This window comes from Physcomitrium patens, chromosome 16, assembly GCF_059467195.1.
Source record: "Physcomitrium patens ecotype Gransden chromosome 16, ASM5946719v1, whole genome shotgun sequence".
In the NCBI taxonomy this organism is placed as follows: Eukaryota; Viridiplantae; Streptophyta; class Bryopsida; order Funariales; family Funariaceae; genus Physcomitrium; species Physcomitrium patens.
In genome coordinates, this window is record NC_143425.1 from 10,659,951 (window position 1) to 10,725,559 (window position 65,609).

Consider the following 65,609-nt stretch of genomic DNA (forward strand, 5'->3'; position numbering starts at 1 on the left):
AATTACCTTAGTTCAATTATAATTTGAGGTATCTAAAAATGGCTTTAATAAAAGCCTCTTAGGATATTTTCTTATCTTAATAGTTAATAGGTTGAAGGTTAGTTAGTAATTTTACCTTCTAGATTGTAGAAACTCTTCTACTACCTTAGAAGGACCATAAATTGATAAAATTAAGTTAGAAGAGGTAAATAATTAGTATAGTTGATACTAGGATTAAGTTGAGAGTAGATTTGGGCCAAAAAATCCTTAAGATAGGATAGATTGATAGCCGGGGGTCGACCGTTTGTGAGACAAGATCGAAATCAGACCTTTGGCCAATAAAATGACAACCTAGGGCAAAATAGGATATTATTTGAAGTTCAAAGATTAGATTTTGAGAGCTAGCTTGAAGCTCTTTCCAGAGGCATAAGGGTGGTTTTTGGAAGGTTTTTGAGGACTTAGCAATCGTTGTTCAAAGTCAGGGTTTGTAATGGTGACTTGGATTTTATATAATATAATTAGGGCTAGAAATTTTGGCTAATTCTTACAATTGGTGTAGCATCTACAGTTCAAAATTTGATATTGTTTGGGTTATTGGATGTGCTAATTATACACAAAATTTTGTCATAATCTAATGGCATAATTTAGAGATATCTAGTTTTTAGCACAAGAAGATTTTGGAAGTTGGCAGTTTGAAGTTGAGTGGAGTTTCTATGATATCTAGAGATCTATCAATCGGATCAAGGTAAAATTTGACATGGTGTTGAAGGATTTAATGATCAAGCTACACACCAATTTTGAATCAAAGTTAACGGTTGGAGAAGGAGAAATCACTGCTTGGATTTTTGCTTCACTTTTCAAGTTGGTGGCTAAGTGACATTAGTGCAATTTTTGGAGGTTTCCTCACAATCTGTAAGTTGGATTGGGCTGAAAATTCTCGAGCATATAGAAGACTTACATTGACAATTGTATACAAAATTTTGTATCAAGTGAATGCTCACATTAGATGTTACAGCTTGTTAAAGCTCATTGATTAGAATAGGGGCTTATAAGAAAAATCTAAATTACTTAAATATGAAAGTAACAAGGTAATTGGGATTTATGTATGATTAAGACTACTAAAAAGAGTTTTTTTTAGTAATTTTGGATTGAAATTCAGATTATATTCTTCTCATATGGATGAAACCAATTAGAGTTTCTTGAATATTTATGAAATACAACCTCACCTTCTACAACTAGGTGCCGATGCATTCCTAAATAAGACAATACGTAATACGACAACGGACTCAATTCAAGAGCCATTATTTGGTGACTTACTGGATGAGACATTACGATTATCTTAGCCCTCAAGATGACGTTATGGGGATGAAGACCTTTAAGAATAACATATTCTTCCTTGAATAGATGGTGAGATATAACATGTTTGATATCATGACTTGAGAAAAGTCTCTCGATATTTGATGATTCTATTGGAGGTAAGCACCAGTCGTAATGGTGTTACAAATATTTTATTTGAAGGAAGTTATGAAGGTTTCAACAATAATCAAATCTTATGATGGACTTTCCGCCCTCAAATGGGACAGTATTGATGGCTGAGAAGACCTATCAACTACCTTCAAAGAAAACAAAGATGAGAGTATGTGGCAAATATAATTTGTTACCTATTAAACTTCCTCAATATATAATCACTACTCCATGTAGAACTCGTCCCTAGAAAAAGGGGGTAATATTACAGATATATACTTATTGTAATTATTACCTAGATAGGTAGAATTAAATAAAGTAGATTAATTTTATAATACTTGCTAGAATAGCTTTTTAGAAGCTTCTTAGACATTGTTTTGATTTTATATATGTTTGTAGTTGATTGGTAGGTTAGAAACTTGCTTAACAAGCTATCCATATACTACATATGTTACTAGTTTGCAGAACAAGCTAACTTTGTGGCAACCATATAGAAAACTTGTCTTGTAAGTCAAGCTATGTGTCATGCAAAGTCAATATGTTTTTACAGGCCCTATAGAAGATTGCCACATAGATCTTAAGTAGATAGTATATATAGAGGCAAGAATGAAGCCTTTTTCACTTTTATCAATTCCTTTCTTGCTTTTAGTCTAGATTCAATAGTCTTTAGTTTCCTTGTCTTTTGGCAATAGTTATTTCAATTTTCTATTAATATACATACTACTTTATTTCTATTTTTTTACTTTTATTTTAATACAAATTTCTCAAGTTTATGTATCTTCTTCCAATTCATGTCTTTGACACAAGAATAGTATTGAGTCACATTTGAATTAATAATTTAATTTTTTATTACAGCTTCAATAAAAAATATAACTAAGTCTTTACATAAAACTTCTTTTAAGATTTTTGAAGGTATGTTTTATTTTTTTGGTTGTTTATATGTATATGTAGCTCTTTTTTCTTTATCATGAATTACCACAAGATGTGCTTAATAATGCTTGTGATTGTTTGTTATCCTCTAAGCTTTAAATAATAGAATATATTTTCCAAATACTAGTGTTGGCATAGTGCACAAATAAGTTAGATGGTCTACTGCACCATATTTGTGACAAAGTATCATATTATTATATAACTTAGTATGATTTCCAAGATTTGAGATTTTTGACTAAAATTGATATTTTTGAGTATTATTTCTTTAATTAGGAATAATATGGTAAATATATTAATATTTAGTATTATTTCTTTACTTCTAATAATAGTTTTAAATATATTAACCTTCTTTGGTAGGCTTTTTAAGATTTTATATGCTATAGTCAAGTCTCTAGGATATTTATCTATTTTCTTCAATTGATTTAAGATAAAATTTATCTATTGTAGGTAGATTGTAATAGTAGATCTTTCTTCCATCTTAAGATTATTCCACTTATCAAATATAATCATATTTCCTACTTCTATCTTAGTATCATATAGAATTTTTAACTTTAACCAAATATCCAAGGAATTAGTCAAATCTTTGATTGTTGGTTTTACTATCTCAATAATAGATAGCAATAGTATTCTTAATGATTTTCCATACTTGCACTAGTAATCTCGTTGCTTAGCAACATCTTTTAGTAGATATAATGTGTTAATATCCTTTTCTTTTGACTTGTTTGGTGTTGTGACAATGATGGGCTACAACAAATTGGAGCTTACAAATGTCTTGGTATTTGTTGCTTGTGCCACAAATTTGGCTACAACAAATTATGATTTAGCATCAAGTACTTCATAAAGATTGACTTTTAGAGGTATATTAGTTTATTAGAATATTTTGAAACACCTACCAACATGTTACCTTTTGATATAATCCTATCTATTGTACCTATTGAATCTGAAATCTAGATCTAGATCTCAAATTTGAGTAATTAGTTTTTCTAAAAACTAGTAGTCTTTTTCATCCACTCAAGATCTTTTGTCTTCTTTGTTTCTTATACTCTTTGTATCTTTTGAATATCTTTTTTGAACATTGCTAAAAACTCATAAGTAGATGTAAGTGTTTTTGAACACTACTATTATTTATATTATAAAAAAGTATTTATTAGTCTCTTTTATAAGTCTATATGACACTCTTGGTGTTTTTCCTTGGAGACATACAAGTCTAAGTTTTAACATAAGCCATTCTCTTCACTTGCTATTGAAATATATTTGATTAGCTCATAAACATAAGGCTCTTTCTTATTCTTTTACCTACTTGTATAATCTATTTGCTTAATTTCTCATGTAAGATAGTAAGTACTTTCATTGTCTTCTCACCTAAAAGAAAAGAATTAAGAGGAAAGAAACACAAGCAAAAATACTATTATTGCCTTTCACATAGAAGCTAAGAGTTAACCTTGCTCATACTTGAGCTTGGTCTTGATGTTCTTTACACTTTGATACTATGAAGGTATTCGAATGAGTAGAAAAACCATAAAAGATGAGTCTAGTTCCTCATAGTGCTTAAATACTCTTGATACCGTACATTATACTGAGTACATTATACTCACTGTATACTCTATATTATACTATATATTCTACTTAAGTACTAACATACTGAATACGTATAATATTGACTATGTATATCCTACTAAGTACATACATACTTAATATATACCGTGATTACTATGTATGTATAACTAGGTATATATATTGAGTATGTACAGTAATGCCTACGTAAATTATACTGAATATATATATATATATATATATATATATGTATAGTAGTGTATATTGATTAGATAGGTAGTGACCTAAATATGTAGGGCAATGATTATACTAACACAGTCTTCCATCCTCTGCACACGATGCAACCACGGGAAGGCACATAGCTCCACAAGCATCAACTCGCGATCGCAAAACATGGTAGCACGCCTGACCAAAAATCTGAGTCAATTCCGAACCAAAGATAAACTTCGTGATGAGACAAATTTCGGCTAACAGCGCAAAGAAGGCCACTACAGATTGTCGATGCTACTTCCACGTGGAGAATTGCTTATGAATGTAATATATGTCTTCTGCGTGGTGACACCGGGCTACGTCCTTGATATCCGCCAATACATGTCCGATGTTCGTTCGATATTGATACCCGTGGATGGATGCTTGGTATTGACACCCCTGTCGCATCGTCGCCTTCGTGCGGAGAATGCTGTGACGTCGTGTTGAAGCTTTGCAAGGAATTTTGAATGGCTTGCTGCAGAACTTTCCCCCTCCTGCGTTTGGCAGCCATGTCTGTGTGTCCCAGGAGTCGCAAATTCGTCCTGCGTACCTCTCTTCTGCATTTTTCTCTGCTTTCAGTGACTAAGTGTTTAACTACTGTTTTCCGTCTCTTTCTCGCTGCGATTTGTAGAATTCTCTTTGGTTTCGTTTCCACATTTTTTTTTTGTTGGGAGGGGTGGCAATGGAAGCGCAAGTGCTTTCTGGCGAGGAAACAGTCGACGAATCTCACTTCACCGAGGGCGTATCGGTGAAGCCAGGAGTATCCCTAATCGAAGCGCGGGAGCGACTCGACCGTATGGGTATCATGATTTGTGATGCTTTATCTCTCAAGTTACATAGAGAACTTGAGAATATGCGGGAGGCTTTGAAGCGGGTGGAGGATGAGCAGGCGTCCTGGATAAAGGAGCGGGAGTTAATGGAGGGACAATTGCGTACGCTGAGGGCAGAGTTGAAGCAATCTCAAATAGCTGCGGCTGAGGTGGCTGCCCCGCCCCAGATTGATGACATTGACAGAGGTTCTGAAGAGATTGACCTAAAGGCCGTGGCGGAACATCAATGGTATGATAGTAGGCCGATACTTGCTCCAATAACTCCGGAAGCCGTTAGGGCTCGTACGCCAGTCTCAAAGCAAGGGAGCCTGGCAATCAGTGGTGTTGCAACGCCAGGGAAGGAGAATTTTCGTAGCAAACAGAAAAGTGAGGAAAGTGTTGAAGAAATTCAGCGTCTGCGTCGAGAGAATGAGCAGCTGCGGCTGAAGATGAGGAATATTGCGAAAGAATACAAAGGTATGAAGAGTCAGTATAATTATTTGCAAACACGGTTAGCATCGAAAGGGGACGCCGGAAATTTGATTTCGCATCAAGATCAGCTTCAGGCTGCGTTGGAAGCTGGCTTGGAAAAGCCTCCGAAGATTCGTAGACGGAAGATTGAGGAGGCACAGGTCCGGGGGGGAGTTGGTAGGTCTTCTGGTCCGGTTGCTTCTGACATGCACGCTCCCAGTAACCCTGTGTACGATCCTCCTCAAACCGTAGCGGAGGATATCGCTGGACCCACCGCCTCAACCTCTGGCTCCCGAGACGATGAAGCGAAAGTCAAGGTGGAGCCTGTGTCTCCTGAAGCTTTCAAGGGCAAACTTCAGATTCCTCTGAAAAAGAACAACGCAGCAGTAGGTCTTGATGTAGAACTTGAGCGCAAACCAGATCGAACTATTGATAAGTCTGGTATACGATTACTCCCTTTGGTAGTTGGTGTGATTCTTTTATTTGGATCTATATTAGAATCAAACTCGCATCAATTTCATTATTTTACTTTATTTTGTTTTGTGTTAGTGTAGATGGTTACAGGCCATGTCTGATTTCACGTCAATTTTTGAGGACTGACGAAAAGTTTATCGTGAATGTGATGAAGCTCCTGCAGCGATGCCGAACAATCGTAAAAGATCATTGGATTCTTCGGGGAAACAACCCTCAAAAGTCCCTACGTTTAAATTTGTTGAGCCTGTCAGGAAGAAAGCTGAAAGAGAAGCTTTGCAAGCTACTGAGTGTAAATTGTGTAAGAAATTTTATGATGCCGTCCTTGCTGAAGACGCGAATGGCGTGGTGGAATCTCGGTGCAATCACATGGACAAATCTCGCCATCGATACCGTGATCTTCCTCCTGCAACTCCTGAAGGCTTTTGGAATATCGGGTTCGACTCGGATTTTTGACATCAGTTTCTCCGCTTCAGAATGTACTCTGGGTGGGTTAGAGATGACGTTTCAAGGTAATTGCTAAGTCAACAGGGCCGTTTCACTGATTTTTCTTGCTTTATTAATGTCCTTTATTTTCGAGGTCCCGCGCATTTTGATGGTTAAATGGATGTTACAGTTATGCTGACGAGAACAAAAACTAAATATTTAAGATCTGCATATCCAGAATTCATGAATGGGTTCGACATTGATGATATCATGACAAGAGGCTTTCAGCGCTCCAGATTCTTCATGATGCCGGTCAGTTTCAACAATATCTGACATCTATATCAATTTTTTGGCAAATAGCGGTGTCCTGTAGGAGCTCACGTATATTGCACCTCCAATCACCTGGGATTCTTATTGCATCTGGTGATAATGGAACTTCTGTAGGCTGACAATAAAACCAGAGAGTCAAACTTCCATTCTCGTGTCTGAGGGGGCTAATTAGAAGCGGTGGTTCTCATCATGGATCAATTCTCAGCAGTACAATACTCGATGAGAATTGCACATTGCTGGATTCAGCTTTGCTTTAGGATGGACATGTATGCCCATAGTGGGTCTAAATTTTCATTAGTTGTAGCACTGAAAACTTGGATGTCGAGTGAGACGTCGCAGAATGTCACGTCCCAACTCGAGCTCAATGTAGTTACGGTGACGGCTTGTCGTAACCCTTTATTGCTTCCTTTTGCGTATGGAGAAGAAAGAGGAGATAAACTATACAGTCGTACAAGATAAATTCTCCTGGTTGCTACAGAGTTTCGAGCATTGAGTTCATGTTGCTCTTTCAGAACTGGAAAATTGTTGAGGTACACGAAAGTTAACCAGTACTATCTATCTACAATTTGTCGACACATGGGTCGTACATCTTCCAAATTGTATGCAATCAAATCACCTGAACGTACATGAGCTTCCAAAACCTTATTTTTTCTCTTACCAGGTTTTCAGTGCCACGATCTCTGAAGGATGCAACATTGTCCAGGGTCTTTTGAACGGAAAGGTTGTCTTAGTTTCCATGAATTGCACAACAATGTAGCACATTGCGCAAATCCGTGGAATAGAATGAAATGGAACGACAGTGTGAAAGTCAAGAGAAGTGAGACCACCAGTGCCGTACTACTGGCTTCAAACCTGTACAAAAATGTATCGAGCTATCCTGAGAACAAATGATCGGTGGGATGTCGCGAAACCAATTGTATCATGTTTTGGATTTATGGGTTTCAATAGGTGCGGAATAGATGGAAAGAGAGTCCTAGTAAGCACACTCACCGAGTGTACTTCAATAGTTATATCCATTGTAATACTTGCGGCGAGCGTGCTTACTACGACTCACGTTCACAATTGTGAACTGTAAACGAACAACACAATTGTGAACGTGATTTTTATTTATTATTATTTTTTTATTTGTCGATTTTACCTTTAAATGAAACAGTCAGCTCTAGCCGATTCTGGTTTTAGTCAACCTTTCGGGAATTAAGAAATTGTTGACTAGTATAGTATAATGTAGTGTTGGATGCAGGATGTTACCGCAAGCGGAAGCTCACGAAAGAGAGGGTTTTCCGACGCTTGCGCGCGGTGCATCGGCAGCGGCAGGTTACACTGTTGTTCGCATCCGTTGTTGTCTAGATGGTTAGGATACTCGGCAGGGGTCGGCTGGGGAGCTCCGTGAAAATCGGAGCCGCATTCTTGCACTAGATCCGGATTTCTAGGAATGGTGTTTCCAGCGAGATTAGCTTACTGATTGTGCTTCTTTGCAACGCGCTAGTAACAGTATAGTGAAGTGAATCCATCGTAGTTCATTTTACACCCAATTTTCGTCATTTCCAGCACAATGGACACAAATTCGGTATCCCGTCGGGCCATAGCACCATTGATTGGTAAAACCATTGCCACACAAACAGTAGCAGGGCCAATAGCTAGCGCAGATGAGAGAATCACACAGGAAAGCACAAAAACATCGCAGGAACAGCTTAAGCTCACACGATTCACTTCACTATACTGTTACCAGCGAGGCAGACCACACGGACTACGGAGGGGACTCGGATCTTACAATCTTCCAAGCCACAAAGAACCAGATACAAGGACGAAGACTAGCAGGCCAAAACCTTTTGAGAAAACACCCGCACCTCGGCCTCTCCTTCCTCAAAACGGAATACGAAGAGGTCGAAGCCTTAGTCAACAGGGTAGCTCCAGATCTCGCACGATACCTCCACACACACTACCCAGATCACCACCATGGAACCATTCCCCCGAAACAGGTAGCGGTCCTCCCATCAATTCCGGAAGAGTCCCCCAAACAACACCTCCAGAGGTCGGGAAACGAGGAGACAACAGAAACCAAGGACGAGATAGAACACCTAGATAACCCGGAACGCAACCCTCCCTTGAGGATTGAACTCCCACCAGATCGCCTCAACTCCTACAAGGGCAAGATGCACCAACTATCCAACTTCATGGTCCTAGGATACGTCTCTGGCCGTAATCCCACAGTCGGTCTTAATACTACGGCTGGACGGCGAAGGAGATATAGAATATACTCTCGAGTACAGTAGCCTAATCCCACAATGGTCTAAATAAACACCCTCTCCTCCTTTCTGGGATGCAAGACACTAAAACCGATCGAAGACCACACCCACCCAATCATGAGGAAAGAGACTACGACACGGGAGTCCGCTACCCCACAAACCGGACAGCAACCATGAATAATCCACTAACCATGGTGTCGCTTAATGTCCAAGGGCTTGGACGTGATATATCAGGGGCACGTAAGCGACGAGAAATTCGAGATTTCTTTCAGAAATCTTATCCCCCCAGAGATCCTTCTCATACAAGAACACAAGCTTTCATTGGAAGAGGGGAAGTCCAACACCAAACAAATCAAATTTCCCAAAGGACTCTCCCTGTGGTATGAGGCCACCTATAGCGCCAACATTGACAGCTTCAATGGGGGCACTGGCATACTCTTAACAGCAAGAGTAGCCAACCTCGTCTGCGAACACGACGTGATTTTGAAGGGTAGAGCTCAGTTCGGAACCCTTCAATGGACCTCCCGAATCAAAATCGGGATCCTGAACATCTACGCTTTTAACTACACAGGCTCTCGAACCCGCCTGTGGAATAAGATCCGATACTACCACCTTCCCTCGGCCGACTGGATACTAGGAGGCGATTTCAATATGAACGACCAACTAGAGGATAAATTAGGCGGATAACCAACAACTGGAAGGGAGAACATGGAAGTTATTGCATGGAATGACCTACTTATACATCTCGGCCTGCAAGTTAGCTTTCGTGCGAACAAATTCCGCAAAGTCTCTCCTAAGATTTACGCGTGGGACAACAGACGCACCACACCCAACATGATCTGCTCTCGGCTGGACCGTTTTTACATGAACCAGAACCTGATTAAGATCGGCGGCCAAACGGCAATCTGGCCTACCCTAGCTCATGTATTTGACCATGCTCCAGTTTTCGTCCGTCTTCAACCGCGCAATAACAGATCTCCGCGAAAACCAGAATTCAACCGTTACCTGCTCACCAATGACACTGAAAAAGAACTACTACTAGCAGTCTGGTACAACATGTGGTGCACTCGCTTCGTTGAATGCTTGAAAGCAATCAAACAACACAGCGACCAGCAGACCACAGCACACCATATCCAGCGTAAAGTTGCGTTTGTAACCCAACTCATTCCGATTTTCGAAGCAAAACTAGCACTCTAAACCGATTGGAACGATCAACATGCCAGAGACAGCCTAAATACAGCACAGATCGAGCTCCAAAACCACCGACAGAAATACCTCGAAGCCAAACATGATAGACACCTTTCAGAATGGACCAGGATCGGAGATCGCTGTAATCGCAAATTCTTTGAGTACCATACCGGTTTCAAAAAACCAACAACCATAAGGGAACTACTGGACGAAGGCTGAGTGTTAACTGAGCACGGGGAAATGCAAGGCCATGTAGACTCGTACTACAAAAAGCTCTACACCCGTGACAACACAGTAGAGTCAAACCATTAAGCCAGAGGGGACTGTTTTAGAAGTGTCCCATGCTGTGTAACTAGGGAACAAGGCATCCAGCTCACCAAAACCCCATCACGACAAGAGAAGCAGTCAAAGGTCTGCCTATCGGCAAATCACCCGGTCTCGATGGTATCTCCATCGAGTTCTTTCAAACTTTCTTGGATGACATAATCGGCGACCTCTTAGGCCTGATCACCGAAATCTTTACTACCAAAGCCCTGTATCGATCACTCAATACAAGCACGATCTGTCTAATTCCAAAGGGAGGGGAACTCGTATATCTCACCAACTTCAAGCCGATTTCCATACTAAGCTCAGTCTACAAGATAATCGCCAAAATCCTTGCAAATCGTATGATACCATTCCTCCCCATCTGGATAAAGAAGTTCTCAAACAGCTTTTGTGCTAGGAAGATGCATCTTTGACAACACCTTTATGGTACGATCAGCAATGGCCTGGGCAATAGAGAGTAACTAATCCTTGATCCTTCTTCTATTGGACTTCGAAAAGGCATATGATAGAATTAGTTGGAAGTTCCTAGAAGAAACAATGCTACATATGGGCTTTCCACAAGACTGGGTGGACCTTGTGATGGGACTAAATAAGGAAGCATCCGCACAAGTGATAATGGTACTCCAGATGAACAATTTTCACTCCAACGATCCGTAAGGCAAAGGTGCCCCTTAGCACCCTACCTCTATCTACTCGCAGGAGACGTCCTCAGACATATGCTTGCAGACCCAAATAGAGCATTAGACGGCTTCACTCTCCCCGACGGCAGATCCACCACTAATCAAATGTACGCTGATGATTCAGCTCTCTATCTACAAGAAAACGAAACTAATCTGGATAGGGCCATGGAGATACTCACCATTTAATGTGAAGGAAGTGGAGAAAAGATAAACTGGCAGAAATCGATCGGAATATGGGCTTCCCAACACCCTTGCACTTGGAACTGGACAAACGATCCAAGAATGAAATGGCTCCTCTCTGGAAGTACAACGTGTTACTTAGGCTTTCCTATTGGATTTATGGCGCCTTCGGACACATCCAATAAGATTTTCCAAAGCCTCACGTCTAGCCTCAACACCTAGGGATCAAAAAATCTTTCTTTATTTGGTAGAATAATGACAACAAACCAAACCATCTTAGCAATAATTTGGTATCTCAGCTCCTGTTCGGCCACTTCAAACATAACATTCAAAACTGTCAGGGAACTAATCCGAAACTGTATATGGGAGGCAAAAATCGGCTCAACCACCAGAGCCAAAATTAGCTAGGAAGGCCTAATCCAGACAACTGATTCAGGAGGTGCCAAAGTGCTCGACCCGAAACTGCATATACATGCATTAATGACCAAACTAGTTATAAGATGCTTGCAACCAGGATATGAACCCTGGAAGATTTTTGCATGTCACTACCTCAATCGTAACAAACCGACGGGCGTAGGGAGATGGCCTAGAAACCTGCTCTTGATAATGGCAAGCAGAACACACCCCTCCCCCTCGCGGCTCGTCTCCCCTATGGCAAGCAACTTTCTAGGCCTGGAATTCAATTAAATCGGGACTACAGCAAGCCCCTCCCTCTCACCCTACAGAAATCCTTCGTCAACCTCTGTTCGGAAATTACCTTATCACACAACCCACTGGAGACCCTTTCGGACTAGATCCAAACTCAACATTTTCAACTTGGGCAAAAAGAGGAGTATTCAAGATCAAAGATGTTGTACACCAACCTTCAAGAACATGGCACTCCGAAAACTTTATAAAGAGGGCCATAGGTTCACATACTACACCATACCACGTCCGTATCATCCTGTCAACGGGAAAGAAAAACGTAGTATCAGACTATAACCCCAAGGAATATCCATTGGAGTACGTGGCCAAAGCTTGTGTCTGGCTTTTTGGTACAGTTCCAATAAGCCATTTAGACTGGGACCCTAAGGAATGGGATTGGAAAAAAGTCGGTCCCCTAAAAGCTTGTAACTTCTATGAGTACACGACAAAGATGGGGATACCACATAGGTTACCATCAAATGAAAGGTTTCCAGGACCTCACCCAGCAAGGATACTCATATCAGCGAAGGAAACAAGCCATCCAAAGAATCTGGCACTCTTGGTTCCCTAGCAAGATTGTAGCCATGCAATAGCTCCATCTTGCAAGGGGCTACCGATTGGCGAATGGCGCTCCAAAGCATCATGGGTAGGTACCTGCAGTCTGTGCCACGACGACGCCATAGAAACATGTGAGCACGCCCTCTATGGCTGCCCGCGAGTAGCACCAATATGGTCCCAATTCACAGCCCTACGATCTCATTATGGCCTCCAACCGCCTTATACTAACTGGCAAGAAATCCGATTCGGCTTACTACTTCCACCAGGGCGCAATACCATTTCTGAAACAACATCCTAGGACTCTAGTACCAGAATCCCGATCAACTGAAACACACCATGGGACCTTCTTCGAGCAATCCTGAAATGGAACAATCTAGGTTCAGAAATGCGACGAAGAAATCTCGTGACAGACATTCTCCCTGGGTAAGGTCATCTTCTACGCATAAAAAACAGTAATTCAAATAGGAGCCAAAGTATAGAGAAGCATCTCACGGTATAGCCGATCCCTTGAAAAGATAAACGAGCTAATCGTACTCTTCAACAAAGTCTGGAAAAGTCATGGGGTATTCGCAACACCGGGTCGTCCACCCAAATGGAATTGGCTACCGCCCGCAACCTTTTTGCCGCAGACACTGGCGGTGGACATTACCCCACCAAACCTGGACATCCCACACAAATTGGCATCGCCATCAGACGCCACGGACACGAACTCGGGGAGCAGTGACCTTTCATTAGCCATTGAGGCTCTCTTTGAAGAGGTCGAACACAAATTACGTAACCCTGCAGTGGTCACTCCATCTTCCGACAATGACCAATCACCCCCGAACGATACAACATAGGAAGATGACACATTAGCAATCAACATCGCATCAAACCGCTTAACAGACTTGGATCGAGAGGTGGAAGTAATCCTGGAAGAAGTCGAAAGAGAAAGACATCTTCAACCACCGGACTCACCCCGCACACTCCGACGCCAGCAACACATGAATGAAATGAGGCAACGCTACTTCGATGCGGTTCCTTACGGCCCCGAAGACTTGCACTGAATTGTCGAATCGGCTAGAAATAATCCCTCATTCAACGGAAGCATTACAACGCTTGAAGTTTTTGCAGCAACAGGACAACACCTCCAAGGCAACAACTTCCACACTTGGATGGCCAGCAGGAGACAGTACTTCGACCTCGCCCCGCCTCACCCCCACTAACAAAGGAAGATGCACTACTCCGATTAAGAGGATGTACCATAGGAAAGCCAGGTACACGACTATTCACTACACGACTTATCACTACATAGCAATACTTCCAGAAAACTAGAGTTCATAAAATTATATACATGCATCATTAGAATCACTTTCAGGCAGGTCCGAAGGACCTGGCCTTACCTACGGCCACTGGCCCATGGACACGTGCAGATGCACTCATTGTACCGCACTCCGACGTTTGTTTGACCCCGTAGGCAACTTCAAGATCAGGATACTTCAGCTCTCACCTGTGCCACCTGGGTCCGAATCCCGGCAGCGGAAGTTCCTGAGGGGCAAATTGGGTTACACACTCTTTTCTATTCTCTTTTATTCTTTGTCCTCTCTGCCAGGTCTGCCCTTCTCGTCGTTGCAGCCTTGTTACATCTGTGGAAGTAGCTCGTTCATTGGGTTCTGTGTCAACACAATCAATTGGGCATGTATGCTCAATTGACGGTACTGTGATCAACGCATAGTCAAACTGGTGCGGCAAAAGAAGGTTGCCACATGCAGTTCACCATGGTCGTGTAATCGGAGTCGAGTTTGTTTGTCCTGTTTGCAGTGAAACCCCATGGCCTCTCCCTACCGTCCATAACTGCTCCGATATTATACCAAACAAGACCTCCGGACTCAGTATTGTAGAAAAAGATGAACCCATTATCAGCCCGACACTTCCATCTGATCTGGCAGGGTCGAGGCTTTCTAACGACAACGTCGAAAAACTTGCGGTGGACATTACACGGCATCTGTGCGACTTCTTCAAAGTTGCTGTATGGGCACTCTCTTTCGCATGCTCCGACGACCTCGAAGATATGGAGGCTGAAGGGTTTCTCCGAAAACGTGGACACTACATACAAGCAATCGTCTGCTTGTACTAATCTCGGTGCCTCATAGTTAGAAAGCCAGTGCAGTACATATTTCCAGCTTTGGGTGTTGAAATCGAAGCCTGTGATTCGCGGTCTCCAGTAGCCTGCCCATCTGTTCTCTGCGGCGAGCCACATTTCGTTCTGAAGGACGGCGCATGAGACGGCTCCAGGGAATGCTGAACTGATTGGTCGCAGGTCATTTGGAAGCGACCTCCATCCTACCCATGCTTGTGCCTTGGAAGTGAAGACTGTGACGACCATTGCATTGGCTTCCTCATCCCAACCGGCGAGATACAGTGCGTAGTTGCTTGCGCGTGTGCGTATCTTCAAGTGTGCAACGGCAAATCTGAGCGCACTTGGCATGGGAGGTAGTACACGCGTTTTCCTTGTCAGAGAATTACAAATGACGATAACTGGTTGTGGCTGAATGCTCTTCCTAGCGGAAAGTATTTCTTGTGCTTGTGTAGTCTTCTCCCTCCACCGATACTGATATTGACTGCTGGTGACACACATCAATCCTCCCGATCCAGCAAGCACATGTTTTACATCGTGGGGAAGGAAATCGAGCCCCGGCATTGGCTTCCAGCTTTGGCTCTTCACACCAAATGCCGACATGCGGCCACTTTCAGACGTGGCGAAGATCGGAAATAAGCACTCTACGGATCGATGTTCCTGCAGGAGTTGGGGAGGTGAATCCATCACTTGGTTTTTTATGAACCTCCTACAGTGCTGTACCACTTCAATGAGCTTCATAATTGGAAGTTTGGAGATTATTAGGGCTACGAGAAGAGAAGGAAGCTCTTGCCATATATGCGGGTCTAGTGGTTTAAGATAGTAGGAGTCCATTATGCGTGCACATTGCTGACCTTCCTTCTTGCACCAACTCATAGCGGACTGCAGGCGTCCTCTATTTTGTGCCCTTCACCGTTATCAGTGTTTGTGGGGTACTTTAGATTGACGTAGTTTGCCAGAACCGGAAAAATCCTTGGACTGGGTGAGGTTTGAGGATCTACTTTGAGGATTCTGAGTTCAAATATCGTGTGTTACTTGAGTACAGATTTTAGAGACTTGCTCAATTGGTGACATTCTGACGTTTAAACCAGATTTATCTACTTGCAACAACCTATTTTCTGCAATTCAGGGCAATTGAAACCCTTTTGCTGAAGGAAGTACTCTTAGTCGCAGCAGAGGTTAACTCTCTCTTGGACGAGGAAAAAGGATATTGGAACCTTGAACCGCATCTTTGCCGCGTCTGGAAACTTGGGAAAATTATGATTGAAGTGCAATAGTACGTTTGCGTACTCCATTCAGAGATGACTTTATTGTCCTCTTTCCTTCATTTTTGACCGATTCCGCTTACATTAGAGCTCCACCCTTTACATGTCATCTGGCCGCTCTGCAGACGCAAAGGCTAATCGTTTGGTACGAATGCACCCACTGTTACACTTGGAGGAGAGATATATGTAGATAACAGATATGATTCAACATTTGATAACTTTTTAGGGGAGTCCGTTCATATCATGTTTTCCTAGTGAATGCAGGGGCTTCATCACAAAGGCAAAATCTCTTCACTACTTGCAAAGAACCTTTCAAATGTAAAATTCAGTTGATTACTTAACTTATGGATATGCAAGCCAGACGATTCATTCTTTTTCCATCTGTTGCTTTCGGGGACTTGTTTTATAACCTGGGTACATGAAGTCACCAGGTCACTTGGACTCGGGACAGAAGGTCGACGGATGCGGAGGGGTTCAAAGGTCAAATGACTCAACGGAAAGGATTTCACAAGTATCAAAGCCCTGGTGTAATTGATCGTGCATCTATCATGGTACACCAAAGGGTGAAAATGCACAGCTCAACTGCCCCCACACATCCCAGATGACAGAACTCACATAATCCTTGTGCGGAGGGGTCTGGATGTGTCTACATGTCAAGTGTTTTACAATGCCTTTCTTTATTTTTCATGCAGGTTTCCTTGCCAATACCGGAACAACCAAAGGCCAGACCTTAAAGCAAGTTAATAGCTTTGGCATACAGTCTGCTTCAATCTTTGACACAACAAGTGCGTAACCAGTGCCGACATCAGTGCTCTGAATCGTTGAAGCAGAAGCCTAGCAGCGCCTTTTGAAGTCTCCTGAAGGTTGAACAAGTGGCTTTGTTCAGTATAGCAGAACAAATCCATTGACGACACTTTGGGAATTTCTACATACCTGATCATGTTCTGGGGCGACGCTTAGAATTTTCAGAAGATGTGTGCTATTGGGGTATGGGTGTATGTATTGTGGCAATCAGCTGGGCTCACCAATTAAGTAGTAGGGTTATTGAAGAGTTTACAGTTCCGTGCAAATGAGACGGTAGCTGGGTGAGTGATCTCGACAGGGACGACATTACAGGGTTTCGATTTTGCCAATGTCCTGCTGCTGGTCCAAGGCAGCAGTGGACGTAGTGGGTCATGAATTTAACACCGAGCCGGAGACTATCTTCCTCAGGCCAGGTCGATCATTAGGTCCCTCACCGCAGCCACTTGGCAATGAAAGTGCGAAACGGAGTATTTGCACCAAATATGTGAATGCTATCGCTCAAGTTGATTTCCCTGACAAACTAAGTTCACAAAATGTGCAGAAGCGATACCAAACTAAGAGTCCAGTTGGCACGATTTCTGACCTTTTGCAACCTCATAATCCATTGGGCACCGCGAACTGTATTAACTTAATCACAGTCGATGCACCAGGTGATTTATCCCATGAGCTTAATGAACATCTCCCTGATTATGGAACAGAATTTCATAAATCAGAAGCAAGTGCTCTCCATGCGACGCCAAAAGATGGTGCTGATAGTATCCTGAGGGATGTCACCCTTGCCTCCGACATCGTTGGCAAGTCCTACTTTCCAGTGATAACGGACTTGAAGAGCGGGGAACTCTTTGCATTCAACGGTAACCAACTGAGCTTCCAAGTCCAGGGGGATTCAGAATGGCTTGCTATGCCAGGGATAGATTTTCTCCCGAAAGACGTGGTGGACATCATAGCGGGAGACGGAGGTCTTCTGTGTGTCAACGGCGGGATTCAGCCTCGGAAAAGGAACATCCATACACCGCCGATTCCACATGCTGACGATTACAATCATAGTTTGTACCCACAACAATCTATCCTTGTTGTGTGCAATCCGCTTACTAAAGAGATAAAGTTCTTGCCTCGTCACACGAACAAGAAATTGGAGGATAAAATCGCGTGCTTAGAAATCCTACGTAGCAACCCCAGCAGCGGCGACAACAAATCTACGGCCAGGTTGAGGTACAGGGTGCACGTTGTGGGCAGTCATCATGAGCGATCGAGTTTGAGTGGCCCAGCAAGTGATGAACTCATTTTCATGACATACGATTCGCGCTCCGATACATGGATCTCTGGGATGGCTGTTGGGAGAACAAGGATACAAAGCTTGTCGAAGACAGGGATAGCGAGGAGGGAAGATGGTTTCTACCTTGGTGGTCAAGAAGAGGTTGAAGAAGTGACGACTTCGACTAGGAAAGGATCTGAGCGGAAAGGAACCGAGCGAATGAGCAGAAGGCAACACTCAGTTGCAGCAATGCCTCGAGGCCGCCGTATCTGGATCAACAAAATATTTTACGTCCAAGCGTCAACCCTCAAATGGCACTCCGTCGATTTTGAAATTCTGGGTGAAGACGGAATGCCTCATCCTGAGCCTCTGCAAGCTCCGCGCGTTGTGCAGTGTCGAGCTGGAGGTCCAGTGTAAGGCTCTGCCCCTTCACACTTTCATACTCAATCAACAGCATCGACCACATGTTGAGCCGTAAAACTCATTTGTAATAACACGGTGACCAGCCACAACCGACAAAGTTTGTTTATATCTGTCGCACCAAGAACCACGACCGAAACGAAACGAAACTCAGACAGTGAGACTACTTGCTGCACAGTGAACATGTGTATCGTTCTTCCTGACTCTGCGTGGCTCGTTCAACACTGAGACGAATTGGATCTCCGGCGGCTTTTCCTACTGATGCAGATACGCAGTGACGAGAGCACTAGAGGCAGCAAAAACGATCGAAATTTACGAGGTGGAGATCGTCAACGGATTCCCGACCGGTGTGTTCAATCCAGTGACCAAAATGCCGGATGACATCTTCATGAACCTGTTCGAGAGCGAGACGTCGATGAGAGAGTATGACTGTGCAGGTGACCACGACTACATTTGCTTTCTGGTGGGTCCTCCGAATCAGTCAACAATAGGAGTTTGTGATTTGGGAGCGCAGAGGTGGTTTATGTCCATCTTTCCTTCTGATCCCACCGGCACTGGACATTATGCGTTGAGCAAAAGCCACTGGAGTCCGAACCCGAAGGCTCAGCCGTGAAGGCAAGGCAGCTTCACATCGTCTTCCAGAGATGAATCCTAATTATCTCAGCTCTAAAGAGAATGTTGCTTCACATTGTCTTTCATAGATAAACGCTGATAACTCAAGTGTGAAGCCTAAAGTTTCATGAAATATTTTATACAAAAATCTCTATTCTGCTTTCTTTGATGTTTGATAAGTTGGAGTCTTCAATCAAAGGAATTGTATTACGCAGTTCCAACCGATTGTTAATTCTTATGGTTTCTGCAAGAATTCAGTGTTCAAAATTCAACTTTCCTGCAAGAAGTTAAGAAAAGTTTTTTTCCCCTTCCATCTTTCTCTTAGTATTTTATTGGTTTTATCAAGATAATTGTATGATAAGGATACCATGGGTACAAAACGGCACATAGGTGTACCCACAAGGTGTAAAATTTCAGTGCTGTGAGCTGTAATGGCACAATCAACAAACAAAAAATAGTATGTGAATGATGACAAAACAATGAGAAATTGTCACGTGACACAATTGTATAAATAAAAAGATCAAAAATGAGTACATAAACAATTGATGGCAAAAAAAATCTAGAGTTGATTTTATTATCTTCAACTAGAATGTATCATATCATCATCATTGTGCTTTTCAATTCATAGGCAAATTAACTCTCCGCTAACCTGAAGCGGCAACGATGGAGGCGGCCCACAGCGCCGGTCTTACGAGGGAGCAAAGCAGCAACGACTCTGAAAGAGCGTTAATACATGGAAACCAAACCAACAATCTGCTAGAAGAAACATCGATTGACATCAGAGAGATCACCATGAATCCTCCTCTTCCCCGTCCTCCGAAGGAAAAACAAAAATTTTAAAAGGAAAGAAAAAGAAGAAGAAGAAGAAGAAGGACGACAAGGCTTGCAATTACTAGTATACAAGAGAGACGAAGCACCAGGGTCGAATACTGATTTTACAACGGATCGTGGCGCTAAGCATCGTCGATATCTCCGACTCTTTCCTACTCTAATGATCCTAGACCAGACGCCGAAAAAAAAACTGAATCAGTTGTCCCAGCCATCTTTCCGGCTGAGGAACCCCCACTTCCTCACGGGGACCCCACCGAAGATCCGAGTGAACTCCTTCAAGCACTTGGTGCGCTTGTCGTAATGCCCTTGGGTGTCGCGGCTAATCGCCGCCGACGACAGCTTCGACGTATCGATTGCCCAAGCGGGGTGCACGTACTCCACAGCGCGACCCGCGGTCTGGTTTGCTAGAATGAAGTTCATGAGGATGTCCTCGCAGTTGAAGAGGTCGTCCACGACGGCGCGCGCCTGTTCTACCTCAGGGCTCCAGTAGCTTTGGAAAGCCACCTCGCTGTCCATGAACGCGGCCCCAGTGAGAATCATGTTGTACCCCTTTTTCGACCTCGCGTAGCGCTCGTTGCGGTACGTTAGCGGAGTGCCGTCCACCAGCCGCGGGTAGTAACCCACCATTCGGTCCGGGTGCTCGCGCCAGGCTTTGAATCCCCTCTCGACGTCGTCGCAGGTGATCATGATGTCGTCGTCGAGCTCGAAGACGGCCTTCGTTTTGATGAGCTCATCAGGCTTAAAACGGTTATTGAGCGAGTTTTGGGGCTCGACGCGGATCCGGACCGGGACAGCGGAGTCGAAGTCCTCGAGGTCTGGTGGAGTGCCCTTGTTCCAGACGACTACGATCTCCCGGACTGACGCGCAGCGGGAGTAATGTTTCACGTACATCTGGAGGTTCCAGAGTCGCGCTTCGTATGTCATGGCGATCATGGTGAACTGGGAGTATTGGTTGTCGACAGGGTAGGGCTCCTCGGCACCATTGCCGCCAAAGAAGCAGTTCACGACCGTGCAGGTCGCGAGCACGGTGACAGCGAGGCTGGCGAGGAGGAACAAGCACCACAAGCAGGACCGCCAGCGGATCCGCTTGAGGGAGGAGCCCGATCGACTCAAACGGCTGGCTGCTCTGAAAAAGCGTGTGGGAAATTGAGGACGGATCACCCAAGGTAGCACCGGCTCGGCTTTCTTTCCTGGAATCATGAGCAAGAGGGGGATTACCCAGCTCACGTATCCGAAGAGGATCCCCACCGTGACATTGAGCGACAGGAGAAGCAGAAGAGCGCCTGCACCAAGGATGTACCTCGAAGCCACGCCTCCTGCAGGACTTCGGTCTCCGTCTATGACAGCCATCCATTCACCCGAGGAGAGCTGATGGAGATCCATGTGGTGGGTCCGATGGCCATTCCAGGCATTCTGACCCTTCTTCGATGAATCGTCCAGGTTGAATGGCACTTCTACCTCGTGATACTTCTCCTTCGTCAACGTCACAACCTGAAAGACACGCAAGCGGCGTCCGTAGGTCTCACCGCAGTCCTGTCCGATGCGATAAAGCTCGCCGTCGTGCAGAAAAGGCGTCCCTCCACCACGAGCCCCAATGCTGGAGTCGCCGTTCAAAATAGGATTCTGAGGGTGCTCCACCCAGGGACCCAAAGGGGAGGGAGCAAACCATATCTCAAGCTGTCCATTCTTTCGATTCCCAAAGTGATGGAAGTTAGAGGCAAAGAGCCAGTACTCACCCTCGTGCTTGACCATTGACGCACCCACCAAGGGCTTGCTGATCAGGGTTTTGTGAAACACCCATCGCAAGGGGAACTCTACAGCTCGGTAGAGACGCAAGTCTCCGTTTTGGCTACCCTCAGGCATCATGTAAATCTGCAACAGAAATAAAATAAAATAAAATAAGGTATTAAGTAAGGTGCTAGCAATCCTAAGAGTGACAAACAACACAAGGAACAGTCCAAATCATTTGATGCGAGGTGTTGGATGTGGGTGATTGATTAGTTACCTCGTCACCATATTCGAAGACGTATGGATAGGAAACATGCCAGTCCTCGCCAAGAGCAATACCCAAATACGTCCACGTAACACCCTGATCTGTGCTTTCTGCCACACCAATATCTCCCTGCATCGTAATACTATTCTTTGTTTCAAAGAACATGTACATCTTCGCTCCCTGTATTCAGAAAATAGGTGACCATCAGAAAATGTAAAATTTTCGGATGAATCGGTGTGCTTTTGTGGGAATCATACCGACATTGTCAAAGTGCCTCAAAGAATCAGCCACTACTCTTTGTCTGAGTAGCCAACAGGGGAATGTTTGGTCGTAGCGCTCTTACATGGGCGAACAGGAAGGGATACGCCACAAAATTGCTCGGATGGCTCATGTCCGTAACGGAAGCGCATGTGAAGACTGGGTTAGCCACGGGCCAGGCTGCAGTTTGATTATTCCGTATGTTTGCCTGCACATCAAATCAGCACGTCAACACAAATCTATTTCCACGCCTGAGAGTGCCAGAACAAAACATCTAATTCCCTGACCCTCAATAGTTCATATTGAGGGGTCCACATCACGACTAATCTGATTGTTCTGACTCAGATTGAGTTTCACAAGAACTTGAGTTAAATATATTTTTTGCGGCTAAGCCTTCGCTCACAGCTTTAAAAAAACTGATGGTATACCCCTCTCGTCTGAGTTCTAGTAGCACTTCTCTTAAAATATGATACGTCCATGTGGGTAACTATCTCCGGGATTTCAAATTATAAGATAAATAGAATAAAATAAAATAAAATAATCCAGCCGGAAAAACCAATGCTCCAAGTAAACGCCCTACATATTGAACTAGCCGTGAATTTGGAGGACAGCCCTCCGTAATGAATCGACAATATCGAAACCAATGTCGTAAAACCCTAAAACCCAGTCTATTTGGTGGAAATACCAAAGATAGATAGATAGATACATAGAGATGATGGATCTGACCGATTCAATCGGCTGTAGGTTGAACGGAGAGTTGCCACGATACACTCCAATGCTCCATGATCCTTCATTATCCGGCTGGCATCCTGCAGCAGCGCCGATGTGCCGTTTGTATGGCGAGAACGCCAACCACGCGAAGAGACTCCCCACAAACACAAAAAAGAGTGTGGTCCAGAAGAAATACAAAAACGCCAAGGAAAGACCGCACCCTCGGTGTTGTAGCCTATCGTGGCACTTCGAGCACAAGCCATACGAAGACCATCTCCACCGACACTTACACTTGCTGCTCATATCACACCAGTCACCTCCCGCTGCCGCCCTTGGACTCAACGTGCTCTTCATCGTGGAAAACTTAATTGGCGTTCAACCAATAGTTGTTTCCACCCCCAGCTGGTCCCGTAACCACTTCGTTACGTCCCTGAGCACCTGTAAGCCCTCATTTTGATTGCATTCCGAACTACACTGCTTGACCTAAATTCCTGCTCACTAAAATCGATCCTTTCTCAAAGCACAGTCCCACAAGGCTCTTCAGATATCCCAGCAAAGCTACTGCCAACCCTAAATTTACGCCTAGCTTGTGCTCTAACTCAACTTTGCGCGAGCACCCGGATGGTTTCGGGATGTTGAAAAGGCCGTACCTATCACAGACGCTTTCGACGCTAGAGACGGAATTCCAATTGGAGTGCGCGATTCGTTGTCATATCGTGAAGCAGCTACTTCACGTCTGTCGGTTTATCCTGAAGTCCAAACCATGTGTATCATGAAAATTTCGGCATCAAAGTTCCCTCTGCAACGGAGGTATTTGGTTAAGGACGATATGCGGGCGACGCGAGGGTTCGTCTCGAGGATGAAGACATTCCCGATTGCAAAGTACAGGGGAGGAGCAAGAGCCTAAGCGTTGAAACCATGTGCCGAGTAAATAACTTGGAAAGCGGGAAGTTTCTCAGATACTAATGAATACACACGTCACCCATCGACACCCTAAACCAGAAACAGCAGTTTCTAAAACCAAAGACCCCGGAGATTTTCAGCACCTCATCCGAAGCATGAAGCTCGACCACTCCCCTCTGTCAAGATCGGCAACCAGGATCTAATCTTCCAACCAGAAGATTCCAACACCCAGCACTCGCAAGCTAGCACGCGCAATCTTCCTCCACCTACCTCGAGATCTGAAAACCACAAGAGCTCGGAAATCGAATACCCAATCCAGAGAAGCGTCCGCAGCTGCAACTGATGCAATGCTCTACACGACACGCCTGGACCAGAAAGCAAGAGATACGTAACGCAGTCGCAGCCTCCCGACCCACTATTGCCAAACTCTCGCCTCGGTTTCCGGCTCGGACTTTATTAAACCCAGCCCCCCGGCTTCCTTCCAACGCACCTGCTTCGCAAACCCGGTCCCGATTTCGGTCCGACGAAAGCTCCAGCATTCCAGACACACAACCCCCCAGAACCTGAACGACGACTCCAATTGAATCCCACAACACAGTATCGCGTCCCACCCACGTCGCAGAGGCCAATGCGACCACTTGCATGAGCGACAAAACGGAACGAACCCGCAATCCGATAATGAAGCTCCCTCTCTGCTGTCAGGAACTGCGAGACTCAAAGCGTTGAACGCCAGGGCAGCAGCCGCGACGAACTCCGGGAACCGACAGACGGACGGACTTACGGACGGACGGGAACATCCGACCACACACCGCTCAACCGACTCAAGTCGACACGTGCGAGCCTTGATCCAAAGAGCGAACACGAAACCGAGCAGCGAAAATCCCAATGAGATCCCAAGGGAAGCGGGACCGGGAGCATCGCACGCAGTCTGTAAGCCGGGCGAGTAACCAGAATCATGCAGCGTCGCGTCAACTCACGCTCCCTCCCTCAGGCGCGCGCAGTTGCCGTCCACTCCATGAGGCTGTGGGACCGCGAGTCGTATTCCTGGCACAGCTCTGATCTCCTCCCTCCCTGCTACCCCCTCCCCGCCGCTTTCGTTACCGCGTGCCATTGCTTCCGCGGATTCGACCTGGGGCAGGCGATTGGGTCGGGTCTGACTCGACGCGTTCACACAGTGTCTGGCTCGGGGCGGGGGGTCACAACTGGCGGTTTTGCCTCTTCCTTCGGAGTTGCATTCCCTTGCTCACTTCACTCTCAAAGTCCCTCCTCCTCATGTTGCTTGTATTCTAGTTTCTCTTCTTTAGCCACATTAGCTGCAGTCATGCTGTCAGGATATACCCGCCACGAATAATAAAATATTGTATTGTGTACTACAGTGTAACAACGCAGGCTCAAGAAACTCACTTCTGTCTGCCCATCTGTTGATTTTCTGCAATCTTTTTAAGATTTCAATATGCTGCTTTTCTGCAGGAAATTGCATGTGACTTTTTTGTAGAAGCTTGGGTTGCAAGTCTTGTTAGACAGCTGTTTCTAAATAACCTCTGCAGTGTGTCACTTATAAGTTATTGCAATAAGGTTCTAATTTTATTCGTAATGCAATTAGGAGCAAGGATAAGGTTCCGTTTTGTCTTGACTAAACAACCTCTATATTGTTAAAAGTGATAGAATAATTGGAAGAATTACATGTATGTATGTATGTATGTATGTATGTATGTACATATATGTGTGGATTATAAAATTTTCAAACAATTACTATGAGCATGCATGTTCTACATATTTGAGTTGGTATGCACTAAAAATAAAGAATAAAAAACTGCAAAAGTAAATAAATAATGCAATAAGGTCAATATTTTTAAAAAAATATCAAACGTGTTGGACATTTTATTTATCTTCTGTTGTAACATGTCGTCCAATTTAAACACACTGAATTGTCTAATTCGCCAAGATGTTTAATAGACTTCCAATGTATCATTCTGTGTCTTGTCATTGAAAAGAAAATACCAGCTTCTTTATAATTTGGAATTACTTTGGAAAATTTCCAACTCATTCATAGAAAAAATGATGTGATGAAAATAGCAACCAACTACATTTATGGCTTACATTACATGAAGTAATATTAAAACCACTCACTTTTCTTTTCTCTTTAACTTTCTTTAGATGACACTAGAAATTCAAGATGCCGATATTGAACCTACTTGGAATTTTTTTTGTGTTAGATTAAATTATCAATAATGCTGTCTTTTAGAGTTTGTTTCAGATATTTAAGAAGGCACATTTTAGAAAATGTCTGTTAATTCTGAAATAATTTTTGTTCTGAGTTGACATCAAACTTACTACCTTCACATTATTTATGATTGTGAGTGTATATATATATATATACATATATATATATATATATATATATATATATAAATTAATCAAATCATCATAACACTGAAATACCAGATTAGCATACTAAGACTGAAACACTTTATAACTTAAACTCTTCCATACATATGCATATATGTTCTACAATATGGATATTGAAGCACAAGTAAACATTGAAACTCTGATATGAAGAAGTTTTAGTTTTAAGGTAATGAATAATGTCACTGGGACTTGCACAAAAACAGTATGTGAATATTCTTTTTTAAATGGAAGTCAGCCCATTTTGGAGGCACTTTTAGAATGACAATACAAACCTCTCCCATGCAATTTATTACCACTGTTGTTGTTATCAGCAATCATTCTACAATGCAGAATTTACTCACAACATTCATATCTTTGGCTACATGTATGTGCCATTGGTTACACATGACAAGGTTTACATTTGTATGTCAGTCAATGTACACAATGAAAATACCCTATACAAACATAAAAACTTTATGATATTATTTTATATGAACATATATTCTTCCATATTCTACAGTTTCTATCACTGTTTACAAGGGACTGTAACAAGGGTGTTTGCCTATTTGGCCATGGGATATCAATCATTATCTTTATGGTTGAATACCTACAATCCAAATAAAAGATAGCTTTTCCAACAAGGTCAGTCCTTCAAAGCCAATCTTTTTCTGTCCCCACCCAATCTCAACATCAAAATCCTAGAATTCTCACACTGAGTCTGAACCCTAAACCTAATCTTAAATCCTAACCCTGGTTGTCACTGGGTTTATCTCTGCTTTGGATGATAATTAAATACTAGAGAAGACTTTTTGGACTCTTTTATCATATATTTTGTTCTTTACACAACCTTCATTTTTTTGAATATACGGATGATAAGCATGTGACTGGTGTACAATTATAACTTATGGTTGTAGCTTTTAAGTTGGTGATTTTTTCCTTGTTTTGTACTTGTATTTTGATTCATTTACTACATATACATTGTGTTGTTTGTTTGCTTGTTTCAAACATTTACAATGAACTAAACAACTTAATTTTATTATTCATCTTTAGATTTGTTCTTTTGTAACTGATTCAACAAATGTTTTACCTCATCATTCTAACATAAAATTGTGACAACAGATTGTTGTTTTCAGTATTAATATCTCTAAAGCAAAACACACACACACACACACACACAAAAAAAAAAAAAAAAAAAAAAAAAAGGTTAAATGAAATGATTTTGACATGACACAGAGTATTTCACTTGTTCACAACAAAAGTTGTAAATTAATGTCACAATATTGTGTTGGCCCTTGACATTAAATATTCAAATACCATGTATATATATATATATATATATATATATTAACTGGGCATCAATGAAATGGTAAGTACAGTAGATCAATTCCAAACAAACAGAAGTTGAGCTTCAAATAAGGAAGTGATGCTGAAGAGCTATTGTCACACTTCATTTATTTATTTTTAATTTTTAATTTTTGCTTTAGATACTGGTGACGGTGTCAACTATGGACTTCATTGGTTTCAAATTGGCTTTTTGTATGATGAAAGTGACCCTTCTGCAACAAATGTCCATTTCATACAGGACATGAAAATCTACCCTCAACAGTCTCATTTCTTTACTAAAAGAAAAAAGAAAACCATCCCCTAAAAGAGAATGGGTCACATATTGAGAATACTTTTTCAAGGAGTCAATTAAACTCAAGACAAAAAATCTAGTCACTATCTTAGAAATAGAAATAATAAGGCAAATCTATCCAGATGAGTGAGTATCCCTTAATATGGCTTTTGCATTCTCGTCCATATATAGAATTTATTTTCAACCTAAAATCATCAACCGTCTTTAAGGGCAATTGGCGGAATGGTTCCCATATTCTCTTTTCACTGTGAGAACGTTGAGAACATTCGTAATATTGACGTGCGCACAACCAGGGAGCCACGTGTACTCATTCCAGCGCTGAGTCAGCATGTGCGCTGCGGGATTGTGCGCACACGTGTCGGTATGTTTTCATCTGGGATCCGGTGCTCTCAGCGTTCCCAGATATTGGCGGTTGTGGGTCCATAATGATCTGGTCGTTGGCATTAAAGAGGAAATGGGGTTGGGGTTAGGGCTAGGGTTTGGTGTGAATTTGGTGGGTCGTCCTAAGTTGTAAGGGTTTGTAGTCAGTTTCATTTGTTTGACATTGTGCACATGGGTATGTGTATATGTACGCATGTATGCACAGGCAAAGAGAGTTGTTAGCAATGTTTATTTGTGAATTTCAGTATATGTATTTTATTTGTGGTTATTTTAATATTGTTGTTAAAGTTCCCCATTCCCTTGTTTCATGGTATAATACCACACCCTCACTGTGTAATTTTCTTGTCCTTAATCTAGAACTAGGCAAGTTTTGCATATACATGTTTTTCCTAATTCTATGTCAAATAGATCTAATTTCTAACAATTCATGTTCTGCTCAAACAGCCATTATTGATTTCTGCATGCTAATAATTATTATTGAAAATAAAATAAGCTTGTTTATAATAAATCGTCAAATAATTGATTAAAGCCAATGTTCTTATCCAGCATATGCACAAATATTCTCAGCAACTTTGACAACCTCTAATCTGTTTAAATTTAAAATGGGACATAGCATTGCATGGAAGTATTTTAAAACATGCTTTTACAAAATTAGATGCTAATCTCAATATTATAATAAACACCATGGTTAGAAGAAAGAGCTTGAATTTTAGTATAGTATGTTATTAAATCAAAGATATCTTAAGCATATGACAATTGTTGGATTATACATAACTTTACTATTTAGATATTCAAATTAATATAAAGAATGTGGTATAATTTAAGAATATTATATAAAATATTTATGCTTTTATATTAAAAGACATTTCATTGTATTATGTCATCAACATTAAAATATACAAAGTTTTACACAAAGTTTTACACATGAGTTTTTACACATGTTTTTTCTAAAAGCATACTAAGAATCCAAATTATATTTATATTTTATTTTATTATATCTGTGTAACTTCAACAGATATTAAAAAATTGAGGATCAAACAATTATTACCACCAAACATTTAAGGTCATTACAATTGGAGTTGTTTGTAAATAAGAGACTTATTCATTTATTATTATTATTATTATTATTATATTTTTCTACTAAAATATGCCTAGGATATAAGGAACTCTTTATTCAGGTGGTTACAATTTTTACCATCTATTGGATTAAAATTTGCTTCTTTGGAAAAAAATGTATGTAATCAAACCCACACTCAATTTGGTATTTGCTCTTACTTTATATTATTTCAATAATTTAAACAAAATCTTTGTATTTTTTATTTTTTGTAATATTCTTTTTGAAGATAATTATTAAATTTAGATTAGCAAACAAGAGTTTTGTCACCACAATCTAAAAAGTATTATTTTTAAAAATTACAGATGAAGACCAACTTTATTTTTTTTTTATATATATATATATATATATATATGAAGTGACTAAGAACCACTATCAATGCCTACCACATATCCTGTTTTTAATAGGGTTTTGCAGAATAAATGTATGTTATACATTCTCATGATATGCCACACTTACATCCAAAAGTAAATAAAATAAGATACCAAGCTCATCTTTACATTGACCTAACATGTTAAAATTATACAAAATGAGCTCAATCTCTTTGCAAAATGCAATAATTAAAAATACATGGGTCATCATGCTATCCTAATAATTTCACAAAAGATAAAATTGACATAACTCCTATTCTATCTGTTATGCGTTTTTGATAGTAATCCCATTACAATATGTTTAAAATATATAAGAGTATACACATATAAGGATATTTGTCAATAACTACTTCAAATCTGTTTTCAATCCCAAACAACATATGCTAAGAAAATAATGTATCGATTTACAAACTTATGATTCCATTAGTTTTATTTTGAAAAGAGAAATTATTACCTAACGTTCGCCTACAAACATACTACACTTGCAACATCAGCCTTCAATCAGCATACATTTTTGTCTTGTTTTGTTTTGTTTTATTTATTTACTTCAAATACAAACATACACCATTTTGTGAACTCTTTGACTAGCATGACAAAATTAGAGGACATTTTTTTATTTTTGCAAAGTCCTAAAATTTGATCACTTTGATGTAAGCTTAGTAGCACTATTGGAACAAACTCAGCAATGTGCTGTAATGGGATTTTGAAGATCTTTTGGGACTTCAAAGGTGGGCCAATATAATGAAAGTGATTCTGATGCAAATAAAGACCTTTAGAGTGACGATTTATTATTATTATTATTATTATTATTTTCTTCCAAATATTGCATCAGTTCAAGTTGTCCCTTTGGAAATGTAACACTATTTGTAAAAAGGTGTACAACAATTTCAAATCATCATGTAGAAATTTGACATGTGTTAAGGAAGGGAGAAAAATAATTAAGGGGGGGGGGTCTAGAGAGAGAAGTTTAAAGATTTGAATATGATTGAGAAACTTAATGGGCAGTAATAGCATTATTACAATCTGTATATATATATATATATATATATATACACACACACACTAGTGATAACCTGTGTTGTTGGCCACAAAAAATGTTTACTAAAAATTACTATTGGGAGCTTCTAAGCTCCATGCTCAGTGAACTTGCACTACTACTCTTGGCAATCTGCAACAACAACATGCAGATTTTGATCGCTAATAGATCAAAAGTTGAGTTTTTGTTTCAATTTTTTTTGAAAACAATGAGATATGCAACTGATCAAAGATGGTTTTTGTCTCCTCTTGTTTATCCCCTTGGTTTCTCCCCCCTAAACTGTTATCAATTTTATTTTGTTTTCTCAAGCATTGTAAGACTTCAAGATTATATGTCTTCACAAATCAGTAAGATCAACAATCACCTACATAGCAGAACTTTATGAAGACACGAACTGGTATCAGGAGAGATCAAAACCTGAATATCCAAATCGGCACCTCGGTGCAGCGAGGTGATGAAACGAGGTTGGCATCTCACCCAGAGGGAGGGGGAACACGTTCCCCAGAAGACGCACTGGATCAGGTCCACATCACGCTGACAAGGACTCGGCGTGTCGACATCGGGCAAAGGAATAGACACCGCGGCCCTTCTCCATATGAATGATCTTTCGGCGTTATGCACACATCCTGGTCCCGCATCCCCCTCCTTGTCTCATCCCACCGGCTCTATATATATCCGTATTTACCACATATCCGTATAGTATATACGATTCCAGATATACATTATACTTTGTTCCTCTTGTACGTTTTTAACTTTTATACCAGAATTGTGCTGTCCAGAGGCCTGTACCAAATGCATGGAGGCTTTGGAGGAGTTGGGCCCTTTCATTATCATAAAGGGAAGACCCTTCTGAAAATGGAGACATACACCTGGTGGTGAAGAAGAAAGAGGAAGAGAAAGAAAAGGACTTAACATTGGGAGTTATTCATGTTTGACAACTATTCTTTTATGCATTCCATTAACCTACTGTTGATAGATCCAGAATTGTTTGATGATCATGATGATGATGGGTGTTCTTGGTTTGGATTAATGTTCTGTGTGGAGAGGAAGGAATGGTTTGTCTGTAGCTTTGGGTTTGGGTGGATATGGAGGAAGAATTGCATTTGGGCACATGAGAAAAAGGTGTTGGTTTTAGGGTTGTGGTTTGGGGTGAAGGGAGAATGTGTTGTTGTTGTGGTTTTTGGCATTTGGAGTTGTATCTCTCATACATTCCAATATTATGGCTTGGCAGTGCACCACCAGAATGTCCTTTGTCCAATTAAGCACCCATGAAAGCTTTGTTTGAGAAGTTTCTTTCAAAAACAAGAGCTTGAGTAATTTGTACACCATATTCTTGTTTATGGCAATATCAAGTGCTGATTACTACCCAAGATATTTTTGAATATATATAAAGAAGGTAGTGTGAAAGAGTGAATGTGGCTTCAATGTCCCAAAGTACACAGATGCATTTGAACAAGTTAAGCTTGAACAATGTTAATTCAATCTTCTGCTCTCCTTGCAAACTTAAACAATCAAATAGAGACTTTTAGCTACAGTCTCTATTTGATAAATGGGTCATGCCACCAATCATTAATGGTATTCTTTGTGATACTTTGAAAATCTTTGTGAATACTAATTCTCATGTCTTCAATAAGACATGTTAAACACTCATGTTTTGGTCACGTTTTAATTAAATTTCAAGTTTTAAAGAAAAGTCACAACATGAAGGAACATTCTTTTACGCATTTATAGCAAAATTGCCCATAAAGTATAGCAGCATGTATGTGGCAAATAAACTGGGATTCCTAATGGCACAGGGACAATTCCTTTTAATAGTCTGACAGCTGAAGGCGCAGATTACTGAGGTGGATATCCCTGATTTGGCCCTTCAGCATGCCGTTAATAAGCTACAAAACAATCCTCTTTACTGTATTCCTGTGGGTTTTCGGTGTCATGAAGCGGGTGGCTTCCGGATAACAGTGGCACGGCACTGACGATCCTCACGGCTTTCAACGCGTAACTCTTAAATTGTCTTTGAAGGTGACAGCTCGGCTGTGCACACTGTTCACAATCTGATGAGTCACTGCGGTGATTGTCTCAACTCATCACAACAGAGTACATGCAACTTAAGGGGAAGGTCTCTGCACGTGTCTTGGTGGGCAGTTCGGCACTATGGCGAAATGCCACATTACATGTAGAATCTCCTCTTCCTGATGATACCATAAAAAATGAATGTAACTTTGAAGTTCAAGATTCAATATTAAGGTGCCAGAGCAGCTACTGTGAAATAGCAGAATGAGACTCGATGCACGAGGAATAAAGATGGTGCATAGAGAACTTTACAGGTGAAGGGTTTTTATGAAGTCCCGAGATGGGTCAGTGATGGATTTCCAAAGGTTCACGGAGTATTACATGATCATTGTGAACATGTTTGTGGGCTTCTACGCAAATCGCTTTTTATTTTTTACTTTTTATGTACTATCCACATAACGTACAAAAACTTGGGAACTGAACAAAGAAGTTCAACCACAGAGGGAATCAAGAGACAGCTTTGATCTTTGAGGCTTTGAACTACACTACATGGTGAAGCGATTAAGATAATCAGGATCTCTTCTAGCTTTCTCCTGAAACTTCTTAAACCATTGGTTCAAGATATCCATGGGAACGATTAGTTTGCCACCTTGAGTGGTACCAAAAGATTGCATGAAGTTGAATAAATTTTCGCCGACTTTCAATGCAATCTCCTCCACCCGCTTCTGATGGCCCACGTTGAGGGAAGGAAGAGTGGCGAGATCTTCAACTGAGATACCAATTTGTGCAGAGGCACCAGGTGCACCAGGCCCCGTCAGTAGCATTGGGCCGGAGGTTGCCCCGGGCCAAAGAAGAGGGAAGACAGCTGAAGGACATGCACTATGCACAGCACCACGATATTCAAATTGTGAACCTGGGGCTTGCACATACACGGCTAAGGATTTGCCAGCTGGTAATACCATTTCATTGAGCAAGAAGACACACATCTCTTTTACTTGATCGTAAGCTTCCCCTGCAAACATGCAAGTCAACATTTAACTACCTCTGCAAAAATGTAACAATGCTCATCATAGTATTGCAACATAAGTGTCAAAAACATTAGAGTGCAAGCGATGTTTCATAAGACGTGACTGTAATTACAAAAACTCAAAGATGGTTTTATAATATCCAACATTGATAGATCCAGATGACTAATCTGAACAACAGAAAAGCTAGAAAGAGAACTTACCAACGAAATAATTCATATCCAGTAGCCACCGGTGTTCATCAACTTGGTTGAAAGTACTGATCCCCAACGGAAAGCTTCGATTAGGAAACAAGACGCCAAACATCCTCACAAAATTTCACGTCCTTCCCAGCTCAAAATGTTTTTCTTTTTCAATTAAGCGCTGTTGAACATCTGACCAGAACACCGTTACTGCTCCACTGAAGAATTTGGAAGCTCGTCGCATCTGTAAAAAAGAAAAAACAAAAAGAAAAAAAAAGAAGAAAAAAAACTGTAAGAGCCCCACATTCTGCTGCACAACAGTGAAGGGACCGATTACTAACCAATGCTATAGTACTTGAAAACATTGAGTAAGACAACAAATAAAGTATTTAAAAAATAAAGTTGAGAAAGTGCTCTGATATAGACAGTGTGAGATTCAACTTCAAAAAGCGTTTTACTGACGAAATTCTGGAGTTCAAGTGGCATTATTTCCATGCAACTATCCTTAATATCAACAGTTCCAATTTCCAGAGTCAGCATACACGGAAGCTTAAGAGACCAGCCTAGAGAACGCTCGACAAATTCTCGTAATTATTTTGGAGGAAGAAGATCAGTCAATTGCATTGGATACTGTGATTCTTGCAAAGGGCCAGAATGCAGCATTCTATTCGATAGTCAGTATTCTAACTAGCTACAACTGTACGGTTGCCTGTATATGAAAAGTATAGAAATTGTTCTCGCCATATTCCTAGACTTCAGAAAACCTTTCGATATCAACGCACAAATAGCCAACAGTTTCGTGCAATCCACGAAACATACGATCCTAAACCTCGGCATATCTCCAAGAGACTCAACCTAAACGATTCCCGTCGCGCGCAATCGACTATTGGTATACACCAGGCAGTAAACAATATTTGAAGTATTCGAAAGTCTCGAAAGGGTAACAGGAAGCCCAACTCCCACCTTGGAACACGAATTCTAAGTATTCCCTGGCAACGAACAATCAAGGCCCATCGAGCGTACTGTCTTCAATTGGGCAAACTTCACGAAGTTCCTTTTGCCCTCAGACTCGTATATCACAATCCAAAGAACCAATAAGGGCATAAATAAGGGTAGTGTCTGCGACGATAAAAATGCCTGACATGAACCCTCCGATTGATTCTCGCAGCAACTCAGAGATTGTTTCGTTTCATTTCACTGTAACGGAGCAGCGAGGCAACAGCAGACGTACCTCAGTGTAACCTTCTCTCATGCAGCAACGATTTTTCGAATTCGACGAATCCTAGGATGCAATGGCTCCGGCTCAATACGGAACAACCCACCATCACTAAATCCAACTCCGGGGCACAAGTGATCAAGCAGGAGCGATCTAGAACGCAAACCCAAGCGCGAGACAACGATCCTGTCAGAAAATCTGCACGAGGGGAGCTCAGTCCAAGCTCACAGTTCGAGGAGAATAACAGAATGAGGTAGGAGGGAAGAGAATTCTACTGGAGCGTTAACGCAGACTATGCTGAGAGGAAAGGAGGACTGATCGAGAGGGAGGACAATTGCTCCGAGAGGAATTAGGATTAGGGTTTCCGGAGCCTATCCTTCTTCATTCATGTCTACATCGGTTCGTAAACCCTAAATAAGCCAATACAGGCGAAACAAGCATATGGTACTGGTAGTCGCTGGCCCTCTGAGCTCTTCTGCCGTTTTGATAGCAAATCTTCAAACAAAAAATAAAAAATACAAATAAAGTGTCACTATTTCTGAAATCCAGTCTCAAAATGGATTATCATAATTTCCCATTGCAGAAACGGAATATTAATGGTAGAATTTACTGAAGTTCCAGAAGTTCCAAGAAGAAGTCACTTGGTTAAATAATGCTAAAAGGTTCCCTTAAAGTTCGCACTTTCGGAGATGTTACTGGTGTTACTCAAATGATTGCAATCTACACTGCCTTCTGTCGCAGTGAAAGGCAAATAACCAAATCATACAATATAATGTCGGAATACTTTAAACCGTGTCAGCCCCCTTGAACCAACTCGTAGACCGCTTTGAAGAATGTAGAAAGATTCCGAGTGGATTCCAAGTCCACCAATGATCGGCGAACTTTACAACGATGAAGGTGGTGGTTTAGTGTGATGGAGGTGATGGTTTGACCTGTTTTTACTAGCGGTTTTGCTCAAGTATACAACTCAGTTCAGGGGTAAAATGCAAAAACTGCTTTGATCATTTTTATCAATTCAACCACTGCGGCAATTCAATTTTTTTCTTCTTCTGGAGCACATCAGAACCGTATTTCTCTACCCAAAATATTTTTCTTCCGCAAGAAACCCCCCCACGAGATAGCTGAAAAACCTTAAATTGACGGTTTAAGGTATTCCGACGTTACTCTGTGACCAAACTTGGTTTTCCTACAACTTATTTCCCAACTTTGACACTTTTCCGCACACACACACAAACACACGGTTTTAGATACATAATCCCAGAAAAAGAGGAATCAGGTCCTTCCAAATAATTTCTGCTAGACCAGGCAAGAGACTGCCCGACGAACAGGCAATCCACGTCAGTATTCATTATTGCCATGTGGGGAATCTCCATAACTAGTCTCAAAGTGTGGCTGGATGCCAGAATTAGGGTTTGGAGTTCGTGACTGCACTAATGTGTTGTGTATCCGGATTCGTAGGGATACGCGGACCTTCGTTGCGTTTTCCATTCATTCTACTGCCGTTCCAGGCGATTGCAATCCAAGCATCTGTTGTTGCCTTCGGGCTTCCTTCACCGACACTCGATCCCGACTTCTTTCCCACTCTTGGTCCTAAAGACGCGTTTCCTCTACGTTCATCGTCTTCGCTTCGTTTTTTTTTTTGTTCTGATCTTTTGTCAGTCGGGAGGTGGGTCGGTGGGAGGAGTGCTGGTTTCTTGAGTGTGATGCAGGATTTGGCAGTGGAGTTGGTGGTATGATTGCGTGGAGAGCCTTCCGTGGAGAAGTTCGTGGTGATTTGGTCGAGGATTTGGACAGAATTGTGAGGTTGGAGACGGATTATAGGGTTGGAGTTTTTTTTGAGTGCGATGGTGGGACGCCCGGGCACTCCGAATTCGCAATCCGTGACGCAATTTCTGAACCAGGCGTTGTCGCAGAGAGGGCCTCAAGCTTTGGCGTATGTGGAGGATGAAAAATGGACAATCCGAGAGCATCTTCTGAAAGTCCTTCAGGAGTTTCCGGGTTTGCAGGTAAAATTTGATGTTCTTCACGCTGTTCTTAAATTTTCCTTGTGGGGTAACACGCGTGTATTCTTCTCTGCCAATTACTACGTATTGCTGGCGAGGTCGCGCATTTTGCCGAGGGTATAGGCTTCTACATCATTTAACGCTCGAGGATACCCTTTTAAGTTTCTTAATCGATTGAACTTATGCATTTCAAACAGGCACCTGCGTTGCTACGTAGTATACAGACACTGGCTCACAAACCGAGCCACGAGTGTACTTTCAAATTTATTTAGGTCGGAGTATTGGTATAGGAAACCTCGTCGAAGCATGGCTTGCAATTTGTTGGATTCTCGCGCTATACAATCTGCAGGTTTAGGGCAATTTCTTTCAGTTGATGATATGGGTTTGAACTCATATTTTATTGTTCTACCTTGTAACAGGTCAAGTCTGCTGTGTTCAATCACAACGATGGGCGGACCCTAAACCTATTGCAAGCTGAGGGAACTATTCCCATGTTTTATCAGGATGTGAAATACAACATTCCTATTAATATTTGGCTTCTCGAAACCTACCCTCGCCAACCTCCCCTAATATATGTAAAACCAACTCGAGACATGGTCATCACGCAACGCCACCCTAATGTAGATGGATCAGGCATGGTAAACTGTCAATATCTTCAGCAATGGGTGTTTCCCAGGTCTAATTTAGTTGAATTGGTTCAAAGCCTGTCTCTTCTCTTTGGGCAAAAACCTCCTTTGTATTCAAGACCGACTGCGCCTGTTCATGTTCGACCTCCGCCTCCTCCAACACCGCCTTTCATGAACCCAATTCATACAGGGGGTGCAACTATGCAAATGAATCCTACTTCGTCTCCAGGGCTATCTCCTGCTCAATCCCCACGGCTTTCAATTCCATATCCTCCGTATCAGCATACGCCTCTACATCCTCCTCACAGTCGCAACGACGACCCACAAGAACAATATAAGAGGAATGCTGTTAATGCATTGACAGAGAGGGTGAGAAATGACATCAATAGGCTGATGCAGGAACGGCACAATGAGATGGAATCTATCTTCAATACACAGGTGAGTGATTGTTTCATTGCCGTTTGTCTCATTTTGTATCGTGCAGAGATTTTTCAATGTTGCGATCAATAACTGTAATTCGTCTTAGCCATGCCACATTCGAATTACAGTTATTGATCGCATCATTTAAAGATCTTCGATGAGATATTATTTATCAGTGGTGATATCCTTCTTGCAGCAACTGTTGGCTCGAAGGTCGGAGCAACTCAAGAGTGGAGTACGCGAGTTGAATGACGAAAAAGCAGCACTTGAAAGTCAACTACAAGCTACGCTGACTAACACTGACATATTGGAGAACTGGCTCAGGGCCAATGATAGAGGCATCACTCGTGCTAATATCGATGATGTATTTGAGCCAGTCGATACCCTGTCTAAGCAGCTGCTCGAATGCCAGTCGTCTGATCTGGCAATCGAAGATATATTGTACGCTATTGATAAAGGAGCTCAAGATTTGGTGATTCCTGTCGAAGCCTACTTGAAGCACGTAAGAGTTCTCGCCCGTGAGCAGTTTTTTCATCGTGCCACCGCTCAAAAGCTTAGGCAAATGCAAGTGTCTACTCAGGTTGAAAATATGGCAGTCCGAGCTGCTTATGTTTCATAGTGTTTTTAGATGTTCTGGTTATTTAGTCCGCTCATTAGCACTTCCAAATTAGGTCAGGATATCTTTTACGTCTACCGAACTTGGCCAACTGAAGTTCTGTTGTATATATTGTAGTGAGCTTACTGTGCCAAATGGTGGCCGTCTATTTGTCCTATCGGTTTATAATGGACCGCCGCATTAGGCGTGACAGGCGGTATTTTAATTGCGGGGTGTGTACATACCCCGTTGTTAGCATTTCCCACGCACGACCAACTCTGGCCATTGATAAAGTCTGGAACTTGCACCTCATCGTGCCTATTCCTCTCCATGATTTTTGAGATACACATATACATGCGAATTTTCTCACGGATATCCTTTGCATCGGTATGAAATGACATTTTGAAGCTCACTGAATTTGTGCTAACTGAGTAAACTAAACATCGGTCACTTCTCGGGTTGTCGTTTTATCTACTCATGGCGATTGTGTTTGTGACCTGCCTGCTCTAACGGCCTACCTAGGGGAAGATTTGGTTTCATCCCTTGCAAATAAAACGTGGTCCTCAAGGCTGCATCTGTTGTTGCAATGTCTCCATAAGCATTTCATTCCAGGTGTCAATTGGCCCTGGAAGACACCAGTGCAAGCAGTCGATTTGAAACTTCTCCTTTGCGTCTTTTGCATATGGATAGGGATTCCTGTAAGGTCCTGGGTGCCCGTCTGTTCTAATCTGCGCGAGCTCTGTAATGTCAAGCAGGCTGATACGATTTGCACCCATCTCAGCCCTAACTTTCTCCAGCTCTGTGGTTTCAATTTCATGCATCATCCAGTTCATTTCAGTGATGGCCACACCTCCCGGCACCGTCCTCGGGCACGTCCCTCCTGTGTCCCATCCGCCATTCTCGAAGTGGTCCGGAGCGAATGTCCTAAATACGGCAACTCCGTCGAAGGCTGGCACCGATTGCAGCAGCTCTCTGAAGACTGTTCTAATGGCTCTTCGGTACGCGCTGAAGAAGCCGACTTGCTTCAACCCCGCCTTCGCACCGCAGTGGTGGCAGCCGATGAATTGTCCTCCTTCCCTGTATACTGCGGCCTTGAAGTACCACTGGCCGGAGGAGATCACTATCACGTCCGTGCCTGCCATGGATTCCACCCATGCGGGATCGAGAATATCCAAGTCCAATTGAACGAAGGTGTTGTCAGCGTCAGGGATAGTGTAGGTCGAGTTCTTCACGAGGAACGATGACCAGTAGATGGTGAGTGTGAACGAGTAGGATGGGAAGAACCAGTGGTTTGTTTTGTCGTCGCTGGAATGGAATGTATTAGTAGGCTTCTCCACCTTGTTGAGAATGCACAGCAGCGACTGCATTTGATTACGAGCAATGGAGTCTCCAACAAAGGCCATCTTCTGGCCTCGCATGGTCCGCAAGAAAGCTTCGGCGTCGCTTCTCAGGACCTCGCACCCGCGCGGCTTCCATTTCCAGTATAAGTAGTGGCTGTCTGGCCGCCCATTCCCCAAACAATCCTGCGTGGCTTGGATGTGCCTGCAGGTCTCGTTGTTGTATACCGGTGGCGCATGATCCGGCACCCAATCACCTTGTGACAAATCACACTTTCCTGTAGGCATTCCACATAACGCATGAAATAAGCCCTTGCATGCAGCCACTTACAGTTCACTATATTTTTGTTTGTAATACGTGGAGTTCCTCGATCAAGGGAAGCACTAGAGAGAGCTACATGGAGGGAGAGAAACTATTACCTAGTTTTCTGGCAGGTGGGGGAGTACTGAGAACAGTGTTGGTGGCATTATATTCCGGGGCCATAAAAATGCCCACAGACTGCTTCTTAAAATTGGAAGAATCGGGGTTGTTGAAAAGGAGTAAGATTCGGATCATGGCAGCTGGGAGAGCGGCGAAGAAGAAACAAGCGCACCACACTTTCCTGCTCCTGAGAGCCTTCTGGATCAGCGTCGTCATCGCTGGCCCCAGATAATTCCCCAATTAGTACGCATCAAAGGAGTGCTAGAGACCCAACCATTCTTTTGGGTTCGACACAAGTTACAGTCGCCTCATCACCACGCACGCCATGGTCCTCCCTCTCGTTGTCAATGTAGATGATGCGCATAGCTCACCTATCTCCCTCCCAAGGATCCTAAGATCAGGTCCATCCGACATCCCCACTCCACAGCCCCTCCGCAAGTGATGTGTTATCGGCACCCAACTCCCCTCCCTACCGATCTCTCTCCCTCTCTCCTCCCCACTCTACCTCGACAGCTCTCTCTACAAGATAATCACCCCACTGATCAGCAGTCGTTTGATTTCTACTTGCCCACCATGTCTTAACAGGAGGACCGTATGACAAAATGGGCTGAAAAGCACTGCAACTTACCACTCCTGTCACAGGAGCATCATTTTCAGGGCTCCAGCTCACGTAATTCCCGCTCCCCTGCAGGAAATAGACTCATTATAATTTTGGCAGGGCACAGAAGAGGCCGGGGGTCTGGGTGAGCAGGGCTTGATTAGGCTGTGTGGCGGCCAAGCGTCTCCCTCTCGCGGTCAGTCGGGTGATTGTAGGAACGCTGCACTTAGATGGTGGAGGGACACGACGGAAGCGTGAGGAGGTTGTGCTACGAGAGGTCGCCATCGCCAACAACCTTTGTTCACTCCGTGCGAAGGTGCTTCCACTGCTTCTTCTTCTGCTACTGCAGCTGCGCTGTGATTCAAGGCTCGCTAAAATCATTCTCCAGGGGGCCTCCCTCATCAATCATGTACACGCCTGAGTGGGTACTGGGTCCATTCCTCTTCGCTGGGCGCTGCTCCCTCTCACTCACCTCTCGCTCTCTCCCTGCTTTTCCCTACTTGCCTGCAAGCAACAAAGTGCAAACATAAACCAAATAGATAAAATGTAGTCTTAGCCTGCCATGGGGCTTGCAAAGCGTATGCTTACAATTTTCCTTTTGCAATACATCTTTTCATATTGTATTTTATAATTAGAACAAGTCATGTAAGTTGTACCTTTTTAAATCAATATCAAGTATCAATACAAATTTTATATATATATATATATATATATATATATTTTATATTGTTTTCTATTGACCAACTTGGTTCTCTGGTTGGAAGTTAATACCTCCAATTTTTGATATTTGATATCTCAAATAGCAACTATCTAATTACAAATGTGACCTTTTATAAGAAGGATGATAAATTACATGAATTTATACAACCAATTTTGTCCTTTGTAGAATACTTTGAATGGCAAGCGTGCCAATTTAGACACCCAATTGCTTCAAAATTGCATTATTTTCTTTTTAACAATGTTCACGCCTCTAAAGATTTCTTTGATGAAGATGCACTCATAGTTGTAGTAGTCATCCAAGGCAAAGTAGAGCTTGTTGCTTTAGTTGCTTAGTCTTCTAGTGTAAACTCTTGGTGCATCTAATTAACATCAAATTTTATCATATAGATGTTGTTCACTTAATAATATCTATTATCAAACAATCCATTGTGGCAAAAATAGTTAGTGATAATAGTGGCCAAAATCTTTTTTTGCACGTCTTTAGTCTAGTATATTGTAGTGAGTTAATCAACTTTATAAAGATTATCTTGGCTACCTCTTCTCTATTGATTGCGCGTTGTAGTTGAAGGTACCAATGATATTGACATCCATGGATTGGATCTTGGAAGTTGAACTTAGGGATACCATGAACATATCTTCATTGGTAAGAATGAGATTACAAGTGCCATACAAAAGCACATTATCTAAGAGAATGATATGACAATCAATTGCCTTTGTTTTCTTGTCTAATCTTCTCAATTAATTGCAAAAATTGAAGTTGTTTATCCAAGCTTTTTGATTGAGCTTATAGTAAAAGCTGAAATGTTTCCTAATTCTTTTTGGAAACAATTCAATTTTTTGGAGTGGCCAATTATAAATTGCTGTAATTTGTTAGATCCTTCTACATAGGTTGTAAATTTCATATTAAAGTGGATCTTTTAGACAAAATACCAATGTATTATCAAGCTACATAATTACAATAATAGAAAATCTTTTAGCATTGGATGTAGCAAGATTGATATTTTCAAATGAATCTCTTTTGACTAGGATATTGCTAAATATCTCTCAAGAGGGTCCTTTTGGGAGGTTGAATATCTCCTTAAACCAAGCATAAAGTGACTTTTGGTTTATTGAAGGCTTATCTCAACTATTTTCACAAAACTCCTATTTTTTAATATTTTTCATTGTTATAAGTAAGCTCTTTAAAGAACTTGTGTTACTTAGAGATAAATTCATCACAAGCAAACATGCTAAAATTTTGAGTAAACTAATTGTAGCTATATAAACAAAACTAATTTTGTTAGCATTCTAGGCAAATTAGTGATAAGTACAATCACATCAAAGAAACATAATTTAGCACAAATATAAACTAGATACTCTAATTTAGTTGAAAAAAATATTTTTTGATTTAAAGAATAACAATGTTGATTAGAAGAATATTTATAAAATTAACAAAAAAATAAATAGAAAAAATCAAGTTGAGATTCTTTGTGTGCAAATTGCATTAACAAGGATTCTAATTGAAGAAAAATACAACATTAATGTTCCTTCCATAATAAATTATCTATACAACAAAATTCCAAAACATATTGAATAATAAATTAGTTTATATTACAAATGGTGTATGAATATTATGCAATATAAAACAAGACTAAATCCAATTTTTGTTAAAAAATACATATTTTCATTTCTATCATAGTTTACACTTCCGATTCTTAAGTAAAACTTATTTTTGTATAAAATATGTAACATGAATATGTTTTCAAAAAATATTATATAAAATATATAATTATTTTATAAAATCACTAAAAAAAATCACATTTATAAAAAAAATGAATCAAACTGATTCTAATATAAACTCTAGATATTTCTTCTAAAATATATCCTAAAATTCAATAGATAATTGTTCTAATTAAAAATTCAATAATTTATTGCAAATCTCTAAAATAAAATACTTTAGAAAGTTTTCCTCTTAGATTGTAAAGATTTATAAATCCTTCCTAAACTAGTATCTAAAAAAGTCTAAAATTTTCATGAGTTGCAATTTTATTTGTTTTCACTTATTAAAATATCAGTTTTTAAGTTAAGTTTATCCAACCTTCACATTACAACAAGATGCACATTACAGGAAATTTAAAAATAAATGAGACAAATGTAATATTATTTTTTTCAGCTATGATTGTGTAACTAAACAAACACTCAAATAATGTTTATTTATTTTTATTTATTATTCTACTTGCCATAAATCCTCATTAAAGAATCCTTAAAAACACACGTTTACTTGCATTAATCCTAATTATATCACGAAAGAATTAGATGGAGAATATATATATACATATGAGTTTCTGAAGATAGTTTTTATCTTGTAGATTTTATGTTATTTTTAAATTTTTATTACAAAGAATTCATGCTATTATTGGAATTTTTGAACCTTCCTGTATCTTGCATTACTTTAATAAATTCAATCCACAACACTAACAGATTGTCCAATAGGACTTGCATAAGATTACGTAAGACCAACCATCTATCAAACAAAGACTCCCTGCTTTTTAATACGTCTAGTTCCTGCCATTAAGGACGAGTGCTGCGCAGACAAGGGCTGAGAAGGTTTCGTTGTTTCGTCTTGCAGATATGAAACAAACATGGTAGGAAATCACGAGAATCTGTTCATGCAAATGCCAATGACTCCAGCAAGAGAGCTCATGAGGTTCCAGAATCTGTCTACCAATAGTCCGGAGAGTCATGGTAGAAGATCAACATGTTGTGTGCTGATCAAGTCTTCTCTGACCTCTAATCTAGATTCCATTGCCATCACAGGGAGGAACTGCATTAGAATCCGCATTAGCTTAAAATAGCAAATAGGCTGCATGTTGTAGCCTTCTAAAAATCTTTCAGCTGAGGGAAAAATGTATTACAACTCAAACTTGCCCAAGATCTTTTCAAGATCACTTGAGGGACCTTCACAATTTCATGTATGTCCGCGATATTCCATAGCTGCTACATGACTTAAATGCTAGTCCCTCGACGGATTACTTCACACAAAGGTTGCGTTCGTATATAAGCCCATAATTCCAACCCTACTTTTGTGATGGGCAAACCTGGAATGTTAATAATAATCCGATCAGTACTCTAACAACTCAAGTTTTAGATGATTGACGCAAAACTAATTGCTATTGGAATTTATAATCCATGGGGTTACAGATGTCATGAAGACTAATACGAAATCCAAAGTTTCTCATGTGCAAGCTGCTGCAAACATGCTTCCGCCAAATTCCAGCAATTTCTGAATTTGAATCCGACAAGGTGGTAGTTGAGTGTAAAGACAAGATCTTCAAAGACCCATCCGCCTTGAACCCCCTTTCTAATTCATTCTGAGCATTGGAAATAGGTTCAATACGATGCTTGGTAGAAAACTGATACCAGGAGCTATGATGTTCGTTCAAAAAACGAGTGAGCGAAAAATCTTCTGAGATCTCGTTAGAAAGGCTCTTCCAGAGCTCTAAAAATCTGTGGTTATCTGGCTGTAGGACCATCACCTGCAACGAGAATGTATCTGGAAATATGAAATCTGGTGCCGCTGCAAAAGGTTCGAACTCCATCAAAAAATCACAATTGCTCAAAAATATGGACCTAGGATCCACATAGACCAGCTTGTCGTACTTTGTCAGGTTCCAGAGCTGAAGCATTGTTGCCGACATGGTTTCCACAGAAGAGCTGCTATTGGATCCATTCACAACCACAACTGAACTAAACAGAGTCCTGAATGGCCGCCAGGTCTTTTCTCCCACAGAACCATGAACAAGAAGAACCGATTCGTACTCAGCAGTAGGCATGTGAAACTTTGAGTATGTTATCATCCAACCAGCAATAGCAACAAGCTGATCGATAGACGTCACAACAGTGGCAAAAGCTTTCCGCAGAGGTGGAACATGGAGATGCTGGAACGGGCTTGGAAGAGCAGCCATGAGAGATTTGGGTGGCCATGTACTACTTCCTTTTCTCTGTTTCCAGGAGAGCTGCGATACCACCTCATCGCTCAGAGGTTGGTAGTTGTTGCTCCGCAAAGCATCAAGAATCTCCAGCCAGATACCAAACCAATCAGTTCTGTATTGTGCTTCCTCCCGGTATCGAAACCCTAATGTCTGATTTAATTCACTGTTCACTTCCTCTTTTATCCAGACACTGAGGAACGAAGCAATCTTCCTCTTAGAAAATTGGAGTGCACCCAACAAAGGAGCAGCCGCTTCTGATTCACTCCAATTACCGAATACAGATGCAAAGGAGGCTAGATGAACAGGCATGTTCAAATACATAGGCAAACGATGTTTGCTTGACATGTGAAACCAATCGTGGAAGAAACCATTGAGAAGCCTGTGCTCGGTTCTCCGATCAGGGCTGCTCACGCCCTCTATCCAATTGAAAAGATCTGTGAAAGTTGCGTTGGATGGCTGCAGCACAAGCAGACCCGTGTCGAATTGAAGAGGATGATTGGTTAGCGGGGCCGCTGCTGGCTCTGGAAGTTCAAATAAATAGTCCAGATTCGACAGGCATAAAAGATTCACGTCCATGTAAACAACCCGTTCATACTCCAGAAGCTCCCAGACACTCAATCTCCCAACACTCCTCGTCTTGTGACGTGTCCTGAACGCCCTCACCTCTTTCACGACATCAAAGTGATCAGCAAGTAATTCGTTATCTTTCTTCAATCCGGAATTAATATCCAGGAGAAGCACAAGGTCATGAACAGTTCCTGTATTTCGAAGGGCCTGTGCCCAAACGAGAGCAGCGTAGTACATCACCTTCGACTGGATAAATGTGGCATATGCATATTGATAGGTTCGCTTCACTAGGTTGTGCCCAGCCAATCTGTGGGCATCTCGTGCAGAACCCACACTTTTGTCACAGTCGATCAACAGCCCAAACTTTTCACAATTTACCTGCATCAAAAGAGCAACAGTTCAATGGATTCCGCATAGGCTTCTGCATAGTAACTCAAAAGATCTGAAAATGACCAGAGAGTTGTCACCTGTTCATCCACATCACGAACAGCTTTGGCATGGCTGAAGCGAAGCTCCATTCCATTCCATAGCCTCTGAAACTCCATAATGCAATCCCCTCTGTCCTTCCGATGGCCTGCACGTGCACTTAAGCTCATTGTGGTCAGATCCTCCTTGGAATTCCGTGTGTCTCCCCAGTCTCGTGGTTGTCCTTCCACAAGTAGTGGACCCGAGCCGCTGCAAAAGGATGTACAACAAATTCGAGCAATAAGAGCTCAATTCTTATACAAGATACGATCACTAACAGGCAGGCACAATAACTACATCAGATGCCCTTAAATGCAAGAAAAAAGCTAGATTTAACGGACCTGAAGTTGGAAACAAGAAAATTCATGGCTATGTCCTCACAATTCATGCCTTTGTCAACATAGTCGCGGACTCCTGCTGGCATTTCACAGGAGTAGCGATAGAGATAGTCAGTGGCCAGAATCATAATCTTTGTCAACACGATTGAATAATGATGCTGGTTTTTTGTGTAAACCCAGGAATGGCTGTCCAGCTGATAAGAGTGGGCTCGCGGGAAAAACCCCACGATCCGCTGCTGATTCTCCCGCCATACCTGCATCCACCGCCACCAGCCCGTCACTATTTACACCTAAACCTTGAACTAACGACAGGTTCAAACGAAACATAGAAGAACGAGCAAGAGATGAGCTGACTGACCTGCAATGCAAACTCCAAGTTCTTTGAATCCACAGTGATGTCATCGTCGCATATCATAACCGCTTTCGTCTTGACGAAGGGCCGCGGAAGAAACCGATCATTCAGGCTCATGGAATTCTGTCTTACGATGTAAATCGGCGCCCCGATGCTTTGAAACTTCGATGCCTGGAGAAAAGAATCGGGAGTCGATGTGTTCCCCCAAAGGACAAACACGGAGTGCACTACTGGCGAGGAGGAATATTTTCGCACGCTCGCTTCCAGCAATGGTAGTCGCGCCTCTCCGAAGCCGTTCACGAGGATAGTTAGCTGGTCGGTGCGAAGCTCCCATGGTGGAGGATACAATTTTCTATCGCACACGTCATCACCTAGTTCAGCTGACATTCTTCTGGTAATGGATTTGAACGTACTTGGTTCATATCCGTCTTTTTGCGACGACTCCAGGGCCAACCACAATCCCATCATCACCAACAAAACCGTAGTCCCTAAAACTGCATTTAATTTCAATATTGCAAGGTCAGCAATTCGACTATAACTTTCAGATGCTTCATACACAACCACCTAACTACCATGCCATGACATCTCTGCAAAGGAGGATACACAATTGAACGCCAATTTGAATCGACTCCCGCACAAGCGCCATACGACATTCAATAATTCGAACTGAATATTGAATAAGCTCCAACCAGGTACTGGGATTGTGATGACACTGTCTAAGCTGAATGCAACCGAATTTGAAATGAAATACTCCACTCACAGGCCTCGAAGACAACAATCGACGCTTTGAAGCTCCACCGACCTCCCAACGCACCCGGGGGCTTCTTCCTGCTTGCTTCCCCCATGAGACTTACCTCTCATAAAATCCACTACAAGAGGGAAAACCTCACCAGACACTTCAGCCTCCTCTCGGAACGCCCCCACAAAAACCTTCGGCAGCATTTTTTCACAAACAAAAACCTCCGCTAAAACCTTTTCCGCAGCCAAACTCTCCAACCACGATTTCTCTCCTCACAGGCTTCTCTAAAACACAATCTCCGCTACTTCCAACCTCCACGAACACCTTCATTGTACGCCAAATCGCAGAGACTCCCATGGCCACCTTAAGCCAAGAACGACGACAAATTGAGCGATCTCTTCACAGAAAAACAATGACCGAGATGTAGAGAATTCGATAAAACGCATGGAGCGGCATTTGTAAACATCAAACGGGAGTTCATTGCTGCAATCTAGTGCAATGTCGAAGGGCGGGACTGAAATCCGAGATCCGAAATGCCAGTTCTGGAATGTGGAAACGAAGAGGAAGAAATGGGAGCCCGACTCGACGTGCTCGACATCCAGTTTGTGGGAAGCTTGAGGATTGATACCCGTGATATATATATATATATATATATATATGAGTCGTGGTCACGTTCTGGCGGGTATCAGTGGGCGGAGTCCCGACTGTTGGACGCCGTCTTCTTCGAGGGTCAGGTCAACGTAGAATTAACTAACCCACCATGTTCAGGGCAATGAAGACTTCTAACTTATAGCCAATCAAAAAAAACAGATTAAAATTTGCAACCTCGGTACTAAGGCTTCCTAATTCTTTCCAACGCAAACTTGGAGTCTCCTTGCTCATTTTAAAAAAATAAACTCATTCACCACATTACTCTCATTGCTGTTGCAAGTTATAAACACATATTAAATGATGATTGTATTATATATTTTCAAATACTTGGAAAACATACTCTAAAACCCATAATAAAATATTATAAACTTGTTTATTTTTATTTTTATCAATGTTGTTGAAATTGCCACTTTCTGAGTCATATGCATGGCCTGTGTAGATTGGATCTGAGTGCCACAATTGAACTGGTTCTGTGTTATCCACTAACCTTGTGACATATTGCAGATAAGTGAGCTGCAGGACAATCTATTGGTTTTAACAATGCTTCAAGAGAGGTGAGTGGAAAAGTATTTGTATCTCACATGTGTCTTATCAATGTGGTTGAAATTGGCACATATGTATTTGAATTCAAGGGGATGGTACTGATAAATTCAATGTAAGCATATATTTAATGAATGCATGTGTACGTATTTGCATAGAAAAAAAATGCTAATTCTATGTATGCATTATCATGAGTTGCTGAGATTTTCATTTATTAAAAAAATAATGAATATTTTGGTCTATTTTCAATGCATATGTATGTATGTGAATATATACGTATATGCATATTCTACACAAACATTGCAAAAACAAGCTGTTTGTGATAGTTTTTCTTTTAATCTTTATTCATATTTTATTTTAATTTTTATATTTCAACATTTTTTATTTCATTTTATTTATGTGTTACTTGTTTGAGGACAATTTCAAGGCCACTAGGTCTAATACTTGCACTACTTTTATCCTCTTGTCTGAAATATTTGTACCAACTGCATTCAAGTTCACAATCCCGTAAGAAAACTCCTACTTTATGCCACATTCTGTAGGTTAATTGTATTTAAAACAATATATTTGTATACTTTTCATTGGTGAAGGTTGAATGTGGAGATGTGACTGAAAATCAATAAGTAAATGCTTTTTGCATGATCTATTCCAAATCAATTGTTGACGAAATGCTTGCCTAAGTGGTGGTTGGTTCGGGGGAACGAGACAACCCGACACTAATCACCCCCACCCACTTCACATAAAGATAAAAAAAACTTTCAGAAACTACCTTAAGAAACCGATTCTGTTAGTATGTGGAATTTGTAAATCCTTACAATAAATGGTGAGAATCTGCAAACTAGCTGTGCGAAAGTCGCAAATTTCTGTGTCGCTGCAGGTACTTTCGGTTCCGTCCTATGAAGACATTGATCCTGCTCTAGTTCTACCCTCACTGGTATTTAGATATAGACCCTCTTTATCAAGAAAAAATAATGCGAAGGACTTGTATGAAGACGACCCACCATTCTGAAGCTCCATTGCACGAGTTTAAAAGAATAATCACAAGTATCTTAATAAGGTTTATCTACCAATAAACTATCAGCATAATACTGCACCGTGTGGCCAGCACCCTCGCATTACTCAATGCCCCTGAAATGCTGGTAAAAAAAAAATTGGTTTGAAGCTGCAGACTAATAGACCTGCGCTTGAAGAATATGTGCTGAAGGCGCTAAAGAACTTGTCTACGTACAGTATACATCCAAATCACCGAAGCTTTCTCACACATATACGATGTTGGTTCACTTTAGTCAAGGCCGAACTTGACATGGTGAGCACCAGTTTCAAACAATCGTCCTTCTGGACGTCGTTCCACCAACGTGGCTGCGAGTTGGACCGCTTCCAACTGAAATTGTTCTGTTGATCTGGCACTCTGTACTCCATAGTGATTGTAACGCTGCTGTTGGGGCGTATTATTCCAGCTGCCGGTTGCACCTGAATACATGCGCAACATTATCATTTTATTCGTTGACGAAAATAAATAAGTAAATAAATAAAACACAACCATCAACATGCACCCTTAGCTCTGATGTTTGTAGAATCTATTTCACTTGAAAGTAAAACTACCTCATTATGCATTCATCAGGAAGAGATTGTATATAGCCATCATTGAGTAGACTTCATCCCATATTGTTCAATAGTACATTTCATGAGAGGAGAACCAACCTGAAGCCACAGGGGAAATCCATTGCCACTCCTCAACATATTTTCCCTGTTGGCACCCTTGTTAGCTCTGTGGTTGCCACATGGGCAGTCCTCGCCAACGTATAATCCTTCGCAAAGAACCGTGTAGGTTGTCCACGACTGCTTGCTTTCATTGATAACAGAGAGACTTGATTTTGAGTTCCCAAGCACAATTAAATTTTTATCTATCCTAGTTTGAGGGATAACATTGGTTTGCTCCAAAAAATTCAACACCTTTTCATCATTCTTCAAGATGTCACCAAATTCACGTCGCCTCGCGGCTTCATCCAATACTGCTAGGTCTACATCAAGGACACATCGCACAGGCTTATGATCACTGTCCAGTGCCTCCATACAAGCGTCATATCTGCATCCGGCAAGTGAACGATTACAAATTTAGGCCCCTCAAAAATACAACACCAACTCTTCAGAGGGACTCCATGATGTAATCCTAGGATTCAGTGCTTTAAGCTTTCTACTACAAATTTGTAACGAGATTCATAATACTCTTAATTTTTAGAGCAGAAAATTGCTGTATGTGAATATGCGAAAACTACAAGCATCCAACTGCTTTACCGTATTGACGTCGCTTGAGCAGGATTAGTGAGTGAAGTAGATGTAGCACTGACACTACCATCAAAGCTGTCACGAAAGACAACCCGGTCGCAATATGCCGGAACTCTTTTTTTCTCACTTGTATCATACACTGCATTTCAACAATCACAAAAGCACTGCTTAGAATTGTCACGAAGACCAAGACAAATAAGCCATCCAATGCCACTTAACTTAGATGAAGGCTCACACACAGGAAAAGTACACGAACTCAAACCTTGTGATCCACGATCAAACTTGTATGTCGGGGGAAATGTTATGCCAGCTTCACGCATGCCAGGAAATGTCCTACCACTGGTCATTTCAACCCTCAACTGATCCCTTATTAGAAGCATATCGTAGCGCTGTTCACTGATCCATTTAATGGCTTGGTCGTAAGTTGTATCAATTCTGTAGTTGAAGTCTCCAAACCACACCAGAATGTCTGTATCTGACAACTCGGGCATAGGCATCTCTGAATGAAAGTCTTGTTCCTGCACAACAGTAAAAACAAACTCAACTCAACCCTAACAAACATGTGTTGGACTTTAAAATATACAATTAAAACCCATGCCGTTAGGCAGCAAGGGTCACTTTCCCTCAAGGACTTCAATTTCAGCTCCAGTTGTAAAGCGAACAGTGAAAGCCTCACGTCACAGCCTTCCTGGGAAGCTCAAAAGTCAAGATTCAAGAAGACAAATTCGCATAAAAATTCACACATGTTTTGAAAATCATTCAGATCAAGACAAGACTAACCGCGAGCGAAGGCATCCCTTCTTCTCTCAAAATTTCTTGGATTTCAGTACTGGAAGAGAGCTTTCGACTGCCCCCACGGGCCAACAGCCCTGTCTCATCCACGGAAACCAAAGTTAGATGCGTAATAACCAAGCATGTCGAAGTAGTAGCATCATACACGAAGAGGCGCTTTCTGTTGCAACTATGAAAAGACATTGCACAACATGAAAATCTGGAGCAGGGAATGAACACTTATACGTAGAAGCAAGACTTTTTTGCATACCATTACCGCCAACTGCCGTAGGAACTGGTTTAGGCCCAAAAGCCATCTGATTGTAGCAATACTCGAAATCAGAGTTTCTACTATTGACTTTTTCCATGTGTGCAGCAAAATGGCTATTCACCAGACAAATCGTCCTCCGAAACGCAGATAATTTTACACCAACTGCTCCCTATAGAACAAGCAGAAAACTTCATTGTCAGAAAGTAATTTGTCAGATTATACATGCATCCTAAACTTGGGGAAAATGACTATAACCAACTTTTACAGAACATGATCTGTGTGTCATTCTATGTCATTTTAACCCCTTGATAGAGGTTTTCAGAAAACCAATGTGGAATTAAGAACCTACTTTGTTACCAAAAGTGCGCCCAAATCCACAAGCAACAGCAGCAGCATCAAAGTCTCCAACGAACTGTCGAATGCTTTTCTTTACCCTGCAACAAGTCTAGATCGGAGCAGATCAGAAATCTCCCTTGGGAAAAGAAAAGAGAAAATGAAAAGCATCTTGAAGAAAAGAAAAAGAAAATGCAATAAACCTACTACTGACGTTAAGTATCTAGAGATGGAAACATTCATTTTGTCATGCTGCTCTTCTCAATTATAGATAACCGAGAGAAGCAGCGAGGCCAAATTAGTGTGCAACTTGTAAAGGAACTGAGAGTCCTGCGATACGAAGTGAAGGACCCACCAAACCCCTATAAGCAGTCCAGCCAGCTGTCGAGATGCAACCCGTTCAAAATCTTTGCCCTCACCAATGATGGATCCGATTTTATCTAGCCACCATTGACCGTTTGCACTTCCTTTATCCAGCAGCCCTACTCCCATCTGCATTAAAAATCCGTTCATGAATGCCCTAGCATGGTCATAATCATTGATGTTCTTAAGCTCGGATTACTCATTAATAGTGATGATGAGCAGGGCAAACAATAACATGATGTTGAATGCATTACGTGCAAGATCCTAGCAGAAAAAATCTCACCGTCTCTTTCACAGCAGCCAATCCTATAGAACCTGCTCCCATCTCCATTTCTTGCAGCCCAATACACACCAAGCTGGCATCAGCTGCTGACTTTTCCAGCCACGCACGGAGGGATCCAGAAGTGGCTTTCTCTTGGCTCACATTCCATGTTCCAGCGAATATCCTGAAAAGGGCACATGATAGGAAAAACAAAAAATTTAGATGCGTCTCAGTAGGATTGTGACACTCACATACTTGAAATGAGAAACCGCAAGATGAATATGAGAATGCTTCTCTAAAAGTCCTCAGTGTTGATTCAAGAACACGATCACAAAATCAGAGGTTATTCCGATCAAAGACGTAAAAACATACCTAAGTTGACGCTTCTGAGTGAAATTATCAGTTCGTTTGGAGAGCTCATCTTGAATCAGGGAATCAAGAGGACTTAATGATGCAACATGCCACCCTCGGATCCCTCCATCTGCTGAAAGTGTAAATACGTAGTTTCCACCCCTTGCCATGTGTACAATAGATGAAGTCTGTGCCGGCCAACATCCCTCGGATTTGAGGTTCCTGCTTAACACCTGCAGTAGAGGTAAGTTCAGCGCATTCCCAATTTCGACTTAGGCCTTCCAATGTTGCAAATTACTTAGGAACAATCCAAGGTTCTTTAACATCAATGATATGTTAATCCCCAGTCCTGGGTTCCAATGTGCGTAATCTATAAATCACTAAATAGCTATCTATTATGATCAGAATGTAAAACAATAGAAATTCCTCACGTTAAATTACCACACTCTCTTATGCTATCAAATGTTAAAAACAAGAAGACGTCGTATACTTCAAAAAAAAATAAAAATATAAAAATCAAATATTCGGACAAATTAGATAAGCAATTCACCTCGATCTTTCCATTGGCATATCCCACCCACAAGCGACTCCCAACAACTAACAAGCACTTCACTGCTACTGCAGCCAGCGGCTCCCACTGCTGGCGAGTGCCTTCACTATCCCATTTTACGAGATGACCATTACCAAAACCACCCCATACAGTACCCTCCTCTGAGACAGCCAATGTTTCCAGGCGTCTAGCCTCTTCTTGGCCCAATCTCTCTGCTGCTGCTCGACGAACAGCATCAGCTGCACCCATAAATGCATTTCTAGATCGTTGCAACCAGCCTACTCCTTTTTCTTTTCGCAACCCTTTTTCTTCTGCCAAAACTTCGTTGTTCTGTGCAAACTCCTGGCTTGAAGTGTTTGATTGTGCTTCAAAAGAGGAGAGTGGTTCTCGTGTTCGTGCATCCCTGCAACCAGAAAGCAAGAATAACTTCAGCACTCACAGTCCGAATCACAGAATACTCGGTGGTAAGTAATTAGCCACAGCACAATTACTTAGTGACTGGCTAAATCACAGCTATGGATAGAATGACTGAACACAGATACTCAAATGGAACAGTTACCAGATTGTTATGAAGTAGATCCCTGCAGACCAAACCCGCCCAGCTGAATGATCAGCCACCAGAATGCGCACTTCTGTCTGTGACGGATTATTACCAGCCAAAGGTCCTCGAACCTGCACAAAGGATCTGGACAAGGAAGCAGCTTCTCCCTGGTAATCCTCAGCAGCACCTCGCAAAGCGCGAGATATTACTTCACATGACCAAGCCTTGATTTGTCCATTCTCAGCTGCTGTCCAGAGCTCTCCTGAAAAAGAAAAAGAAAAAAACTAGGAGTCAATTATACTTTCCAAAAACTTCGAAAAGCTTTACAAAGATTCCGATTTACACTGCGTATTCTTACAAACTGTGATGAATCAAACAGCTTAGGAGGGAGGCTCAACATAAGATCTATGCAACAAACTATATTCCCATAAATACCAGTAATAACCAAGTTTGAGGCTCACCGTAGGATGTGATTGTGATTGCAGTAACCGGTGCCTGATGTCCATCCCATTCCAGGATTTGATCTCTTCCTTGAGAGCCTCCATCACGGATATTCAACGGCCAAGCTCTCAATCTACCATCCCTGTGTCCAGACCAGATAATCTGATTGGCATTATCCATAGCCAGACACATAGTGGCCCCTGAGTTCACAACCAAAGGAATGTACGCAGCAGCGTCTTCATCTCCCGGTGAATTATTACTACCTTCGCTGCCACCACTGGAAGCATCCTCTATGTCCCAGACTTTCAGCCCATGGTCGAAAGCTGCCCACAGAGAAGAACCTGCACAAAGTGCCGTCTTTATTGACTCATTCATCTCCTTATGTGGACGGGGACGAAGCTCCAGAGCTACTGGATTCCCTGCATAAAACAGATCTCTTGATGGTGCCCGGTACACACCCCTTCCTCCTCCAGAAGCAAGAAACTCGGGCGGTAGTCTTGCACTCTTTGCACTGGATGCACTAGGTCTTGTAGGAAGCGATAATTCTGGTGTAGGTAGCTGGGGGGGTGGTTTTTTGGGTGGAAGAGTCGGCTGGGCAACGGTTGCTTTGGCTGAAACTAGACCATCCTTTTCAGTCACCGACACGACAGATCTCTGACTTTTCTGACCAGAAACTGGACGTTTAAACTCCTTTTCCGTAATATGCAAATCTGCTATATTTTCTGGACTACTTGTTTCACCTCTTCTTTGCTGAGATTGTGTAGCCCAATCTTCATGAGCCCAGCCTTTTCTTTCAGATTCCGTGATTGATGTCCAATCCACCGCATTCCCTACGTCCTCGAAAGTCGGTGATTCTGCAACAGGAAGCTCCTCTGAAAGAGCATCCTTGAAGGAAAATTCCTCATAGAAAGGTGAAAGCTGCGGAGCAGCGGTTGTTGAAACCTCTGCCTTGAAGGGGTTGTTGTCGAAAGGGAAAGTATCATCACTAGGGATCGCAGGAAATCTTGCATCCAAGGATTGACTGGGTCGATAAGGGGCTACAGGTTCCTCAAAGCCAGATCCAACCCATCCGTCCCCTACCCCAGGTCGGGTGGCGACGGGAGGTACTCCTGTAAGTAAATCAATTCCCACCCCAAACCCCTGAGACAAATTGTGCTGCGCGGAATTTTGTGCTGCAAATCCATTGACAGAGTTAATATTGGCCAAGTGCTCAAACGGATCATTTGAAACTGGCGCAGCAGAAAATAGCCCCTCAAATCCGAATGGATTCTTGGGTGTCGCTGAAATGAAAAGCTCGTCGGTGGTCCAACTGAAAGGATCTACATCCTGAGCTTGTTCAGGAGAGGGCTGAGACCAAAACGGAGATGAATGGTCATCATTGCCGAAATCAATCAAGGGTGGTTCCGCGGGAGTTCCACCAGAATTCTCGCCTTTCGGCATCTCTGCCGTTTTAGAACGCATTTCTTTGCCTTTTCCTCTTCAAACGCTAATATATGCATACTCTTTCCTGGAGCCCGTAAGAAAATCGCCGTGTCTAAAGATAGTAAAGTGTGTGGATGGATAAGATGACAACCACAGCCTACGTCAAATCAGGTATCATATTACTACTCCTCACAGACAAAGATAGTCATAGTACTTCAAAATAGCTTACATGTCCAGGACGAACATCACCTACTCGTTACAACTCTTCTGAATCACTTACGCCATCTAATAGAGACATTTAAACGCCCTGTTAACTTGTTAAATACAGCACAAGTTATACACTGTAGAAAACCCTGCACATTGCAACTCAAAGACTTGAAGAAGTTAGAGTCTGCGTAATATCCAGGAAAATGATATTTTACCACGCACTAGACCTTCAAGGTTCGAATCCAGAATGATAACCCTCTCTTACTATATTGTTCCTTAAATTCACAACTGAGAATTCTCAGCAATCGCAATAAGATGTAGAGTGTAGACGACAAATTCAAAACATCAGGTATCGGAACTAAAGGAAGGTTTAAGTTAGAGAAAACATCGGGAAAATTGCAAAAGAAGAATGAGAATCCCTGTGATTCCTTGAGATCCACGTAACATGTTCGCATGATGACACAGTAATCAAACACGGATTGATTCTCAACGGTCCTAACATCAACAGGGAAGATGATCTCATTGCATTTCTGGAACACTTGGACTAGAGTTTACTTAAAAAATAACAGGTCAAGTGTATAAATTAATCACTTGCAACGTCAAAAGCTGGACAAAATCCCCGTTCTGTACGCTACTCATCATTCCTGAGCCGTGCTACTCGAAAAATTACACATCCATTTCATTCAATTCCGTGATAGGAACGATGACATGAAAAAGGCATTTCATACCTAGCTTGAACTCATGATCACTACCTTTAAGCATATAACATGAGTGCATTCTGGGACTGAATTGACAAGTGCTGCATCTCCAAGTCTTAAATACAAGACTTCACTGCCTCTTCCCTAAGAAGAAGACAGACAGCATCCATGTCGAATTCATCTTCGACCAAAAAAGAATAGATAATCGCACAGATCCAAGAATAAACCCTACTATATACTGTTTACATTTTAAAGAGGGACTGCAATGTGATTTCACAACCTTCTATGCCGATTCACTCTCCAACCGACCAACTTCCTAGATTACAGAGCACAAACCCAGAATCATTGAAAGACGCAAAACTTTCGCTCTGTGAATCCCTAAATCCTCAACATCACATTCCTCTGCACGAAATTACCAACCCATAATTACACAAAAGAAAAATTCACTCCAACAATCCACACAGGGCTGGGTCACGAAAGGCAGATCCGATAAATCCCGACCCCCGAGCGACATTCCTCCGCGACCACATTCCCCTCCTCAGTTTCATAACCCTTCTTAGCTGTATCGACACAAACATAACCCAAAAGCCCTCACAAATCCCATGCCAACGCCCGAATCCATCTCCCTCTTCTCTAAAAACCACAATCGAAAAAAACAAAACAAAAGAAGTCCCGCCTGTGTATAAATCCGGCACCCATACATTCTCCATTGAAATACTTCCAATGCAATCACCCCAGATCAGAACCCATCAACCACAACCTCCCATCACAAATCAAGAACTCCAAACTCCCAGCAAACTCAATATCCTAGAATCCCAAAGTCTGCAAAGGACGGCACCTTTTGGAAAATGCAAACGAGATTTCGAGGCTGAAACTGTGTAGTGTGAGAGAACGAACCAGAAAGTGAGGAGGAGGGGGAGGGGAGGAAGAGGAGGAGGAAATGGTCACGGGGAGTTTATTCAACGGAGGACTCAGCATTCCGGATCTATCGAGAAGCAAGCGTTCCGGTCCAGAATCCCACTTCCTGTGAAGGCTTTGGAGCCCAGGCTGCTATTTCCGTGAAGCCCTGATACTGTCTCGTTTCTGCAGCATGAACACCGAAGTCCAAATCCCGAGCAGGACCGATCTTCGCCAGCGGAGACCAGTCCACGGTCGAAATTTTCTTCTGGGTTTGTCCGTGCCTCTGTTCATCAACAATTATTTTTCCATCACGGAATCCGACGCTGCAATACTCCACCGCGGCGCTTTTTCAGAGCTCAATCCGCCCTTCCACCACCGTTAACTAACTCTCGCTTCTTGAGTTCCAAAGCCTTGGGTTCCTTCAGGACCAAGTAAAATTGACGAGATTGGGCGTGAAATTTGTAGTGTTGCGATGCAATCCACGCGCGTCGTCACCACCGCCAGGTCCTCTGCCCCGCGTCTACCGACCCATGTGCCTTTGCGTTCGGATGAAAATTATGGGCACATTTGGATGAATATTTTGGGATGTTAACATGGGGCCCTTGAATGGTGCTCTCGTGCAATCCAATGACAAATGTGACTATGACAATATTTGGGACAAAAGAGGAGTTCGTTTTCATGTTTGAAATGGTTTTAGAAAATAAAGAGTTGAGCATGTGTATCTTTATCAATTATCAATTATTTTATTTATTTTTATTGTTGTGTACCATGTTAGCAATGGGGGACAGGAGCAAAAAACCCAAGAAGCTGGATAAATGAATTATGAAGAAAAGCATATACATAGAAACAAAACTTGTCAATGCTTACAAAGGTATAGAGCAAGCTTGTGATTGCTAAAGACATTTTCACATTCAAAAAAGACAAAGGAATAAGAGTAGAAGAGATAAGATTTCAAAGTTTTCAAATTCTTGTGTAAATTTTTGAAAATCAATACTTGTAATACTTGCAAAGTAAATAAATCATTATCAATGGTTATTTTATACAAGTTTTTGTTACGTTTAAAAATTAAAAATTAAGATACTCAACCTTTTAAAAAATAAACATAAATAAAATGATATATTGTTAAGAAATAACCATATTAAAAGACAAATAAATGTTGTAATATGTAGATAATTATGTTAGCCCTTTTACCAACTCATTCTAAAAGCATGTACAGATTTGTTACTAATACCATTGACAACAATAAAGCTCTAACTGACCACATTTATTTGTAGAATTTTTATATTTGTTTTTGTACATTTTTGAATAAAATAGAATCAAATTTTTACACATACATAAGAGAGTATTAAAACTTTTATGTGTAAAGATCTATCTACTGCTAAATGAGAAGTTTGCTATTAATAAGAAATTAACCTCTTGCATTTAGCTAAATTTAAGATGCCACTTTGGAAGTCAATTAAATTGCAATCAAAAGTGTTATTTTTTAAACATTTTTTTTACTTTCAAATGATATTTGCCAAGAAATTAATGGTTTAAATTTCTTTAGACAATTATTTCTACAAAAACAAGCACAAGTTCAAATTTGCAATGAAAATTTGGTTAAAAAATACCAAGAAAAAAACTTAGGAAAGGATTTAATATTTCTATGGAAAAAAAGAATTATTGCAAGTACTATTAATTAAGAAATTACCTGAAAGAGAAGCAATATTATTCATAATTATATTACAGAGAAATATTTAATTTAATTTAATTTAATTTTTTAAAAAAAAAACAAAGACTTTTGAAACATAACTATATGATATGAAAAAATATTTTATAAAAATCAAAAAATATAACATTATTCAAAAATAGAATATAGATCAATTGTACCAACTCTATTAGGTTTTATAAGTGATTTCCATGGTTTATTTTTTAAAAATTATTATTATTTATGTTTTAAAGTTATAAGATAATTTTATTTCTTATTTTTGGCTATTTTTAAGATATTATTTATTTTCTTTTTTATTTGAAGTATTTTTATACTTTTTTATATAATTCTAGTTATCTTATGTATTATTTAAGATAATTTTTATTAATTATTATTTAAGATAAGTTTTATTAAAGTATAATTATTTAACTATTTGAATAACAATAGAGATTTGATTGATGAAAGAAAATTTATTATTTTTCACTTTTAATTTATAAATAGTAGTAGATTTATACAATAATTTTTTAATATGTTATAATCATAACTTAAGTAAATGGTAATTTTGATATTTTTATGATATTTATATGCTAATTATAATAGCCATAACTTTTAGAAGAATACAGTAAAGACTTCATACCTTTTGATTTTTTCATTGGTCAATCAATTTTCACTTAATAATTAATAATACTAAAGTTATTTTTAATAGTTTGTGAATTAAACATGATATCCTTTAAATAATTATAATTATGATTTTATAAAAAAATAAAATTTCTTATGTAGAATTTTTAATCATTTTATACTAAGATAATTAATTAAAGGATCTATAATAGATCTTTAAATCAATGTTAATATACATTAATATTGATTTAGAAAATAAATATTTAGCAATGAAAAGGATTACAAAAAATTATTTGTAGATTGTCTATAATTGATTCTTCTAATTTTTAAAATTTTAATTTTCTCTCAAACAAGAATATAGGTAACCATTTTAATGCTTAAAAGTATTGTCTTAAATTTATTCTTGATAATTTTTAAATTGCATCACTTTTTTTTTTTTTTTTTTTTTTTTAATTTTTTTTTTATAAAGCATCTAATTTAAGCAGTCCACAAGACCATCACACAGTATAATTTTTGACTTTGATATAAAGATGGACTTGAATCTTATGACTATATATATTATTTAAAGTCTTAAATATAAAGCAAAAATAGTGTGACTAGTAACTTTCTTCTTAAAAAAAATTGCAACCATACATATGTTTAACAAAAAAAAATTACTATATTATTATATATATTAACAACTATTATTTTATTAAACAATATTTCCAAAAGGTCATATAAAATATTTTTGGTTATATCATCATTTGTATATTTATCTTAATATATGTATATATATATTTGACATCATACAATATAATTTTTAATTTTGATATAAAGATGGACTTGAGTCTTATGACTACAAATATTTGCTTAATATATATATATATATATATATATATATATATATATATACGCTTATGTACTTAATAAATAAAAATATACTTATTTACATTAATAATCGTATTATAGTTTTTAGAAGTTTTTTTTGCTAATGGATTTGGTTTTATAGAAAAAATTCTTTAATAACTATTTTTAGTATTAAAAGTATAATTTTTCAATGCCATTTCTTATTTTAATATTTTATTTTTATCAGATTTAATAAAAATAATAAATTATTTTAATTTTAATATTATTTTTAGTCTAAAGAATATAAGTTTATATACATGAATAATTTTAATTAGAATTATTAATTTATATTGCAGAAGTATTTATTTAGAATAAACTTTAACAACAAATAAGCCAGCCTTTGTGCTTGTGAATAGGTTGCTACATGATATTACTAATATTTTGAAGTAATTAATATATTAAAATTATTTAGAATATTTTTATTCTATTTTTTATTATATAAAAATTAAAAGCATTATTGATTTATTTAACTTTTTTTATTTATTATTTTTTATATCATTATAGGTTAATAAATTTTATATTTAACGTTCTTTAAAATTTAGTGATATGTAGTTTTATAGAAGCACTTTCAAAAATATGATTATATAAATAGTTTTTGGTAAAGATTCTAGAAACTTTGTGTTGATGTAATGGTTCATTCCATTTAGTAAAATTGCCAATTATTTTAAATTACTAATGGCTTTATATGTAAGATAACATAAATTTATATTATTTCTAGGTAGACACTATCTTTTTATTGTATAAACATCCCCATGCCATGCATCCCTTCATGCACATAGTAAAATAGTTATTTATGATAAAAGATTTATGTACATTGACTTATAGTACTTTTTTTTATTATTTTTTATTGAATTAATTTAAAATATTCATAATAGAATATTGAATGATTTTTTCATTGACTTAGAAAATATTATTAATTTAATTTAGAGAAATTTTTACTGTAAATTTATCCTAAAACTTTTAATACAAATAAGAGTTTTATTGTGTGTGAGTTGCATAAGGTGTCCACTTAGTAAAAGAGGGGTGTCCACTTACATGATCCCTAATTTTATTGTGTATTATTACTACTTTATTTTTGATCACTAATATCCTTGACATCATCATTTAAACATTCCATTCCAATAGAAATCATGAGCATCAAATTACACACAAAAAAGTGTTAAAGTTTTCCTCATTCTACACAAACACACGCGAGTATAAGAAGCCCAGTGACTAGTAATTCGGCGTGGTCACTATTACTGATGTGTGAGGCAATGTTCAGTCACTGTATCACTCACATGGACAGTACGTGCTTTAGTCTTACTGCAAACCTCGGCAACTAGACTTCAGAATTCAGTGCTAGATTTAGAATCTGGATCATTCTTCAATTACAATTTGACATTTGATATAAATGCACAAATTGATATCAACTTGTCGAGGTTTTGCTGAGCAGATGCCGACACCTCTGACGCATTCGTTTTGCTCTGCAAGATTCAGATCTTCTCGGCATTGGCAAAAACAGAATGTGTGTACGTGTGTGTGTGAATGAAAAAAATTATTTACACACACACACACACACATATATATATATATATATATATATATATATAATACACACACCCACACATGTAACAGCTTGACTGCTAGTATTTAGAAGTATTTCTTCGGAGCTTGTTGTCACGTATTCCTGAAGCCTACGAATCGTGAATCTGTATGGAGGTTAGGGAGATGACTAACTTGATTGAAATTAATGGACATGATTGTGCATGGGGAGTTGTCGACCTCAGAGCTTTGGTTTCGAGGCAGGAAACTGTGCGACGATATCTATAGTTAGCTGGTTAGATGAGCCTGAGATTGTCTGGCGCAGGCCAACAATGTCAGGCTTGTCGGGCACATAATCGCTGGACCCATTTCGGTATTTGTCCAACTGACCTGTTCGTTCAGTTGTGAAGTTTCACATTGTGGACTCGGAAAACGTGAGCCCGTTATTCAGAGCCAACGCAATCAGTCACTGGATAGTTGATCGAATGACGACAAGCTACGTAGATTCAGGAGTCGTATACAGCCGTCTAGATTTTTGTAGTTATAACCTATTTATTAATTATGGAGTCGCTTTTCTATCGCTAGGTGTTGATGAATTTACAAGTGTTCTTAACCACTGTAGGTGGCATCTGCATTAGATGATCTGACCGGTGCTCAAAGTTTCAACCGACCCATATCTGAATGTTTTTAATCTGTGACAAGTTTCGTATTGGAAAACTTGTACTGAATTGCACATGCAGGTTCGTTTATCTGCTCTTGGATGTATAGCAATATGTTCAGGGAAATCATCACTGCAGTCATCGCTTCAAATGTTATACCGCCAACTGTGGAGTCTCTGAGACACAGCTAGCTAAACTGATACCATAAGAGATCATGTTCTCTGGGGTTAAATAAGAATGAACACTTGGAGGATGGCGAGACCCGTTGGTTAGTGTGTGAGTGTTATAACAAAGCGTAGCAGCGAAGGTGGAAAAAGAGGTAGTAACGTTCGAGAAAGCTCCCAGTTAGGTCGGTTTGAGCATCTTCCAGCTAGTTGCTATAGATTGGAAACAGAGGATAACTCCCAAGGGGGTTTCATGAGCTTAATCTCATAGATCGTTATTCCAGATATAGATCACACTCTAAGTCTCGAGTATACTTGTTCGTTATATTCTTTTCATTCTTAGGTGCGGAGGATCCCAACCTAGTGAGTTCTTGCCCAAAATTATAGATCTACCATTAACCAACGTAGAGTCTAAAGGACCTTTCTACTGATCTTCCACCAAATTGCAAGAATCACTGTTACAGAAGACCACTTGGCAGAAAGAGACCAGATCTTTCCCCGATCACGGGGAAAACGTAATGCATGCAAGTTTCATTTAACACACCACACCTGAATAAGTTCAGCGTTCTTTCTTAATTCTATACCAATTATTTGTGTTAGTCGCTAGAAATTTTCACAGCATTTCTACCTTTCCATGTCATTGTAATCCGAAGTATAATAGCCTGAGCTTGACGAGGGGTGAATCCCCGAAAGCTTTGGTGTAGCGCTTGTGATGTAAGTTCTTTTTCTGAGGCTTAACATAGGACAGTTTACCCAACCCCGGTACTTCGAGTTGATGCAAGTTAAATACAGCGCAGCCGCTGTTGATCTCCAACAAATCCTACTGTAAGGCGATTGTTTCTTCCTCTCCCACAAAGGCTTCTAACGTTGTGGCTTACGCACATCATGTTGGAAGCCTTTGAGGGAGAGGAAAAAGCAACTGCCCTTAACTTCTGCTCTTCACCTGTGAGCTGTTGAAAGCTCCGCCTGCAAGCTTCGGTCGCCCAGCGGAGCTTTCAAAATGGCGAAGAGAGGATGGGATCTAGGATGGCACTATTCACTTTGAGAGTACAATTGAACCTTCTACTTCCTACAGAATTTTTGCCAAAACTTACATAATCTTTTCAAGGTCTGGATACAGGCAATTCACCTGCAATCGTTTCTAGTGCTATCGAAATTTGTAGAACCAACTTCGCCACAATTCAACACTAAAAGTCATCATATGGTAGAAAGTATAAGGGTGACACCTACTCCTATCTCATCCTAACTCTCTAAGCCTATCTA

At 40.6% G+C, this 65,609-nt stretch overlaps 9 protein-coding genes across 19 annotated transcripts; 3 read left to right on the forward strand and 6 right to left on the reverse strand.

The window, feature by feature from the left end:
- Positions 1-4,610: 4,610 nt before the first annotated feature.
- LOC112293510 (uncharacterized) lies at positions 4,611-7,258 on the forward strand. The gene is made up of 3 exons (XM_024543009.3): positions 4,611-5,897; positions 6,085-6,439; positions 6,592-7,258. The coding sequence occupies exons 1-2, from the start codon at positions 4,859-4,861 to the stop codon at positions 6,381-6,383; spliced, it is 1,338 nt and encodes a 445-aa protein (XP_024398777.1). The 5' UTR covers positions 4,611-4,858; the 3' UTR covers positions 6,384-6,439; positions 6,592-7,258.
- Positions 7,259-10,517: 3,259 nt separating this feature from the next.
- On the reverse strand, positions 10,518-15,538 carry LOC112293511 (uncharacterized). Of its 6 annotated transcripts, none has more exons than XM_090256961.1 (5): positions 13,504-15,538; positions 13,039-13,205; positions 12,491-12,649; positions 12,168-12,247; positions 10,518-11,387 (listed from the first exon to the last, which is right to left on the reverse strand). In XM_090256961.1, exon 1 carries the CDS (start codon positions 15,536-15,538, stop codon positions 14,261-14,263), a length of 1,278 nt encoding a protein of 425 aa, XP_090113087.1. In that variant the 3' UTR covers positions 10,518-11,387; positions 12,168-12,247; positions 12,491-12,649; positions 13,039-13,205; positions 13,504-14,260. The 6 variants fall into 6 exon arrangements, with proteins under 6 accessions (XP_090113087.1, XP_090113086.1, XP_090113085.1 ...); XM_090256960.1 differs by having other exon boundaries at positions 10,518-11,422; XM_090256959.1 differs by having other exon boundaries at positions 10,518-11,522.
- Positions 15,539-16,085: 547 nt separating this feature from the next.
- LOC112293509 (uncharacterized) lies at positions 16,086-19,183 on the forward strand. Of its 3 annotated transcripts, XM_024543008.3 has the most exons (3): positions 16,086-16,478; positions 16,620-18,399; positions 18,674-19,183. In XM_024543008.3, exons 2-3 carry the CDS (start codon positions 17,060-17,062, stop codon positions 19,017-19,019), a joined length of 1,686 nt encoding a protein of 561 aa, XP_024398776.1. In that variant the 5' UTR covers positions 16,086-16,478; positions 16,620-17,059; the 3' UTR covers positions 19,020-19,183. The 3 variants fall into 3 exon arrangements, with proteins under 3 accessions (XP_024398776.1, XP_024398775.1, XP_090113083.1); XM_024543007.3 differs by having other exon boundaries at positions 16,086-18,399; XM_090256957.1 differs by having other exon boundaries at positions 16,086-18,399; positions 18,585-18,817.
- A 381-nt stretch (positions 19,184-19,564) lies between these two features.
- LOC112293508 (glucosamine inositolphosphorylceramide transferase 1) lies at positions 19,565-25,078 on the reverse strand. 2 transcript variants are annotated; one of them, XM_024543005.3, is made up of 5 exons: positions 23,858-25,078; positions 22,827-23,560; positions 22,186-22,308; positions 21,855-22,022; positions 19,565-21,721 (listed from the first exon to the last, which is right to left on the reverse strand). In XM_024543005.3, the coding sequence occupies exons 2-5, from the start codon at positions 23,163-23,165 to the stop codon at positions 20,045-20,047; spliced, it is 2,307 nt and encodes a 768-aa protein (XP_024398773.1). In that variant the 5' UTR covers positions 23,166-23,560; positions 23,858-25,078; the 3' UTR covers positions 19,565-20,044. The 2 variants fall into 2 exon arrangements, with proteins under 2 accessions (XP_024398773.1, XP_024398772.1); XM_024543004.3 differs by having other exon boundaries at positions 22,827-23,610.
- Positions 25,079-32,972: 7,894 nt separating this feature from the next.
- Positions 32,973-35,594, reverse strand: LOC112293629 (protein OPI10 homolog). The gene is made up of 3 exons (XM_024543281.3): positions 35,089-35,594; positions 33,879-34,101; positions 32,973-33,662 (listed from the first exon to the last, which is right to left on the reverse strand). Exons 2-3 carry the CDS (start codon positions 33,979-33,981, stop codon positions 33,196-33,198), a joined length of 570 nt encoding a protein of 189 aa, XP_024399049.1. The 5' UTR covers positions 33,982-34,101; positions 35,089-35,594; the 3' UTR covers positions 32,973-33,195.
- An 891-nt stretch (positions 35,595-36,485) lies between these two features.
- On the forward strand, positions 36,486-39,090 carry LOC112293628 (protein ELC-like). Its single transcript, XM_024543279.3, has 3 exons — positions 36,486-37,079; positions 37,496-38,140; positions 38,319-39,090. The coding sequence occupies exons 1-3, from the start codon at positions 36,918-36,920 to the stop codon at positions 38,739-38,741; spliced, it is 1,230 nt and encodes a 409-aa protein (XP_024399047.1). The 5' UTR covers positions 36,486-36,917; the 3' UTR covers positions 38,742-39,090.
- Positions 39,003-41,101, reverse strand: LOC112293627 (protein trichome birefringence-like 25). Its single transcript, XM_024543278.3, has 2 exons — positions 40,475-41,101; positions 39,003-40,332 (listed from the first exon to the last, which is right to left on the reverse strand). The coding sequence occupies exons 1-2, from the start codon at positions 40,689-40,691 to the stop codon at positions 39,281-39,283; spliced, it is 1,269 nt and encodes a 422-aa protein (XP_024399046.1). The 5' UTR covers positions 40,692-41,101; the 3' UTR covers positions 39,003-39,280.
- A 3,517-nt stretch (positions 41,102-44,618) lies between these two features.
- Positions 44,619-48,770, reverse strand: LOC112292971 (uncharacterized). The gene is made up of 5 exons (XM_024541968.3): positions 48,247-48,770; positions 47,493-47,980; positions 47,138-47,388; positions 46,799-47,006; positions 44,619-46,709 (listed from the first exon to the last, which is right to left on the reverse strand). Exons 1-5 carry the CDS (start codon positions 48,329-48,331, stop codon positions 44,943-44,945), a joined length of 2,799 nt encoding a protein of 932 aa, XP_024397736.1. The 5' UTR covers positions 48,332-48,770; the 3' UTR covers positions 44,619-44,942.
- A 1,402-nt stretch (positions 48,771-50,172) lies between these two features.
- Positions 50,173-58,950, reverse strand: LOC112293560 (type II inositol polyphosphate 5-phosphatase 15). Of its 3 annotated transcripts, none has more exons than XM_090256964.1 (15): positions 58,810-58,950; positions 57,237-57,360; positions 55,606-57,092; positions 55,163-55,406; positions 54,604-55,006; positions 54,075-54,286; positions 53,724-53,886; positions 53,433-53,569; positions 53,094-53,178; positions 52,745-52,913; positions 52,483-52,571; positions 51,965-52,220; positions 51,712-51,841; positions 51,118-51,502; positions 50,173-50,886 (listed from the first exon to the last, which is right to left on the reverse strand). In XM_090256964.1, the coding sequence occupies exons 3-15, from the start codon at positions 57,044-57,046 to the stop codon at positions 50,659-50,661; spliced, it is 3,942 nt and encodes a 1,313-aa protein (XP_090113090.1). In that variant the 5' UTR covers positions 57,047-57,092; positions 57,237-57,360; positions 58,810-58,950; the 3' UTR covers positions 50,173-50,658. The 3 variants fall into 3 exon arrangements, with proteins under 3 accessions (XP_090113090.1, XP_090113089.1, XP_024398889.1); XM_090256963.1 differs by having other exon boundaries at positions 58,751-58,890; XM_024543121.3 differs by having other exon boundaries at positions 55,606-57,360; positions 58,751-58,906.
- Between the last annotated feature and the right edge of the window lie 6,659 nt (positions 58,951-65,609).

What these genes read in the sequence shown, in the direction of transcription:
- LOC112293509 (XM_024543007.3), top strand. Translation starts at nt 17,060, where the DNA reads ATGTCCTGCTGCTGGTCCAAGGCAGCAGTGGACGTAGTGGGTCATGAA. An exon ending in TGTCGAGCTGGAGGTCCAGT is followed by an intron (nt 18,400 to 18,673) that starts GTAAGGCTCTGC and finishes CTACTGATGCAG; the next exon opens with ATACGCAGTGACGAGAGCAC.
- LOC112293628 (XM_024543279.3), top strand. Translation starts at nt 36,918, where the DNA reads ATGGTGGGACGCCCGGGCACTCCGAATTCGCAATCCGTGACGCAATTT. An exon ending in AGGAGTTTCCGGGTTTGCAG is followed by an intron (nt 37,080 to 37,495) that starts GTAAAATTTGAT and finishes ACCTTGTAACAG; the next exon opens with GTCAAGTCTGCTGTGTTCAA. An exon ending in AATCTATCTTCAATACACAG is followed by an intron (nt 38,141 to 38,318) that starts GTGAGTGATTGT and finishes TCCTTCTTGCAG; the next exon opens with CAACTGTTGGCTCGAAGGTC.
- LOC112293560 (XM_090256964.1), bottom strand. Translation starts at nt 57,046, where the DNA reads ATGCGTTCTAAAACGGCAGAGATGCCGAAAGGCGAGAATTCTGGTGGA. An exon ending in ACTCAGAAGCGTCAACTTAG is followed by an intron (nt 53,887 to 54,074) that starts GTATGTTTTTAC and finishes TGCCCTTTTCAG; the next exon opens with GATATTCGCTGGAACATGGA. An exon ending in GCTCAAGCGACGTCAATACG is followed by an intron (nt 51,503 to 51,711) that starts GTAAAGCAGTTG and finishes TGCCGGATGCAG; the next exon opens with ATATGACGCTTGTATGGAGG.
- LOC112293508 (XM_024543005.3), bottom strand. Translation starts at nt 23,165, where the DNA reads ATGAAGAGCACGTTGAGTCCAAGGGCGGCAGCGGGAGGTGACTGGTGT. An exon ending in ACCTACAGCCGATTGAATCG is followed by an intron (nt 22,309 to 22,826) that starts GTCAGATCCATC and finishes TTTGATGTGCAG; the next exon opens with GCAAACATACGGAATAATCA. An exon ending in ATCCCTTCCTGTTCGCCCAT is followed by an intron (nt 22,023 to 22,185) that starts GTAAGAGCGCTA and finishes TTCTGAATACAG; the next exon opens with GGAGCGAAGATGTACATGTT.
- LOC112293629 (XM_024543281.3), bottom strand. Translation starts at nt 33,981, where the DNA reads ATGTTTGGCGTCTTGTTTCCTAATCGAAGCTTTCCGTTGGGGATCAGT. An exon ending in GGATATGAATTATTTCGTTG is followed by an intron (nt 33,663 to 33,878) that starts GTAAGTTCTCTT and finishes GCATGTTTGCAG; the next exon opens with GGGAAGCTTACGATCAAGTA.
- LOC112293510 (XM_024543009.3), top strand. Translation starts at nt 4,859, where the DNA reads ATGGAAGCGCAAGTGCTTTCTGGCGAGGAAACAGTCGACGAATCTCAC. An exon ending in TCGAACTATTGATAAGTCTG is followed by an intron (nt 5,898 to 6,084) that starts GTATACGATTAC and finishes AATGTGATGAAG; the next exon opens with CTCCTGCAGCGATGCCGAAC.
- LOC112293511 (XM_090256961.1), bottom strand. Translation starts at nt 15,538, where the DNA reads ATGAGTTGGTGCAAGAAGGAAGGTCAGCAATGTGCACGCATAATGGAC.
- LOC112292971 (XM_024541968.3), bottom strand. Translation starts at nt 48,331, where the DNA reads ATGGGGGAAGCAAGCAGGAAGAAGCCCCCGGGTGCGTTGGGAGGTCGG. An exon ending in ACTTGGAGTTTGCATTGCAG is followed by an intron (nt 47,389 to 47,492) that starts GTCAGTCAGCTC and finishes CGGTGGATGCAG; the next exon opens with GTATGGCGGGAGAATCAGCA. An exon ending in TTCGTGATGTGGATGAACAG is followed by an intron (nt 46,710 to 46,798) that starts GTGACAACTCTC and finishes CTTTTGATGCAG; the next exon opens with GTAAATTGTGAAAAGTTTGG.
- LOC112293627 (XM_024543278.3), bottom strand. Translation starts at nt 40,691, where the DNA reads ATGACGACGCTGATCCAGAAGGCTCTCAGGAGCAGGAAAGTGTGGTGC. An exon ending in CCCACCTGCCAGAAAACTAG is followed by an intron (nt 40,333 to 40,474) that starts GTAATAGTTTCT and finishes GAATGCCTACAG; the next exon opens with GAAAGTGTGATTTGTCACAA.